Source organism: Equus przewalskii, chromosome 14 (genome assembly GCF_037783145.1).
Source record: "Equus przewalskii isolate Varuska chromosome 14, EquPr2, whole genome shotgun sequence".
Taxonomy (NCBI): Eukaryota; Metazoa; Chordata; class Mammalia; order Perissodactyla; family Equidae; genus Equus; species Equus przewalskii.
In genome coordinates this window covers 33748682-33820770 of record NC_091844.1, presented here as the reverse complement: position 1 = coordinate 33820770, position 72089 = coordinate 33748682, and the positions used below count along the sequence as shown (strand labels likewise).

The following is a 72089-nucleotide window of genomic DNA, read 5'->3' as shown; positions in this document are numbered from 1 at the left end:
TTACAAAACACAACTCAGTAAGAAGAAGAAAACTTGACTTTTTAATGACTAAAAGACTTAAATAAATATTTCAACAAACAAAATATATGGGTGAAAAACAAGCACATAAACAAATTCTCAATGCCATTAATCATTAGAGAAATGCAAATTAAAACCACAATGAGATACCACGCTACTTCCCCTGGAATAGCTAGAAGTAAAAACACTGACAATATCTAGTGTTGGTGAGAATGTGGAGCAACTGGAACTCTCATATACTGCTAGTGGGAATGCAAAATAGTACCTCCATTTTGGAAAACATTTTGGCGTATACTTACCATACTATCCAGCAATTCTATTCATAGGTATTTACCCAAGAGAAATGAAAATATTTCCATACAATATTTTGTATGCATATGTTCATGGCCACTGTATTTATAATAGCCAACAGCTAGAAATAATACAAATGTCCATCAACTGGTGAATGGATAAGCATACTATGTTATATTCACACGATGGAATAGTACTCAGCAATAAAAAGGAAAAAATTAGTGCTATATGCAACAACATGCATGAATCTTAAAAGCAGTTTGATAAACAAACTGCTACACAATTGCAGTCAGCCAGAGAAGGAATGAATTCTCCCTTCTTCCAACTTTTTTTCTATTCAGGCCCACAACGGACTGAATGATGCCTACCCACACTGAGGAAGGCAACCTTCTTTACTTTACAATTCAAATGCTAATCTCACTTAGAAACACTCTCACAGATACACCCAGAAAAAATGGTTAGTTAAATATATAGGCACCTCATGATGCAGTCAAGTTGACACATGAAATTATCACACCCTCCCTGAACCCTCCAACCCTAATCTTGCTTAGAAACTCTTATTTTGATCTCCCATTGCACCCTGAGAATCCTACCATCATTACAAGTAAAGCCAAGTAAAGCTTGGCAAAACTATGCAAATTTTCTGACATCCCTCCTCCCAGTTTCTCTGCTCCCAAAGTCCCTGATGCTTCCACTCTTAGGGTTAATTCTGTTCCTCCAACATCAGTACATCCCAGGCCTCTCCCTGCCTTGTAAGGGTCAGAGTCTGCCATGTGTTATGGTCTCTGCTATTCCTTCCCTCCTCTGCTACTGGAAGAAGAATGAGAGGAGCTTTGGGTCCCAGGAGTCGAGGGAGTGGGGCAGGTGGTCCACCCCTCTGGCTCAGCTTGCTCTTGATTTCTTTTGTTCTTCTCAAGTACCTTCTCAGCATTTCATCTTTTTCAAACATTACTCTACAAGCAATTTCAGATGCATCTCCCACTTGCATGGGGGGCCAAACTCCTGCCAATACCTCCTCATTAGGTTTGGACAAGACATTCATGCCCAGCCCCATCCTTGACTAGTGTCTGACATAATTTTACTTTATAATCCTAAAGTAGTATTTGCCCCTCTTCAACCTTAAGATACATTGTGAAACCCTCTCTCCCGACTGGACACCGCTCAAGCCCAGTGATTCACTTCTAAATCTGGAGTCTCCTGTCTAAACAAAGGGGTGGAGGAAAGAAAGTTCTGCCATACACCTGAGGCTTAATACCAGGACTTTTTGTTTATTTTAAGGTCATTCCTTCAAAGCCTCTTGAAGGCAAGCACCAAGCCTTGTCCACTGATGAACTCCCGGTGCTCAGAGCAGTACTTGCCACATGGTAGGGGCTAAATAAATTAAAAAATGAATGTCTCACAGTTCACTTGAATTGGAAGAATAATACAAGATTATGATTTACTCCATGCACACATCTTTAGGCAAGTCCATGAAAAGCTAGCTGTAGAAAGGCTTTGGAATTCAGCAGCTCACCCTCTTCAAACTTTACTTGAGGTACCAATGCCCTTAAGATTTTGTGCGATGCAGAATCCATACTGAAGGCAAGGACTTCGAATGCCATGGCAGGACTTAATTTGTGGTTTTAGCTAACAAAAAAGGAAGTTGAAAAAGGGGCAGGAATGAGAAATGTTAGCTAAAAGATGGAGGAAGAGTTGAGTAGGTGGTAGAGCACCACGGGGTTGAGAAAAAGGAACTGATAACTTCCACCCTGCACATCCCACTTTCTCATCTTTATCGAGACTAAGAATTCATTTGAGAAGCAACTTGGTTTCTGCCCTTTCTGAGCTCACAGACTCAGTCCCCTTGAGCACCTCTTTTCCAAGTGCTTCAGTCTTCTGGCAGACACACCAACAAAGTTCTACCATAGTTCTGCTTCTACCGTCCCCCGCAATGAATATCCTCCAGCCTTCTTCCATACCATATGAACTAAAAGCACGTCGGTGAGAAATTCCCGGAAGGAATAAAGTTTCATGGCCATTGGGCAGCCTTGTGGTTCAGCAACACCTGCAGCCACCCCACCTGTGACTGTGAGCATCATACACAGTGACACTCCTACAAGCCACCAGCTCTCACCCATAGTGCCCTTCACAGCAGCGGCCCTCATAGAATAATCAGACCACTGCAGCCGAAGGGAGGGTAACCCAAGTTACCGGAATGCCCTCCTTTTCCTCTTCACTCTTTTAGCCTACTTCCTTCTCAAAATCTCCAGCTATCAGCACAATCTCATCCCACAGATTTTCTCTCAGGGAAGGTGAGAGGAAGGTACCCCCCGTCTCCGTTTTTGAAATGACTCCAGGAGTACCAGATGTACAGACTTTTCCAGAAGGGTGTCAGAGGAGAGTGCTGTGCATTGAGAGCACCAGGACTCCCTGATTATGCAAAGAATACGAGAGCCCCTCTATTGATCACCTCGAGGTAGACTATTAACTCTCTGGAAGCCTTCCACACGGTTTAGTAATGGAGATCCATTATGCCCTCCCTCAGGTTCCATTGAGCACCAGCAAACAAACATATGGTGCATAAGTTCTAATGGAATTCCACACCACATGCAGGCTCTGTGCAGAGCTCTGTGCTGGAGGGAAGCTGGCCCTGAGCAGCCTTTGATGGCAGCTTCTCCGAGTGGTTTCCGCAACAGGATTTTCCTGCTTTCGCCATGTAGGGATGGGGACAGGGGGAATTTGTTGTTTTTAAGTAAAGCATTTGGCGAGGAGTATAGACACCTTCTTTCTCTGGCTCTTAGGGGCTGATTAGCTGACCTCGGGCAAGTCACTGGGACCCCCAAAAACTCAATCTTCTTTTATTTCACAGGTGTTGCAATAATGAAACACTTCAATGGACACAACCATGTTTTGGAAAGCATTTCAGATTTGTATAATTATCATCACAATCCTCCTCCTGGATTTCCTGTCTCCAGCACATGTCTATAGCTGCATTTGATACAGGAGCCAACCACATTCTCCTAAGAAGAGTTAAAAATAAAACAAGAAACGAGAGTATTGATGATATTGACATCTAGGAAAAAAGATGCCCTACAACCACTCACAGGTTAGCTCTAGAGGCGCTTCTTTTTCAGAAGGTATATCTTGAAAAATAAAAACTGCCTTCTCCCTTTGTCTTCCCTCTCTCCCACTCCAAAAAAGTGTGGAGTGAGAGCCATACTGATGATTTTGACTGATCAACTGGAGAAATTTAGATAAATTTGGCTTTTCATTAACTGCAGCTGTTGTTTCTTTCAGTGCTTTAATGTAATTTATCATTTGAACGTGCTGGCTGAGGAGCGTTGCTTGAGTTTTCTTTTGCCTTCAGTCGTTAATCTTAACAGTATGCATCCAATTTCTATAGTTAGCCTTGAAAAAACAGTCCCTTTCCTCTTCTTTAGTGTTGTTCTTATTGAAAAGTTATGCTTTCAGGTCAGTTCTTTCTCTCTCTTTTCTGTCTCTCTCTCTCTCTCTGTCTTGTCTGTCTGTCTTTCTCCTCTATCTTTCTCTCTGTCGTGCGCGCGCTCTCTCTCTCTCACACACACACACACGCACGCACGCACACCACTATCAACAGACTACTATTCAAGCCCAAGTCTAGCTCCTATGCCCCAAAACTCGAAGCCTCTCAAGACAGCTCTCAGATTCCCCACCTCACCACCAGCCCATCACTGTCCTCACCTACCCCATGACTTAGAACAATGTTGAATTTGGTTTCCAAATTCAGATATGGAGAAGTAAGGCCTCCCAAACTCAATGAGATTTCCAGCTCCAGTGCACAAAAAGAAAGTTCTGCAGTTCCACATGACTTGTCTGTGAATGAGAGCCATGAAGTGATAAATGACCTTCAAACAATATTGGCTTATTTAAATTAAACTATTATTCATTTACACAGGATGATGACTCATGATTATCTGGATAGAAAAAAAATGAAGTCGGGGGAGTTAGCCTAAGAACTTGTCTCCTGTTAATGTTCTAAGAGTAATATGATACTCGTCTTACGTGGTTTCTCATTATACTTAGAACTTTAGTTACCATCTTAATTATAATATTGCATCTCTTGGAAAAGGAGGAGGACTACACAGACTGTATTTTCTCTTTGCATATCATGATGGATTAAATGTCAAGATTAATTAAATGCCACACGGTGGTAGCTGCCAATTGCCGCTGACATTTTTTCCAAAAACCCACCCAGGAAAGAAGAAAATAGAAAACTCTTAGCATCTCTGTCTTTTCTGACTTCATTTATATAGGCAGGGATCCCAACATCTCAAACTAAAATGGAAAAAAGAGCAGAGGCTCTGCAAGCTAATAATTATTCTGTGCTTGAAATGAGAGTGTTCAGAAGAACAGACACTGATGTTGTAACATTTTCCAAAGTAGAAGGGGACGGGGGTGGGGGGGGGGCAGGGGGTTACTCTTGTGCATTCTGGCAAATGGAAACAACAAAGAATGTGGATTATTCCAGAAAACTTAGAAACAAGACGGGGCCATTTTCAAAAGGTCCCCATTCTGAGTTTTTGAGGGAGTAAAAGTGGGCAAGGAAGCAGGAGATGTTATTGACTAATTTATCAATAATTGATTTAAAAAAAAAAAAAGGTTCTACTTCCAGTTCTGTTTGAGAACTAACCACAAACAAAATCACAAACACATGGCTGAGCAGGAACTATCTGAGGTAGATGGACTGAGCAGTGCTCATGGAAACACTAAAATCTTATGAAAATCAGGAAACCAAGGTCAGTACTGTTGTGGTGGACTCTGAAGGTCAAGTTCACTTTGAAATACTAAAGCTGTTTAGTATTTAGAGTAACATTTTACTCTAAAGTAAAATATTAGAGCATTTTACTCACCCTGGAAAGATAAAACATCTTCACAGCACACATCAGTGATTTTATTCCAGCAAAAAAGTTGGCCACTCTTGGAGTAGCACAATCTGCTAGACAAATGATACCCTAGAAAATGTATTACCCTCTGTAAGCTCCCAACTTTCAGTGAAGAACAGCTTGTTAATTTCCATTGTTTATTGCAAGAGGAATCTCAGTTCTCCATACAAGTTAGTGATAACTAACATCTCTACAGCGTTGCAACCACACAAGTCTCATCTCGGATTTTCTTTCATGTTTTGGATCTCCTCTCTCTCTGCATCCCAGTCCGCCTTAATATGAAGGGACTGTTCTTTTGATTTTGCTTTCCCTTGTTCATCTTCCTTCAATAGCACATGCTTGGGTAGCCAGTCACTCACGCACAGGTCACAGATGAAGTAAACAAACCAAAATCTCTGCCAAGCAAAACAGCCAGGGCCTTTCCAGATGCCGTCCGCTTGCAGTGCCCTGAGTTGTGAGGGAGCCTGACAGGAACAGAGAGTGCAGCCCAGCCACCCCAGCTGCAAGATAAATGTCAAATTCTTAAACACCAACACCAAATCTGCCTTCTCTTTTCCTCTGAAGGACCACCAGTTACACACTTCACCACAAGATGTGCCCCAAAAGCCTGGAGCTCTCCAGCAACCCTGAAACATAACACTTCCCAGGCAGTGGCTCATGTTCAAGACTTGAAGACTGTTCTGAATGACTTGGGATGAAGGGCCAGCACTCCTGCTCTCCCTGAGGTGTCAGAATTCTTCCCCCTCACTCCCAAGTGAGTACATATCACCCCAGAAACTCCAGCCCACAAACCAAATGTGGCAGCACAGCAGCTGGGTTCCCAGAGGGGCCCATTCCATATCCTTCCATCCCAATCACCCCCTTTCACCTCGGCTCTGTGCCCTCCTCATCTCTGAGTGAGGATGAAGAGTTAGAACAGAGAAGACAGGACCTAAAAATCACTCTCATTATCTTACAACATAAACCTGTTGAGAGAACACTGCCACCACTCCACAACTGGATAAAAATAAAACAAAACAAACACCAATACTTCATGGATCTCTTGACACCTGAGGTCATACTATTATCATGGCTATCACCCTAGTGCCTGGCTGGGAAACACCTGCTTAACATAACAGTCCATGAATCTTTAGTAAATCAATCAGTATAGTTATTTGAATATCTACTATCATAGGTATAAAATGCCTCGTAGCGTAAGTTCAGATTCCGTGCCATAACTTCAAATTCCTGACCTCCAAAAAAAATTGCAAAAGGACCACCACTCAGACCACTTTCCTCAGGCACTCCGGCCACCTTGGAGAAGCAGGTCTTCCAGCCACTTTACTAACTCATTACTGAGTGATCAAGAACTTTCCACACTACTATCTACCTTCTCAATGAGAATTAGGGAAACATGACACCTTCTTAGAGTCATTGAGTCTCCATTAAAATTCCAATGGCATTGTTCATAGAAATAGAAAAAACAATTCTAAAATTTTAAGAAACCGTGAAAGATTTCAAATAGCCAAAGCAAGAACAAAGCTGGAGACATCACACTTCCTGATTTCAAATTATATTACAAAGCTATAGTAATCAAAACAGAATGTTACTGGCATAAAAACAAATACACAGGCCAACAGAACAGAACTGACAGCCCAGAAATAAACCATGATATAGGATCAACTGATATTTGACAAGGGAGTCAAGAATACTAAATGGGGAAATGATAATCTCTTCAATACATTGTGTTGGGAAAACTGGATATTCACATGCAAAAGAATGAAATTGGACCTTTATCTTATACCCCTCACAAAAATTAACTTGAAATGGATTAAGGATTTAGATATAAGACCAGAAACCTTAAAAATCCTAAAAGAAAACTTAGCGGAAAATCTCCTTGATATTGGTCTTGTCAATAACTTTTGGATAGGACACTAAAAGCATAAACAACAAAAGCAAAAATCAACAAATGGGACTACATCAAACTGAAAAGCTTCTGTACAACAAAAGAAATAATCAACAAAATGAAAAGGCAAGCTATAGAATGGGAGAAAATATTTGCAAACCATCTATCTGATAAGGGGCTAATATACAAAATATATCAGAAACTCATACAACACAATGGCAAAAAACCCAAACTATCTGATTAAAAATTGGGCAGAAGGCTTGAATAGACATTTCTACAAAGAAGACATACAAATGGCCAACAAGTACATAAAAAGGTACTCAACATCACTAAATCTGGACAATGCAAATAAAAACTTCAATAAATGAGTTTCACCTCATACCGGTTAGAATGGATATTATCAAAAAGACAAGGGAGAGTAAATGCTGGTGAGGATGTAGAGAAAAGTGAGTCCTCGTGCACTGTTGGAGGGAATGTAAATTGGTGCAGCCACTACGGAAAACAGTATTGAGGTTCCTCAACATATTAAAAGTAGAACTACCATATGATCCAGCAATCCCACTTCTAGGTATATATATCCAAAGAAAATGAAATCACTATCTTGAAGAGATATCTGCATTCCCGTGTTTGTTGCAGCATTATTCACAATAACCGAGACATGGAAACAAGCTAAGTGTGAATGGATTAATGAATAAAGAAAATGTGGTATGTATACATATATATACACGCAAACACACACACACACACACACACAACTGAATATTATTCAGTCATAAAGAAAAAGGAAGTCCTGCCATTTGCAACAACATGGATGGACCTTTAGGGTATTATACTAAGTGAAATAAGTCAGAGAAAAACAAATACTGTATGATCTCATTTATACATAGAATCTTAAACCATCGAACTCATAGAAACAGAGAATAGAATGATGGTTGCCAGGGGCTGAAGGGGTAGGGGAAGTGAGGAGATGTTGATCAAAGGGTACAAATTTTCAGTTATAGGATAAATAAGTTCAGGGAATCTAAGGTACAACGTGGTGACTGCAGTTAACAATATTGTATCACATACTTGAAAGTAGCTCTGAGAGTAGAGCTTTAAAGTTTGCAGTAGAACAACAAAACGGTAATTATGTGAGGTAAAGGATGCATTAACTAACCTTGCTGTGGTAAACATCCCACAATATATACATGTATCAAATCATCACATTGTTCACCTTAAATTTACACAGTGTTATGTGTCGATTATATCTAAATGAAGCTGGGAAGAAAAAAAAGGAAGAAAGCCGGTGTTTTGTCTCTATAAACCTAGAAAGCACTGTTGAAACATGACATATCCTTTTCCATATTTATCATGGAATCCTCAAGTGGAGAAGTAGGCAAAGTTGCCCACCCAGTCCCTGGGCCAACACTGACTGCAGGAGACAATCAGCCTCCAGGGGTCACCTTCCAGCAGAGCTGGGGTGTGTTCCTCCTTCAAGTGTTCATCATTGAGAATCCTAAGGCTACTGGGTTTTGGCCCCTAAACATGACATCCTCAGTCTTAGTGACAGCTCTTCCATTACCCTCAATAGTTTTCTCCTTGATACCTCTCTCAAAAGGTATCATCAGGGCAATAGTACTTCTTTGAGACCAGAACATTCTAAGATTATGGTTGACCTAGCCCTTTAGTAGGTATATTTTTTGGTCTACCTTTTATTACAACAATTATTCAACTTGTGGACTCAAGGTAAGCTAGCCACTTCAGTAAGAGTGTGCCCCAGGCCCTCCTGGTACTCTGTCTACCCAGGAAAGACTTTAAAAATATAAATCTCTGGGGAAAGTAACCACAATTACAGGCTCTTGGCATCTGCTCATTTTAGATGGCCAGCTCTCAGTTATCTCTTAGACCAAGACTTCTCACCCTTGACCATGCCTCAGAACACCTGGAGGAGTTTTCAGAGGCACCCTGCCTGAGCTCCACCTTCCAAAGGTTCTGATTCTCTTTCTCTGGGGTGAGGCCGAGCATCAATGCTTCTTAAAATCTCCCCAAGAGATTCAAGGGTGGAAACAACTGCTCTTCCTAGATCATCTATCACCACACATTTCCCTTTTACTCTTCCAAAGGCTTGAAGGTTTGCATTTCAAGTAAACTGTCAATGGCTCTCAGGGCTGAAAGACGTTCTGAAACCTGTCAGTGCTATAGGTATCTCAGAATTCTGAGATAACTTACCACCAGTGAACAGGAGGGGAGACTCTCCTTCTCTTATGCCTTACTCCCACTAGTCCAGGTCTCCTGCCAAGGACCTCTGAGAAGGTTTATTTGTGAGAGAAGCTGTGGATTAGGGACTAGGCTTAAATTCAGTGATGAAAATTTCCCTTCTCAGGAGTCCTTAGCAGAAGGAAAATAGAGGTGAATGATTCAGGGGACCCAGGACACTTGGAAAAGATCTATAGTCCTACTGGGGGTTTGAAAACCATGTTTTGAAACTAGGGGTTTGAAACTAGCAACTGAAAACCATGCTGACCTACGGCACCTTCTCAACCATCATCTAGGCCTTCAAAGACAAAAACAAAATAAAGAACCTTGGGGCAAAAAGCGAACAGATTCCAAACATAACACCAGGAATGGGTGTCTGCAATTTGTCTCTGGATCAGGGACTCTGAGCCATCCTTCTCTATCTTGAATAAAAACACCTAAATTGAGCACCTAATGCATTTGGGATATTGGATATAAGTCATGCCTCCAGAAGGAGTTATAAACATTATTGACACATTTGCACAAAATAGAAAGAAATGTTGGGGAAAGCTTATCAAACTGTGAAGAAATGGGTCTGTTCTGTGTTCCTCTGGTTTTAGGACCTTGTATGAATAATATCGTATGTTAAATATGGGCACACCACCACTATGAGCAACCAAAGTTCACAGATTAGCCACTAGCCTAGAGTCTGGTCCATGGAGGGGCTCAGGAAATATTTGTTAGATTGATAAAGCCTAGATGGATATATGAATAGATGGACAGTCGGATGGATGGATGGATAGATGGATAATTAGATGAACGGATGGATGGATGGATGGATAGATGGATAATTAGATGAATGGATGGACCCTCTGGTGAACAAACTTCAAGCCGGCAGTCATGAGACTGTTGATAAACAAGAGAGAAGCAGCTTTTTCTATGGCTCCTTATTGATCCCCACCACCACCTTCCACCCATCATTGCTGTTGAACCAGGAGCATATGCCTCGGTCCCAGGAGACCTTCTCTAGAAAAGTGTTTTAGTTAGGACTTTCTCGGTTGCAAGTGACAGATCCCCACTTGCAGTGGCTTAAACCACAAACAGCAATTTGTTGAAAGGATATTGGAACATCTCAGGGAATACAAGGATCGATGCAATTTAGTCTCAGAAAGCATTTAGAACAAAAATGAGAATCATGTAGGGAACCAGTTTTCTTTCTCTCTACGCATCTGTTTCCTTTTTTCCCACGTATCTGCTTCGTTTTCCTCTGTCATGTTGTAAAGCCATTCTTCCCATTTGCCAAACCACGTAACAGAAAACTGTCAATGGCCCCTGAGTTTCACATAATACTGATCCTGGTGCCAAGAAAGAATCAAACTGACTTTTAGGCCCAGTTCTAAATTCCTGGGAAAGAAGCACATTCATCTACCTTCTGCTGTAATCACGTCCTTACCTTGAAACATCATTGTTAACGCCCTATAGAAAAGGGATTCTAAGGTCTCTGCCCACCCTCCTTATTTTATAGATGTGGAAACTAAGACCCAAAGACAGAGGCATTGTGACAAGGTCACAGAACTGAGTGAAGCTTCGGCTGAGACCAGAACCCAGGGTTCTTGACTTCTCCGTGAGGGTTCCCTTCACCAAACAGAGCTGCCACAGGATGAAAGCTATCACATGTGGGGCTGTTGGAGTGGAGGTGGGAGGGCACAGTGAGGGTACTTCTGAGAGAACATGTTACAGGAAAGAAGTGGAGATAAATATTTGGCAAATTTGGGATCATGGCCTGGTATCTAAGGGTCTGCTTCACACTCCGTCTCTCAGAATACAGATGCCTCAGGACCTTCCAGAACCTTCTGAAAGGGCTTCTAAGAAAACAGCGAGTACAAAACATGAAAACAACTGCCCTCAGCTGCTCCTGGGGTCTCTGTATTCCGACTGCAGCTGTGGAGAATTGTTGTTGAATTCCATTCTCCATGTTGCTCTAAAAGCATTTCAAAGAGGTTCAGAGAAAGCCGGGTGCACTTTGGTAAATTGAAAACTATTTGTGACTAACCATCCATCACCATCTCTCAACATTCACCACCAGAAAGAGGTGGGGGCCAAGGAGGCAGGAGGCCAGACCCAAGTCAGGGGGGCTGCTCACATTCCCAGTTGCCCCTGTCTTTCCGGGCGACCCTAGAATAATATATGTCCCTTTGTGTCCTCACCAAGGAGATTTTAGAAGAAGAAAAAAGAAAGATGAAGAAGGAGCAGACACTTCTGTTTGCCATATACCTGCTTCTCAAGAACTGTAAGCATCTGTGAAGTTAAAATAGAAAGTCCTTCCTATGAGCATTCTTCCATAAATACTAATTATGGTGTTATGTGCATTTACTTTAATACCCACCCACTGTAATTGCCTCCAAGCTGGGGACATTTGTTAAGAATCATTGTTATTCAACTATTTTTTCTCATTATTTGGTCTTATAATGTAGAAATGTTATTGCAATCCTTCCTAAGATTTACAGAATGTGTTTCTTGGGAGCAGCGGGGAGGGAGAAAGATGGTAACACAGCAAAAGAAGCCATATTTTCTTATTCCATTAATATAAAGTTCAAAACCTGGCAAGACTAAACTGGGATGGCTGCTAAGGTGAAAAGCCAGGAAGTGAGTACCATGAAGCTCAGGCTAGTGGTGAGTTTGGGGCAATGTCAGGCAGAAGCATGGGGGTGGGGTACGGGAGGGGACTTGGAAGTCAGGTAATGTCCCATTTCTTGATCTGGACGGCAGTTATAGGACTGTTCAATTTGTGACTGATTTTTGAAAAACTCAATTTTGTTTTGCGCAACTTTTCATTTGTGTGTCTATTTCACAATTTTAAAAGTTAAAAGAAAACAAAGGAAGGCCAAGATGAAGGGATGTGTCTCAATCACAAGGCCCCTCAGTTGTATGTAACCTTACTTGATTTTTTTCCCTTGGATTTCCCTTAGTGACAGGAACACACAACTCCAACAAGGGCAAGTTGTGGGCAAGATGGAAGTAGCCAAGCCTTCCCCTGACCTTTTCCTGTCAGGAGAATTATCAGTGGGTGACCGACGGGACTCATTCTGCTGCTTATTTGGACAAGTTAACTTAATCTCATTAAGTGCTCCCCAAATATTTTTTTCAAGCAAGACCCTTCAAAGGACACTCATAAGGACGTAGCACTGTATAAAACATACGAGTGGCACTACCCAGCTATAATTGGATTGCAGGCCTGGGGCCAGCCCTCCTGGTTCCTTATTGGGCTCTACAGTGCCCCCAAAGGTACTTTTGTGGGACTTCCTGAGCTCTTTAGAACACAGGGTAAAACCCCAGATCTAATGAATAGACATTTATCAGCTACAAATAACGTAGAGGCCAGGAAAGTGGTCATGGGAACTGGGGCATGCGGCAGATAAGTCTTAATAGGAGAATTAAGGTCAAGAAGGGTTATGTGTCAGCTGGTGAGGGCTTTGTCGAGGGACTCAGAGCAGCTGGAGAGCACTGGGTGCTAGCCACTGGGCACTGGGCGGCATGCTGAACGGAGACCAAATCACTGGACTAAGTTGTGCAAATGAGCGTGAGAATGTGTTCAGTGAGTTAAAATGAACACAGCTCTCACAGGTCTCCAAGGAATCTTGCTAATGGTGGGAGTGGCAGGGAGCAAAGAAGGCCTAGAGGGAAAAACTTTGGGTCACGCAGACCTTTTCGTAGCTTTCAAATGACAAGTAAGCAATGCCTGTCCCATGTTCCAAAGAAATTGCAGAAACAAAATAGCTGTGATTTTTCAGTGGGGCACGTCATACGGAAAATGATCTGCTGCTACCAGACAAGGCTCTCCTTCCCTCCTCTCCCTCTGATTGAAATGAAACCAAGAGAGACAGGGAAATTCTACCAGTAAAAGAAAGAGAGGAACGTTTCGCATTAGTCTTTAAGATACAAGGCTTTTCAAGTCAGATATTTTCATGCTGAAAATCCTTGCTTCAGGCTGGGCTCAGTTTTGCTTTGTTTTCTAATCAAAAAAGACCAAGCAGGAATAGGTGAGCTCACCTGCACAGCTCTCCGGGTCGCTGCCAAGCACTGTCCCGTTCCACCCCTCCTCCAGCCCACCCCCCTCTCCAGACCAGAGCTCTAATCAGCCGTCAGGGCAGAGTGCTCTTCCCCAGCCCCCTAGTGACCTCTGGTGTCTCATGTCAACTGGGCCCACGTAGAGTGTTTGGAAAAACGCTATGTGCTCAATAAATGTTAAGCAACTATAGTAATAGAAGTAGTATTTGTAAACAGCCATTGAACTGCTGAACTTCCCAGTCGGCCCCTATTGACACTGTCACCCTCAGAATCTGCCGCCAGCACCATGATCAAAAGTCACCTGCCAAGCACCTGACTGCGCGTAGCACCCTACGGGCATCCAGAGAGAACAGACTCAGCAAAATGAGTATTGAATGTGGGAACTCCTAGGTTGCCCCCTTCTGGACCAGCTGAGTACTAGGTGTCACTGGAAAAGTCCCTTAGCTTCCCTAGAGCCCAGCTTCTCATTCCCAACAACTTAGTTGAGATTGTCAGAGAGCCCTATCACCCCTTTATAGTGCTGCTTACTTTCCCCCATGCATCCAGGGAAGGCATTTACGCCATTCCCCCACCTCCTCCCATGACCATCCAATGGCACCTGTGCAGACAGCAATGATGCTGTAACCCAGAGGGTCCCCACCCCTTAGTCCCAGGACATTTTGACACTCTTAAAAACCACTGATGTCCCTAACAAGTTTTATTTATACAAGTTCTATCTATCACCTTTACCTAATATGGTAAGATTATAGATAATAATAGAAATATTTTAAATACTTATTAACTTGTTTGAAAAAAGACAATAAACCCATTACATATAAGCATAAGTAGGATTTTTATTAAAATAACTATATTTACAAAAACAAATCAATTAGTGAGAAGAGTGGTGTTGTTCTAGATTTTTTTTAATCTTTTTGACTAGCTTAATACAAGATGTCTGGATTCCTCTATCTGCTTCTGCATTCAGTCGATTACGATCTGCTATTTTGTTTGACATACATGAAGAAAACCTGGCTCACACAGAAATGTACGAAGAGAGAGACAGGGGTATGTATTTTAATAGTCTTTTCAGATAACTATAGATATTCTCCTTTGACATGACATCAAAACTCAATAGTGCTGATTTAATATTACACTAAAACTCAACAAGTGCTAATGAAGAATCTGAAACCATTATCAATTAACTTTTCAGATTCTGTTACCATTAAAATCCATTAATGTGTCTTGTATTCTGAATGAAACTTTTACCCATGCATAATTTTACAACCTCATGCCTTGGTCACTTGGAAAATAGTGATTTATTGAGTTATGCAGATCTTCCAAATGAACACTGGAAAACTCCACTCCACGTTTACAAGAAACTAAGAGTAGAAAGGGAGACAACATCTCAGTATTATTATGAAAGTAATAGTTTTGACCTTGGGGACCTCCAACGGTCCCTGGACCACACTCTGAGAATTGCTGGGTTAACCCATCACATAAAGTAATAGCTGTGGATGTGTAATTTAGACAATTGTCAGCTCTCTCAGGTGAATGACTTACCCATTTAGGTAACACATACTACTACTCCTTCCAAACCTTCAAAGCGAGAATGGGTAGTGAGTGTGGGTCTGGATAGAGGACTAGGGCCAATAAAACTCTCTATGAACAACTCATCCCTGCCCCTACCAACATCCTGGAAATTTTTCAATACAAGCAATGCTGTGCTGGTAAATGTTTAACAGCCAGCTCTCCAGGTAAAAAACAAAACAAAACCAAAAAAAGGCCCCAGTTTTTAGCATTTGCCAATTCTTGTTGTGTAAAAGCTTCCACTGTGGCTGATTTCAAACTACCAACAGGACATCACTGAACAAGTTGCTGGGACAAGATGTGCACAATTGATTCTCACGAGCTGATGTGAGCCAGCTCCAGCACACCACTGAGAAAGAGACATAGACCCACCTCTCAGTGGGAGCAGTATCAAAGAATTTGCAATCATTTTGTTTTAGCTTCTGCATTCTACCCTTTGGCCATAGATAATTTACATTCCTGTGACACACGAGAGGCAGTCTCGTCCCATTGCAGTATTAGACGTAGGCTCAGGTCCAGTATCTAGTCATCTAGACCAGGCCCAGGTGTGGATGAGGCTCCTCAAGTGTTATTGTCAGATAGAGTTTCTGTTGCTTTTGAAGAACTGTGAGCTAAAAAGACAAATTATTTGCCTCTATCATAACCAACAAACTATATACCCTACATGCAGCGGTGAAACCAAGCTAGGATCACTAACTAGACACTCATTCAAAAAGCATGGGAATGCAAGGCACAGTGCAACCACTGATCCATAGCAGTTCTGAAATCCAGCCTGGCACAAGTCATCAGTGCCTTGATTAGGGACCAGGACTGCTCCTGGGGAGTGATTCTTCACAGCCCTCAGCTCCACTCATTGGGTTCTTGATTCTGCCTTCTGGGTCATCTTTTGTCCATAATAAATAGCCTGTTTGCAGCTGAGTAGTATTCTTAGCCTGCTTCCTGCCTAAAGTTGCTTGGGATCCAAAGGTTTCTCTCCGATATGTACTGTCTCTGTCATTTTAGTGCAAAACAGAACACAGACAGTAAAATCAGGTTACAGTGGGTGGTGTGGAACAACATGATAAGAAAACAGAATCTGAGAGGTCAGAAGATGGCCTGAGAAACATGTGAGGATACGAGGAAAAGCTGTGCCTTAGGAATAATCCTAATGGACTGATGATTAGATCTGAGATTCCTACGTAGAAGAAGCCTGTTTCTCCACTCCCAGAAAGACCTGGGAGCATGGCCTCCATTACATGAAACTCAAGACTAGCCCTATTTTTACTATTTGTCTTTCAGCCTGAAGATCATAAAGATATATATCTTCTTACTTGGTCATTTTTCTAATTTAATTATTTTTTAACCAAAGAAATAATAAATACTCATAAATCTCAAACAGTCAAAAAATAAGTCTTTTTCCCATTACAATTTCTCAGCCATCCCCAAGGCAATACTATCAGCAATCTCTTAGTGCATCCTGCTTAAAATAGTCTATCAGTAAACACATAGATAGATAGATAATGGATGGATAGATAGATAGATAGATAGATATAGATAGATATAGATAGATAGATGATAGATTTAAATATTTTTTACATAAATGAGGGCAGGCTGTGCATACTGGTCTGCCTTAGCTTTTAAATCCTTAATTATGATCTTGGAGATTATTCCATAAGAACACATGTAAATCTACCTAACATTCTTTTTTCCCCTAGTTTACTTTGTGACTTGTGCCCCACCTTCATGGAAATTCACTTACTTCTTTCTATAATACCCTTCCACAGCATCCTGTGATTTTCCCTTTCAAACCTCATCACATTCAATAATAATCGGCAGTTATGCATTTCTGACACTTACTACATGCCAAGCATCATTCTAATACTTTGTAAAAATTAACTCATGGAATCCTTGCAAGGCCCTATGAGGTAGGTACTAGTGGGGTATGAGACTTTCCAAGAGCCATACAGCTAGAAGTAACAGAGCTGGACTAAAACCCAGGCACTCTAGCACCAGAGTCCATGCTCTTTGTCACTTTGCTGCACTTCCCCTCAAGCCCTGCCTTGACGTAATAAGGGCTCAATGTCTGTCTCTCTCACTAGACCTGAGGGTAAGGATCGTGTTGACATTGCTTCCCATCACTTTCCTTAGTAGGTGCTCAAGAAATACAGTCATGCGCCATATAACAACATTTTGGTCAACGACAGACCACATATATGACAGTGGTCCCATAAAATTAGTACCACATAGCCTAGGTATGTAGTAGGCTATACCATCTAGGTGTGTGTAAGTACACTCTGATGTTCACACAACGACGAAATCGCATAACAGTGTGTTTCTCAGAACGTATTCCCATCATTAAGTGACACATGACTACATTTATGAATTCAATGCCAGTAATGATATCATGTTCTGGAGACTCTCTACTATAGGTCACTGTGGTAAGCATTTCACATATATTATCTCACTTAACACAGCGATTGTAGGAAACTGTCGTCATGACTACCCCAACTTTACAGTGACGGAAATTAGAGACCCAAGTTTGAATGCAAGCTTGTCTGACTCTAAAGCATACACTTCACCTCTACGCCAGACCAGCCACTCTCTCTGACACCCACCAACCTCCTCTCCTCCTGGAAACCCACCTTAAGAGAACCCTGAGCACCCAGAACCAGCTCTTGAACGAAAGGCTCCTGCCCTAAACTTGTTACAGTTCTTACTGTTCCAGAAAAGATTGAGAAGGTGCCTGGGTTACTATCACGATTAAAGAAGTGTCTCTCCACACGCAGAGCTGCGTTAGCACCCAGTGCAGTTCAATCTCAGTGCATCGTAAGGCACTAAATATCATCCCAATTGTCATCACAGGGATTTACGCGACACATTCACACCCCCGAAGAGAAGAGAGTACAAGTTTGCCACTCAGCCAGTCTCAAAATTTGATGTCTTGAAATTGGGGAAGAGGGAAAAAATCTTACAAGGACTTTCTTTGGGGTGTAGCTAACTAGTACAATTTACTGTAAATTTAATAGACTAGTTTCCCCATCTAACATAATTTATTTTGAAACATCACAGGTGGCCTATATTAGGAACAGCGCTGGCCAGGCCACACAGCTCGGTCTCATACTGCCCTCTGCAGTCTGACTGCAGTCTTCACAACCTACCCCGAGTGTCACAACGTGGGACATCCTGCACACACGTCCAGTCCCTCGGGTAGAATCACTGCCCACCTTTGGCCTGGAGACAAAAAGTAAAATAAAATATTTAACTTGCTGCCTGAACAGATGCATTTACAGCCATGATTCGTCTCCCTGGAGCTGGTGGGCTTGGAAAGCACCCCTTTGGGCCTTCCATTCATTGCTTTCTTTTCTGCTAACAGGACCAAATTAGGAAGACAATAGTTTACCCAGATTGGTATGATTTGCTCACCCAACGTCTCCCACCCCCTCTCCATTCTACAATACAGCATGCGACCCCTGAAGAGGAGAAGGCAGATGCTATCTAGGTCAAAAACATATTGTATGAAGAGAGAAATAATCCAAGGGAAAGAAAGATGGAGTTCTGCGGACTCAATCTATTATTCAAGAAGAAAAATCCTTAACAGATATATATGCTGAAAGGAGACGGAGAACCTGTCCTAAAACGCAAAATAAATACATTCATGAAGATTAGAAAAAAAATTATATCTTTTTTTTCCTGGATATATATATTGTGTGTGTGTATTTACATGTGTATATGTGTCTGTTCTCCTAGAAAACTCTTCCTAAGTTGGAAAAGAGCTATCATTGTGTTTCAACATCCTGGGCTCCAAGAAAGACAGCATAAATCCTCTTGGCGACCTCACCATTAGCCTGCCAGATATTCTCAGAAATCTGCTTCCGCCACACACACACAAACACCCTGCGCACACACACGCGTTCCACAAGGCCCTCTCTGTGAGAGAGCTTTTCTGGGAAAGCAGCTTGAGACCATAAACAAACAACCGATTCCACACCACTCCATGCCAAGCTCCAGGGCCCTTCCTTCACTGGGCTTTTAACCCAAAGCTCAAGCTCATTGTTTTCAGACTACAAAGTTGGGAGTCTGCTGTGGATTGAGGGAGATCTTCCTCTGAAGAAAGACAAGAGAGAAGATATGCCCCAGTTTGAAACCTCTCGCGATGGGGTCAAAAAGGGCCTAAGGAAGTCTGTGAACTAGTCAAAAGTTGGCATCCCATTGCCTTTAGCATCAAGTCCAGGCTCCTCCGTGTATTCAAAGCTCTTCAGTCTCTGTCTTCAACCTCCCACTGTCCAGCCCAGGCCTCCCTAGTAGAGTTACACTGCTTCTCCCCATTGCCCTCCCCTCTCTAGCGCCCACTTGCCCACTCCTCCAACCCCGCCTATCCTTCAAGACATAGTCAAACCCCTTTTTAACGATGACTTGGGTCATCCCTCCAACCAGACATGTTCTGCCTGCGGGCAGTCCATGTTCACCTTCTGCCACTTCCATAGGGGTCACACTGCTTAGGGAACAAAGGCACTTTCCTTATCTCACTGAGCAGACTGCACATTGCTTGAGGCTGGGCGTTGTGTACTTCATTTGCCAACCAACGGGTTCTCTGGCTCCCACTGGCTGGGTGAGCTCTCTTGTGATCACATAGAGCAGAGGGTCCATGGAGCAGCAGCAGATCTGCTCTAAGCAGCGATCATCACGTCCAGCACAGTTCCAAGCGTTTTCTGGGCAGTCGGCACACTTTAATTAAATGAATGAACAAAACCCTGGCAGGAAAAAAATGGAGAGTGACTGCCCGAGGTCACATATGCTAGGAAATATGTCAATCCACTGATAAACTCCATCTAGTCAGCAAACAGGAAAATACTGAGAGGCCAATTTAAAGTGATTTGATAGCTTTGCCCATTGCTCCTTATTGTACAATCACAGTCATAAAAGGCTTGTCAATTGTTTGTAATTTAAACACACACACACACAATCACTTCATTGTCAGGGACAGATCTGTCTGGAGTTTCTGAAATGTCACTGCCTCACCAGGTTACCGGAATCTCCAAAGATCTAAAGGGAGAGGCATTTCAGACCAGGAGAAAGGATGTTTTTTCAGGGTCATTTAGATCCCTTAGTACAACACCACCACCCAATGGGTGGAGCGAGGACATGATTTACAATTTATCCCAATGAGTGAGGCTTGTGTCCTTTGTTTCTCAGTATGAAAAGCTCCCTCTGATTGTAAGGAGGATATCTCATTCTTATCAGCCAATGTTCCCCCTTCGCTCCATAACTTATTGATAGACAGATGATGGATAAATAGATAATAGATAGATAGATAATAGAGAGATAGACAGATAGATAGACAGACAGACAGATGAAAGAAAAAAAGGAAAAACATAAGATCAGTAATAGCCCAAGGTGTCCAGCCGGGTTTTCCAAAGATCCTTTGGAGAACGTCAATGTCAGGCAGAAGAGTCGAATTTGTATCACCTCTTCAGCATTCACCCTCTGTCTTTGGAAGAAAAAGCACAAGACATAGGTAAGATGGTATGAAACCTTTAAGGTTTTCTTGAGTTTTTGTTTTAATTATATCAAAGAAGATGAAATACCACCCCCCGACACTCACCCACTGGCCACTGAAAGTTTTACTCTCTGCCCCCAGAATTAACCACATTTATTCAGCTAGGGTTGCAGGAGAAACCGTTCTGTTCATTCTGCCCTTTGGATCAATCTGTGTATATGGCCACCCAAAGCCCTGAATCAGTCATTGTGTAAGATCATCCAAACTGTCCAGCACTTCGAGCAGCTGTGATAAGCTAGTTTTTACAGTGTCAATAATTTAAAGAGGAAAAAAATGTTTTTCTCAACGATTCCATTGCTTCAGAATCATGAATGGAATTATGCCACATTTCAGCCTGACAGCCCCACATGTCAGCAGGAGAGAATAACCAAAACTTTTGTCAATGTCCGAATTCATTATTTCAATACTAAGCCACACGGATTTGCACATCACCAAGGGATTTCTATTTCTAGTCCTATTTGTTATAGAGTATATTAGTAACCAAGTTAGCAGACACAAAAAATAAAAATAAAAAAAGAGGAGGAGGGACAGGAGGAAGGAGAAAAGGAAACAAGGGAGGGAGATTTATTACAGGAATGCTCATTTGGGGTGTCTCTCCAAATTCAAAGCCAAGACTATGTAGCCAGACCTGCATTCTCTCCCTTTCTCCCTACTCTCTCTCTCTCATCCACCTCCCACCCCCACTAGCTTTTCAGTCCTATGGTAGCACATGGCTCAGTATGTTTCAAGCATCCATACATGGTCCCATCAGACTTGGGGTTGGGGGTAATGGGGGAGGCAGTCACATGGTCCAGGTTGGTGATAACTCATAGATTAAGGAGATCTGGCTATCGGACTTGGCAAACTTCTCAAAAGATATCTACCTTGTAGGGGAGGAAGACATTTCCTTTACCCACTGTGGGTTCTTCTGGCCAGAGAACAAATTAAATTCACATGAGACAGAATAACAGGAGAAAATTAAACAAAGCTTTATAACATGTATACATGGGAGAGGCTCAGGCAAGCTGAGCAACTCACCAAAATGGCTGAAGCCCCCACCTGAAATATCATCTTCAGCTAAAGACAAAGGAAGATGTTGGGGGTGGGGGGAGTCAGTTACAGGAGGTTACCAGATTATGCAGATTTAAGTCCTTGCCTTTGGCATTGATTAAGAGTTTCTAGAGATAAGGTCATCCCCCCTTCTTCCTGGTACAGAGAGGGAGACACCTTTACAGATGGAGATTTCCTTTACAATGTAAATGTCTGTTAACAAAGGGTAAGTAAATTCTACTTTTCAGAGTTGCTTTCCTGTCTGCAGTTTATTAAAGGTAACTAGCCCCAAATAATCCTCATGCCAAAGAGACATATCTTGGAGTGGCCAATTCCAGTCCCCCACACCTAGAAAGTGTCTTTTGCTCAGAAATGTAATTTCCAGGAACAGGCTGAAATTCCTGCTTCTCAGGAAAACCCACTGACACCCAGAACCCCAGTCAGCACGTCTCCTCTACTCTAACTGCCTGCCTCTGTGTCCGTTGTGCCTGAAGATGACTTGGACCAGTCAGAAACCAAAGTGGATTCCTGGAAGCTCCCAACCAACCCAGGAAAAAGCCAGACACCCCTAAGAGCAGATGGTTTAGTCTTACGGCTTTTATTTATTTTCTCTGCACACCAGGAAAGGTTAGCTGATCTGCTAGGGGGGTGACCAATACTCCTCTGCTTTAGAAAATGTCTGTTGGCAGTGTGGCATTCACACGGGGCAAAATGTCACATCTTTTGTCCCAGTGTTCCCGGGGAAGCTCTGTCAGGAGAGTTTTATCAGTGCAATTAACACAAAGGCCCCCTTCTGTCTTAAAAACACAGGCCACGGATACACGGTAAGATGAACTAGCCATTGTTTCTGCACAGCACAAAAACTCCTTTCCCCCACCCCTGGCCCCTCACCCATTTATGGGGTTTCATTAAGGCCCACGGGTGCCTCTGACTTATTTATTTAGGAAACACTGTCATTGTCTTAATGTAAACAGAACTCAAGATCAGTTGACAGTTGGAATGGTCCAGCAGAAAGGTTTTCAAAGGCGCCTCCTTGGAAAGGGGTCCCTCCATTCAGCCCCTGGTTCCTGTGTCATACTGCCAGCACTGTTCACAAAATAAACAAATGTTTGTTTTACAACATGGCAAAGGGGGCTCCCATTCAATGCCGGCCAGATATGAAAACAAACTTTCACATATAAGGGCTTTTGATACACATGACTTACTTGGATGACAAGGGGCTCGGCTGGGGAGTGCTTAAAGCTTATTAATATTGCACAAAAGACTTTTGTTTATCATTTCGCCGGACTGCCTGGGAATCACAAGACTCAAGCCGCCACCCGGCTGGTGTCCTAGCATTTCAGCAGCCGTAACGTGTGGAGATTGCGAAAGCACTGCTGGTTTGGAGCCAAAAACAAACTCTCCACAGACCCAGGTGAAAGAACTCCAAGCTGCCCGCCTCTGAGAACCAGATTTGGAATTTGTACAGAGTGAAGTGACAAGAGCTCCCCCTACAGGTAAAAAAAAAAAAAATAGATGCCTTGAACCTTCCTGTTTGTAAGGGGGTAAACTTCCATAAAACGTGGAACCCATGGTCTGCCTAATCTAGGGACATTTTCCCTTCTATTCAAAAAGTCTGGTTCTCCTGCAGTTTTGGGGGACTTCCTCTTGTAAGTTGACCAGCTCTACTCCCAGGAGGTCTTGTGAGACATTAGCACTCAAAGCAGAACTATGAACGTCTGAGGATGAAAAGCTCATTATCAAAAATCAGTTCTTTTAGCACTGGTTTGTTAGCTGGGAAGGGAACTCTGTAAATCGGATACAACCCTTATCCTCTAGACTTGTTTCGACCAATACTTTGACCACCAGCCACTTGCACTACTGATGACTTAAAATATGGCTAGCCCAAACTGAGATATGCTGGGAAAGAATGTAAAATATCTTGTTAATTTTTCACACTGATCACATGCTGAAATGATAATACTTGGGACATATGGGGTTAAATAAGATATATTTAAAGTTACTTTCACCTATTTCTTTTAACATTTTTAATGTGGCTACTAGGAAATTTAAAATTACATACACATCGCATCATATTTCTATTGGACAGTGTTATATTATAGAATAACATAAGGCTTGTAAAAAATAATAGTAATAAATTTTTGACTCTATAGTATTAGCGATTTGTACCAGGTGAGTTGAATTTTTTCTTAAGTGTATTTATTCAATTTTTAGACCTAAATCTCCTGAAAAGAAGATTAAGTTGAAAAAATACTATTAGAGACTGCTATGATTTTTGGTTTGTTATAGTTAAAGTCACAGCAAAACAGAAGTAAAGTCTTTAGTTTGGGTTAAGTTCATATATGCTGAGAAAAAGTTTCAAAAGTAAGGACATATTTTCGCCACAAACTTCCTCCTCCCCTGGCCATACCCTGTGTGTCTTTAACTACAAGTTATTCCAAGGGAAAGAAATTCCTTCCACCATAACAGTCTTGCAAAATTGTTTTCAAATCATTAGCAGATATTTGCTTAATCCCCCCCATAACTGGCAACCTCACCCATCTAATCAATCCTTGTAAGCAATATTGGGGGTATGTGAGGTATATGGGATTATGCGAGAAATATGTGACCCCGAATATGGTTGGACCAGCAAACTTACCATAATGTTTATACAAACTCCTCAAAAGTCACGTACAGTGGGCAATCTTGTCACCTTAATTTATGAATTAGATTTAAATGATGCCAGCAGCTGCCTTTGATAAACACACTCAGATCTGGCCCATGATCACCAAACCCGTCAGTAAGAGGAAGACCAGCAGAGAACATTCAGCTTTCCCGGGTCTGCTGCCTTAGATTTGCCCTGGTGTTGTTGTTTTTCTTTTTTTTTTTTCAGTCCCAGGAATGTGCCAAGATATCACTGAAAGATTGACTATCTCTGTGATGAGAAAGAAACTGAAGTTTTATGGAAATCTTTCTGAACTCTTTCCCTGAAATTTAGCCTTAAAATCGTGTCAAAGATGGATGCAGCACTACAGGGCCCACAGTGAATGGTCAAGAGGATGCTCCCAAAAAACAGAGACAGAATGAGCTGAGGAAGCATCCACATGTCCTCTAAGCCTCTTCCAGTGCAGCACATGTCATGCCAAAGGTGGATGAGATTAGCAAAGCAAATTGCAGCTACCATCTTTGAGATTACAGATGAAATTGCTGGGGAAAAGAAACTCAAACAAACAAGGATTTCAGTTACAAGTCAGAAGAAATATGGGCTCCTGCTGAATAGCTATACAGAGAAAAATTTGGAGTGGTACCCAAGACCCTCATCATTTTCCCCACAGACAGACATGATGGCTCTGAGGAAGAGAGGCTACAATCCTACCACATGAGCTGTGGATCTGGGCTATGGTATTTGGAGGGCACTGGACTGGGACAGGATATTCACTGAAGATATTTGCTGGTATGATTTTCCATCTGACCTTATTATTCTGGCATGGCTGCCAAAACCTTATAATCCCAGCATTGTATTCACAAGCAAATCCTCCGCTCATTAGCAGAAGCTGAATCCAACTTTGCTCTTGTAGGGGCTTGTGAATCAGCATGGACCAACAGACAGTGTTTCCAGGAGGTAGCTGCAAAGAAACAAGGGCACTACTCATTGGGGAGAAGCCATCTGTATCAGCCAGGAACTACATTTGACTGCTAGTAGCAGTGTCTGGAAATAAGAGTGATTAAATAAGTTTGTTTCCTCCTCACGTGAAAGCAGTCTGGAGCAAGGCAGTCCAGGATTTCATGGCAGGGCCATGGTGTCAGGCTCCTGCAAACATTATGTTCCATCACCTTCAGCACGTGGTTTCCATCCTCTAGGTTGCCTCGTGGTCTGAGATAGCAGTTAGATAGTTTCCAGTAGTCACATCCATATCTAGGCATGGACAAAAGGAGGTACACGTCAGCTATTGTTCCGTTCTCAAGCAACTTTCCTGGAAATCCCACCTAACAACTTCTTAATCTAATTGCTAACTTCTAGCTACAAGGGAGGCTGAGCACATGGTCACTCAAATAAAATCCAATTTCTGTTGTAAAAGAACAAGGGAGAATAAAATGAATATCAAGTAGGAAACTACCTAATCCTCAGGTTGCTTCAGAAGCAAGCAAAAACATCTCTAAAGAAGAGGTAGGTCCAGCCTGGAATGTTTATTTCAGCCTTGGTAACAATAAGCATCATAACCACTGGGCCATAGTATATTCTAATGACATCTGCCTTCTGCTGGACCCAGGAATTGTTTCTTAAGATTATCTGCAACTTGTGCCGGCTCTCCATAAAATTCCTTAATGTGAAGGACATTGTTCCTAGACCACGTCACTGTCTACATCACAACAGTCAACACTACATCTGTGGATTTGATAGAGAAAAAACATTAAGCCCTATCATTAGTTATAATTCGACTGTCTCACTATGTTGAACATAGTGTGGATAAGAGAAAAAGCAAACTACCACACGAGTTGCTGTGTACAAATACAAAAGGTGACATGGACCACTGCAACATCCAACCAGATGATGCAAACCCTGATTTGTCACAATTACCTGGACATGTTGAGTGAAAGTGGCTCTTTGGTTTGCAGGTGCTGGAGAGCAAGAAAATGCTAAATACCAAGAGGTATCTAATGAAAACTCCTTGATGATAATAACAAAGATTATGATGATGGTGATGACAATAAGTAGAATGATAAATTCCTTCAACTCTTCACTCTGTGGGTGCAGTCCCACTGAGGGGGATCCTTTCCATTTCTACTATACTTCACAGTTTATAGGCAAACCTGTGATCTCATTTGTGTCTCAAAATTCAGAAGCAGGAGGGCCAGATATTATCAGTGTTTGAAATTTGATGGGAGAGAGCCTCAAAAATACCAAGTGACTTACTCAAGTTGTCACAGTTGGTGAAGAGGCAGAAAGCCGGCACTAAAACCCCACCCTGGCCCCCAGGCTGGGACTCTCAATTAAACTTCTCTGGCAGAACGTTTATAAACTTGAAACGGCTTTACTTAATTGAATGCTGATGCTATTTCTTGAAGATCTTAAGGCTTGTAAAGGGAAAGGCTATGTCTTATTCATCATGAACTTTGTACACACTAGGCTAGACATTCAATTAAAGTTTCTTAAAGATAACGATGTACTAACCAGCATGCAATGAGTTCAGAAACATCTACTGTTAGCATAAGAGAGGGCTGAAAAAACGGGATGATCCTGATGTTTTTATACCAAGAATACAAGGACACTCTCTACCTTTGGTCTCTGGATCTTGAGGGTGGTAGGGTGGTAATCAAAATTTAACCTCCTTTTGTTGGAGTTGCCTTATCTGCAACATAAGGAGATGGGAACCTTTTCTCACTACAACTCCGTGATTCCAACTGCCACTTGGAAGTTTCTGAGAAAAGAACCAGGTAAATGCTAGAAAGGGAAGATATTATGGGTTAAATCTCCCTTGGTCCTTTGTTTTTTGCCTGAGGAATATTGTCCCTGAGCTAACATCTGTGCCAGTCTTCCTCTATTTTGTATGTGGGACGCCACCACAGCATGGCTTGATGAGCAGTGTGTAGGTCCATGCCTGGGATCCAGGCCTGCAAATCCCAGGCCGCTGAAGCCAAGTGTGTGAACTTAACCCCTACGCCACCAGGCCAGCCCCACACTTGGTCCCTTTTGAAGAGCTGTTAAGTCTCACTTAGAACATCTTCCTCTTCTCAATAAGCTGCACCCCATCCTCTCAGTGTAAGCACAGTCACTAAAAACAGAAAAAACTACACCCCAGTGAGACGCTCTACAAAGATACGCTCCAGAGGCTTCCCTCTTGGGTTCTTACTTCTACCTAAGCCCTTTCTTCCTAAGTCTCTGCCATCCCTGAAACTGCAACAAAAATTTAAAAAGTTAGGGTCTTCTAAATCCAGCCCCCGTCAATTCTTACCCTAGATCTGAGCAAACTAATTTTATAAGTTAAACCCAATCTTTCTATTCCTCCACAAATGAGGGAGAATCAAACATCTAGAATTCCCACAGCCCAAGTGTTAAAAATAGAGTCCTATCTTTAAAAAATTCTGACCTTAGATTCCTAATGCCAATTCTCAGTCCATCCCATTGACTCATCCACCATTTACAATGTGAGAAAATCTTGACTTAAATCTTCCCTGCCTCAATAGGCAACACAACCCACCAAAAGCCTCACAGAGCATTCCATCCTCCAAGTCATGTTCTGGCTGGTGGCCTATGGAAATCTCCTTCTGGGGGAAAAAAAGAGTGGGAGCAGTTAGCCTGATGAGTTCTACCACCCTTCATCCCCCCGCCAAAGTAAATCACCAATATCCAGAACTCTCTTTTACCCCCCAGTTAAATAGCTGAGTATCGTAGTTGGAGGTGATGGTGATGGTGATAATGATGATGGCGATATTGATGACAACAATGATGATATAAATGATAACAATGAACACTTTCTGAGCATTGCCTACACAGTCCTGAGTGCTTCAGGTGGCTTTTCTCATTTAATCTTAACAACCTCCTCCAGGACTTTCATTAACCCCATTCGTTTTCTCATTTTACAGATGAGAAAACTGAGATTTAGGCTAACTGTCCATTGCTCCACGGCTGGACAAAAGTTCAAACCCAGATACGTACGATTCCAGATCCTATACACATCCGATTATCATGTTTTCTGGAGATTGGAAGCCACAGTGCCCAGAGCCAGGGTAGAAAGCAGAAGACCCTCCGCCGTGAGAGCTGCAGAAAGAACCACATCAGAAGCCACCCCCCAAAAAAGAAGACGAGCAGGGCAATGCCGTCTAGACGATTATTCTTAAACCAGATTAAACCCTGAAAAATCTGTTAAATTGGAGGCATCACTCTCTCAATTTTTTATAACGAAATTTAAGAATGCCGTAACTTAGGGAATTTCCATAATTTGAGGATACTAAAATAGTAACAACAACAACTAAAAGCATCAATTTCCTTTCTTTTACCACCTGTGGACCTCATGGGGTAAGGGGCAGATGGTAAATTTGGGGGAAAGCTGGTCTATTTTGAATGCTTATTTACAAGGCTACATTCATGCCATCCACCAAACACCATCTGCTGGGCTATTTCTTCCATGAAACTAGAGCATTTTGTTCCATAGCAAATAAAAGTGCGACCAGAATTCTATCAGCATGCTGTGTTTGGGAGAGCACCAACACTTTTCAAAACCAGCTTTAATCCTTCTCCAAGTCCGATGCAAAGAAGGCTCCCCTAAGAACAGTAACCCAGTCAACACATTCATTCATTCATTCGCAAACTCGCTTTGAAAGAAAGCTGGCCCGCGTGGGCCAGCCAAATGTGGAAAGTTAATTTTACAACGTGAACTGTTTTCACCCTGGGCCAAGAGACAAGTATAGGCACCATATGACCTGGGCGTGATTTAGGAGTATCTCGGGACTGCGAAACATGAGGGTATTTCAGCAAGGAGCCCCCACCTCTTCTCCCTCCCCCACCTCCCCAGCCACTAAAGCTCCCAAAGAATGTCTTTCATGTCTGCTGCATTCGCTTCACAACGTGTGCCTGGTGCCTGTCCTTGAATTCTCGGCTCATTGCCCCTGAATCAAGGGAAGTCAAGTTGAATCTTTCAAAATGGGAGCCAGCAGTGAGTAAGATCATCAGCAACGGGGCAGGAAAATCCACCCCCATCTACTTTTTTTAAACTCCAAGTCCCGTTTATTATTCTTAAGAGATGGAAGGCCCTGTCATTTCAAGGGAAGTGCCTTGGATGAGAAATCAGATCTCGATTTTATTTCCAGCACTGTCACTGACAGGCTGTGTAGATTTGAGTAAATTATTGAATCTCTCCGGCCCCCAATTTGCTTGTCTATTAAATGAGGAGGTGTACCACAATAAATACCTCACAATAGGACCGGAGCCTGTATTGCTGTAAGTTAAGAAGCAAAACCTCCGTGGAGTAAGTGAGGTGATTGCAGGGTAAGTGAGGAGGGGTGGCAGGAAGCAGGACACCTCCAAAGAAGTTCTACAGCGAATAGCATACAGACCTACAGGAGCAGCCCCAGGAAACCAGAGTGAGTGGGAGATGAGCTGGGACCTCATTGCCGACTTCCTAGTTTTGCGCTACTCCGAGAGTGTAGGAGGCAAGTTTCAGAAAATAGTGTGGTGCAGTGGCCAAGCACATAGTCTTTGGAGACATTCTGGGCCTGGATTCTGCCCCTGACTTCCTCCACGACCTTGGCCTGTTATTTCCTTCTTTAGCCTCATCCTCTGCATCTGTGAAATGGGAGGATACCTACCTCTGGTGGTGTGCTCACACCAGCTCACAAGAGCCAATTGCTACACTTTCTGGAATTTTACCAGCAGCCTGACATCACACTGGTAGTTTGAAACAGGCTGTGGTGGGAGTATTTAGCACAGAAATAAGTAAATGCTGCAAACCTGGGCATCTTCCCCCCAAAGCTGGCTGTGAAACACTGCCTACCACTCAGCATTGCTGGAAGGACCAACAGGAAGTGATATATATGAAGCGTTTGGCACAATGATTGGTGCACGACAAGATGTGGGAGTTATAGTTATCAGTGACTCAGGACGCCTCCGTCTTCCTCATTTCTCACTCTTCTCTTGCCTCAGATCTCACGCTTTCTTCCAGAGACCTCAAGAGGGAGTCCCTTCAGTACAAGCTCTTCTCCATCACTCTTCCTAACTGCTTGTGGCCTCTCATTCAACAGACGTGAACTGAATACCTACTGTGGGCCCGATCTGGCAGCAGGCGCTGTGGATACAGACATGATTGAATAAAACCTAGCCCTGGTCTTGAGATGTTCTCAGGCCCTTTGGTGGACAGGATGCAACCGAGTCTCTGATGGGCACCTTGTACCAACACTACAGAACTCAGAGGAAGGCAAAGCCACTCCCAGCATTGCAGACTCTCCTGCCACCTGGAATCCCATGACCTTTGAAGCCTTCAGCGTAGCTTCAGCGACAAAGTGCAACCACCTTCTCTAAGATGACATAATTATTAGGACTACAGGGCACCCAATTAGCTTTCCTGCTCTCCATGCCCTAATGGCATTACCCCACGATGGGCAACATACTTCCCCACTGGCTACGATGGTTGCTTGTATGCCGCCTGGAAACCAGAAACGTGTAACATCAAGTCTGGCCCCTCGCCAGATTTCTACAGGGCATTAGTAACAAACTGGTGAAGCTCATTAAAAAAAGAGAGAGAAACCTATAACCATTAAAAGTCCATTAAGCAGCCTGTCATTTTGTAGAGCTAAATAGCCCACAGTAATCAAAAGCATATGAACCCCAGCTGGGAGACCCAGTGAATTGTTTCGATTTAGGGGAGAATTCATCAAGAAAGATTGTTCTTGGGATTGGGTTGATTTTTCTCCTTCAGTTCCTGGCCCCACGTTCCATTATAATTAAAGTGATTGATGCACCTCCCAGACAGAGGTGAGCAGTGACCACCAGAGCCAAAACATCTGCTCCTTCCAAGCAAACAGCTAATATGGAACTTGAGTCGAAAGGCACGTAACCTGAGGTTACCCCTCCACTGTCAATTAAGTATGGTACAGTCAACTCTTTGCTTTCCGGCTGTGTTACCTCTGAGTTATTCTGCGAAATTTTCTTTCCAACTGTAGAAGGACTTTCATCCACACCCAGATTATGGTCAAGAAAGAACTAAGTCTGAGGCCAAGCAGGGACGATCCCTAAAGTGGGAGATTAAAGATCCATCCATCAATTAATGAATGTCTTCCTGTCAATGGATGGACACGTTCATTTTGGAAATGCAAGTTCAAGCCTTCAAATTTACCACGATCCCTCACCTCGCTCCTCCATTTCCCCACCCCGCGTGGTGTACCCCTGCCATTCCATTGCTCATTAGCGCCTCCATAGGTGAGCGACCACATGCTAAGGAAAGAGGTAAAACTCAAAACAACAGTTTATGGTGACACCTTAGCAGTTCTGGCTGTGACATAAAAACAGCGAGACAGGAGAGAAAATTAATGCTTCAACACGGGTTTAGGAGGTAATTGTAGGAGTTACTTCTCCATGTTTATCTGCCCCACCATGACACTAGATGAAAGCAAAATGTTGATATAAAATGAAAGAACAAAGGTGTTCAGATTCAGTATCAAGTCTCCTGAGAGCAATCATGTGTTCCCTTCATACATCTTTATTATCATTGCTTCTTTTAACATTTCTCCCAAAATGCCAAGGGTTTGAGTTCTTTTAAAAAGTCATGCTAAGTATAATCAACACTTCTCCCCTTTCACCCCACTACTATCTACTCAAATTCTTCTAGTAATTTTGGAGAACCACTTATTTATGTTGATCATTTAAAAGCCTTAAACTGTTAAATTTCTGCTCGTGTGCTTGTGTCCATCTCCCGTCACTGACTGCATGGTTCTCAAGAGCACCGACAGCATCTTCTTTTACCCTGTGTCTCCCATAACATCTCCTTAGTAGAATCTTTGCAACTCAGAGTCCCTCACTCAATATTGACCGCGTGATCTTTCAGGGCTGCCATGCTCAGCATTCCAATCTCTCAGAAACTGCCTTCCAATTCACCAAGCAGTTAATGAGCCCCTGTGCTGTCCACACAAGTTCATTTGCCTTAGGAATAAAAACAGATCGATGTCCCCTTTCTGCACTGCATCTGCTTAAACATACATCACAGATTTACATACCTAAGTGTGCATGAAGGCAAATGCCCCCCTAGACTCTTCTCGCTCTCGGCATCCAAATTCTGCCCAACCTTGAAGGCTTGTCAGTCCTCCTGCTTCCAATAAGAAACCATCACAGAACAGCCAGACCAGTTCAGGGATCTCTCCCTCTGAATCCTTAAACTTGTAGTTTAAGTGACTAACAATCCACTGATCACTCTTAAAACTGCCTTGAATTGATTTAGTTAAAGCAATTTTTTTTAACTCCTTAGGGATATAAAAAGGCTCCCCAGGTAAACTCTTTGAGGGCGACTACTGTAGTTGATTCTACTTTATATTTCTCATAAACCAAGCAGAGGGCCTGGCACACAGTGAATGACATGAAAATGTGAGCAAGAGAGTCAGTGAATGACAATGAACCTGAGTGGACGGGGTGGGGCCAACTTGAATGGGGTGAGAATGAGGGTAGGAGGGCTGACTCTTAGATGAGATGGGAGGCCAACTGTTGGTCCAGGTCAGTGAAAGTATGCCCTTCTCCCATCACTATATTCTAGCGAACACCTTGAGCTTGGGAACCTGGGGAGATGTGGCCTATTGCTGGACAGAGGGAGTCTCTGACCCTTGTGTTCTTTCTTCCTTGGATGTCTAATAGTGAAGGAAAAATAAACATATAAAAGGCCATAAATCCTGTTGCAAAAATAAAGCCCCTTTTTAATGCCCAATAGCTAATGACTTAAGTTAAATTCCAGACCCTTACAAAAAACTCCTAAGACCCCTTCCACCTCTTTGCTGTCTTGACCTCCACCCCTTCCAGAGCCAGGAAACTTGCTAGGCTTCTCTTTGCTGATGAACTTCTTTACATGGTGCTTACGCCCCTATTAAGGGCATTAAAACCATCACACCCTTTCAAAGCAACTTGAAAACTGTCCTGGGAACCAGGACCCAGTTCTTTCTCCTCAGAGTATTTCCTCCCAAATCCATGGTTTTTCTGGGCTGAAAGATGCTTTTCCACGCAACAACTCATTTTGTTGAGGCTGTCACGTTGAGCGTGTTCTGTGGCACTCAGGAGGACCTGTTCCAGGAGAGACTAAGACTCTGCCTTGTTCTGTTGCTGACCCAGGAGTCGTTGGGAAGGAGGGTATTCATCAGCATCCCCTCCACCGTCCAAAGTCCTCCATCTTAGGTGGCTTTCTCTCTGCAGGTAATCTGGCCACTAAGGATAGCAACGACAGTATAGGAGTCATGAAGGGACCTGCTTCTGGTCTCAGCTCTGCTCCTTGCATGCTGAGTGACTTCAGCTCTCTGAACCTTTTTATAATCTGCAAAATGAAGGCGTTACACTCCAGCATCTCTAAGTCCTTCCCAGCCTCGCTCCTACCATCCTCATGGCTCATGTTGTTACTCTCTACCTCATGTTGTCTTGTTTCTGCTCCCATGTCTATGTCAAAGGACACACCACGCCGCCTCCTTTGTAATGCCCATCCCCTACCTACGCTCTGGAGACGTACTTTACCGCCTCCTCCATGGTTATTTCTACCTCAACCTCCCATCTCATTTGCTCTAGTATTTTCCGTCTCTGCCTCTCATTTATTTCATCCCCTCTGACTATCCATATGCTCAGATTTCTTCTAGTCTAAAAACCAAACAAGCAGCCTTATTTGACTATAGTACTCTGTCACTCTCTTGAACTTTTCACCATCAAACTCCTCCATCAAATATTCTCTTCTGATGTCTCCAGCCAGCTCCTTATCCAGTCACTCCTCAACACTTTACAACCTGGGATCAGCACTCTAACCTCTCAAGATTTATTAGTGTTGCTTCATCATCAGGACTGTTCTCCCAAGACCACACTATCACAGATCCAGTTCCCTAGAAGAGGACCCTGTGAAGAGGATTCATAGACAAGTGGTCTAGTAAGGCAGTGCTCCTGGAGAAACAGGTAAGGGAGTGGGGGAGGCAGGGGAAGAAACCAAGCAAAGTCCCACATGGAAGCTCTGGAGTATAAATTACACCTCAGAGTTGTCCCGACCTAAGACATGGGAGCTGGGCTTTCATACTCCTCAACTGGCAGCCATGGGCTAAGAACTCAGGATGGGAGGTAGGGGAAGGGAAATCCCAGGCACTTCCTCTCTCTGAGTGTGCCAGCAAAGTCACCCCAGTAGCCCAAAGGCAGTCTTCACAAAAAGAGTCAGAGCTGGGGGCCGGCCCCATGGCACCATGGTTGAGTTCAGTGCATTTCATTTCGGCAGACTGGGTTCACAGGTTCAGATCCTGGGCACAGACCTACACCACTCATCAGCCACACTATGGCGGCAACCCGCATACAAAGTAGAGAAAGATTGGCACAGATGTTAGCCCAAGGCTAATCTTCCTCAAGCAAAAAACAAAAAGAAAGGAGAGTCACAGCTGTAGGCAGTTGGAGCCAAAAGTACATCAACGCTGGACAAGGAACACCCAGAAACGCTAAAGGAGACCCAAGGGAAACTAGCAGTACATCAGCAGTGTCTGTTACAACATGCCTTTTCATCCTTCTGCAGCTTTTGACAGTGTTGAACATGCTCCCTTCTGAAACTTTCTTGCCTTGGTTTTGTGAAAGGAGAGCATCCCTGTCTTGCCATTCTTCTCTTAGCCCCTTTTCTCCCTGCCTCGTCCTCATTCCCCTCCCAGCTGCCCCCATCTCCCTCTTTTTTTTGGTGAGGAAGACTGTCCCTGAGCTAACATCTGTGCCAATCTTCCTCTATTTTGTATGGGGGACGCCTCCACAGCATGGCTGATGAGTGGAGTGGGTCCACGCCTGGGATCTGAACCCGTGAACCCAGGCCACCAAAGCAGAACGCACAGAACTTTAACCACTCAGCCACAGGGCTGGCACCCCCATCTCTTCTTTATTTTTGTCACTTAATGATCTCGTCTACCTTACAGCATCAATTATCACATCTAGAGTCTCTCAATCCCAATTTCCAACTCTGTCAGAAGGTTCTACTGCAATGTCCACCCAGCACTCCAAAATCAATATGCCCCCAAAACTGAATTGCTTGTCTTCTTCTAGGACTCAACCCTTCTTTCTGACTTCTCTGACAATGTTCCTGAGATATAATCCAAGGAAATACCTTTTACACCAGTCTTTTCTTTGTCCTCATGCCCAACTAACCCTGAATTCCCTCGCATTTTTCATTTCCTTCCCATTGCCGTTGCCACCACCTTACCTCAGTCCTTTATTGACTCTTGAGTATAGTAACTCCCTGACTGGCCTCCTGCCTCTCCCGACTCTAGGCCATCCTCTAGATTATTCTTCCAAAGGGAACACTATGATCATGTTACTTCTCTGCCACCCTCCTCCTATACCATAGTGGCTTCATTATGCCTGCAGACAATGTGGTAGTGACTTCTAGTGCTTACCTGTTCTGGTTTGCTTCTCAGGCCTTTTGTTGCTGCATAGAACCATGCAATGAGTTCTGGCCATTGCACTATGAATGAAAGAGAAGGTGTCACTTCTGGACCAAGGCATTGAGAAGCAAGTGTGCGTTTTCTAAGCTCTATTTCCCCTGTTGTGTGGCTCAGGAAGCCAAGTGTCAAAATGGCAGAGTCACAAGATGGAAGTGTCTTGGTCACTGAATCACCATATGGAGGATGACCGGCTATCATTGGGGAGAATGGCCTCAACCACATTCAAATTTCATGTGTGCTAGAAGTAAGCCATTATATGAAAAGACTCAGAATAGTTTTTGTTTGTTTTGTACTGTTTTTACTGCCACATAGCCTGGCTTCCCTCATCAAGACAGTGATTTTTTTCCATTACCCTCAAGTCAAAGTTCAGACTACTCAGGTCAGCATCCAAATTTCCTTAGAATGGATCCACATTTGTTTCCAGGTTCTTCTTTACTTTATCTCCTTAAAAATACCTTCTGCCCTATCATACCTGGGCCATTCGTCCTTCATAATTACTCTTAACAATGTCTGCCTCCATCACCTATGCACACATACCCCTTACACACACACACACGCACGCACACACACAAAGAGTTCCAATTCTACATTCAACCTGTTCAATTCCCACCCTCCCTTCAAGGCCTACAACTATAGCCCACAGGCTAAATCTGGCTCACCACTTGTTTAGGTAAATAAAAATGTTATTGGAACACAGGCATGTCACAACCACAGCATTGAATAGTTGCAACCAGGGCCACTAGTGCACGTAGCCTAAAGTCCTTACTCTCTGGCCCTTTGTAGAAAAAGTAGGTGACCTTTGCCTAGAATATCATCCCCCCTCTCCCCAGGTATCCGCCTTCACTGTAAGCCACTGCCCAAAAGTGATTATGTTCTCATCTGCATGCCCATGGTACAAAGCTGTGCCTCTCCTGGATGTCAGACTACCTGTGTGCCCGTCTCATCTTTCTACTCCATGGCAAGCACAGGAAGGAGAGGACACATTTCTCCTTTCCTTTTGGTTTCTCTGTGGCCAGCACCTTGCCTCACAATAGTGAGTGCTCCATAAATGTTAGTTGAAGAGAGAAACTCTTGAGGCCTCCAGTATATTAATGAGAAGAAAACAAGCAAGGAGACAAAGGAACTCTAAGAGTTTCCGTGTAGAATTAGGACACAGAGAATTTCAGTTCAAATTCAACAAACCCCTGATATAAATTAAAGTTGATATTCACATGATTGTTGCTGGCCATTAAGCAATATCAAGTCTTCATAAAATATACGTTCACTTTTTTTTTTTGAGGAAGATTAAGCCCTGAGCTAACATCTGCTGCCAATCCTCCTCTTTTTGCTGAGGAAGACTGGCCCTGAGCTAACATCTGTGCCCATCTTCCTCTACTTTCTACCTGCAGAAAGCTTGCCAAGCTTGCCAAGCGGTGCCATGTCCGCACCCGGGATCCGAACCGGCAAACCCTGGCCCACCAAAGAGGAATGTGCGCACTTAACCACTGCACCACTGGGCCGGCTCCTACATTCACTTTTAATTTTAATAGTTTTTCTTTTCAATATGACGTAACTAATATGTAAATGACTCTTCAAAGATATAAATTAAAGTGTTGAACCCCACTCCCAATTTTGAACAGTGCATTTTCATTTCAGATCCTGCGGCAGACTTTAAATAACCATAAACAAGGAGGTAAAAAGTACCTTGTAGCTTACTAATGCAATTAAACTTCATAGCATCTGAGAGAAAAACTTCAGTGTGCCTTTAAATGCCATTTTATAGATTGTTCCCATCATTGCTACAAGCTACATTATTGTTTTAAAATTCTAACATTTATAAAGTACACAGAACCTTATAAAGGCCCCATTTTATGAATCACTTCCACGTGCAAGAAGACCCAGTGCATTCTTACCTTTCCTCCCCAGACACAAACTCTACTGCCAAGCAAGATGTCTTCATCTCTGCTCCTGGGCTTTGATTAATTAAGACGATTGCTCTGGCCACGCTGGTCTGAAGAACACCCAAGAGGGAAAACACTTTGATAGCTAAGCTGCTTCCTTCACATTGGTCAAATATCACAGAAGATTGTGCTAAAAATATAAAGAGCTGAGACAAATGTCCCCTGTTGAGAAACCCATCTAGTCATTCATTGCCTACCCTCCCCCGAACTAAAGGCGTCCCGAGGAAATGAACATTGCAAGGAGTGGCTGAGCCACAGCTTGCTCCAGCAACCGTCATAGCTGTAAAAAGGAAATACTGAAGCTCACGAGAGCAGGGCTACCCAAAGTGTGGTCCACGGACCGATACTGGTTGCACACTATCTGTTATGATGAAAGGATAAGCAGATAAAGTAAGAGAAGGCGTTTAGAAAGTTGTACAGAAATTTGACATCGTCAGGATGCCCAAGCACATGATTTTGTATTTTACAAATTGTCGGTCTGCAATGGATTAGAATTTTTTTAATGGCCCTTTGCCACAAATCACTTGAGAAGCACTGCATTAGAGAGAACAGTCTATAATTCAGCACAGCCTCCATGCACACAAGATGATGAAGACGGTTCCCACTGGACAGAACTTGAACTTCTTGTTTTCTGACTTCCCTTCTGTCTACAGGAAGCTAATGCAGTAAATTGGTGCTAATAGGACCAAAGGCCCAAAGCCTCTCTCCCAACCCCATTCTTCTAAGGGTATGTGGAAAGAGGAAAGTGCATCCTTTTTACTGGCTAACAATCCAGCAAAAGCAAGGAAACCAAAACAACGGAGACTATGAGAAGGAATTTCTCAGGAGGGCCCGGCCCCGTCATAGGCACACGCTGGACTAAGAGCGGGTCCATCACACACTCTTCAAATAAAAACGTCTGCCTCTAGCCCTGTGATATTTTCAACCTATTTGCATTCCTTCTCCAGAGTAGGAGATTGCATGTTTCAAGGGTAGATTTTTCTTCAGGACTTTTCACCTAATTTATTCCTGGACCAACCTACGCCAGGGTATGTTCATCCTTCAGGAGAAAAAATGGATTCAAAAAAATTCATTCATCCATGGACTACAGAAGAAACAATCCTAGGAAAGAGGAGCTATTAGCAGAGAGGTATCTAACTGATTAATAAGAGCCACCTATCTCATGAGATATGAAAAACCAGCCAGGAATTTGCATGAACCCCCAACACAAACAGGAGAGAGATGAGAATGGATTGTTTAAACCCGAAAGCAGAAGTTAGCACCTGTTAATGACCAGTTTGTTGGCTCACAAGCTGTTAACACTCAGACAAACTGGTCGTTAAATGTGGTCATTACTTATTTCAATGCAAAATTTATTAGAGCTCCCATTTGAAGATTTAATGGAAGGGCAACACTCACCCTGCACACCTGGTATACCCCAAGGAGGCTGGGGGCAGGCTCCTAGCCGCTATGTCTGGATTTAAAAAAAAATAATAAGTAATAATAATAGTAATAATGGCCATTCTGTCACATCAATTACCAATTTCCTTTAGCAATCAGGATGTTAGATGAGTTCTGATTCACAGCTTGATACCTAATAAGGACCACTTGAGTCTTCATTACTTTGTAGAACCATTATGGCTAAGTGGGTCTGATCTGCATTCTTTACAAGCCCGCTGCAGGACTTATTATTATTAGATAGGCTTTTGATTAAGCTCAGAACATTTTTTCATCTTCTCAGCCTTTTGCAGATCATAAAAAGAAATAAGAGGAGAGAGGGCTGAGGATTCACAGTGACACAAACTTAGGGAAACAGGGCTGCTGGTGAGTCGTGGAGAGGAGTCGTGAGTAGTCGAGATGAGTTGTGAGCAGCATTATTTTGCCTCAGGTTGTTCCCTGTATGATGACAAAAGGGTGGCCAACTGGCACTTAAAGGGCCAGAAATTCTCAAAGAAAAATCTTTTCTACCACAACACTGAAATCTACCTTCATTTGTGGATTACACAAAATAATGTCTGTGGTGGGAGAAATTAAATCTCAGGAGCCTCAGCCAACCCCAGTTAACAACATGTTTTTGAGGAGAATATTCCAAAAGAGCGCTATGTGCATCTCAGAGGGCAATAGAAAGTACATGAAATGTTGGCCTCTTTTCCTCACATGCCTGCGTTGTTGTGGGACTGGGGTTGCCAGATCTAGCAAATAAAAATACAGGACACCCACTTAAATTTGTATTTCAGATAAACAATGAATAATTTTTTAGCACAAGTATGTTCTGTATGATATTTGAGACAAACTTATCCTAAAATAGTATCTGTTGCTTATTTAAGATTCAAACTTAACTAGGCATCCTGTATTTTATCTGGTAACCCTATACAGGGCGCTTGGCTATTGCGGAAAATGGAACACTCTGGGGTTAGTAGCTCCCCAAAAGGGCAGAGCACATCCTGAATCCCCTGGGAAAGAGGAAAGATTATCAAGTTCCACCCCCTGAAGACTGTGACCGGGGAATCGGTTTTGTTGAAGGCTTGAAGATGATGATGATGATGGTAGTAATGATGATGATGAGGATGAGGATGACGATGATGATAAGGCAGTTTGGGGTGCCGATGTTCTATAATCTGTCTATATGACTCCTGAAATTAAGGAGAAAGTGGAGAGTTAATTGGTGATCTAAGAGCTGACAAAGGTTGGTCCCACAAGGTTCTGCAAAGCCCTATTCATTCATCAGATAGTTCCTGAGTTCCCACAATGAGCAGACATATGCCCTTGGGGAACCAAAATCCAGTAGAGGGCAGAGACCAGAATTTAGAGGACAGACATTTATGGAGGGTCTCCTGTGTGCCAGGTACCACACTGGTGCCCTGTGGCCAATATCTCATTTAATCCTCACAGCAACCTGTCTATCCTACTTCTGCAAATGAGGATACTGAGGCTATGGAAGCTTAATGTGCCCCAGATGATATTAGCAAGTGCCAGAGGGCACGTTCATGCCCAGACTGGTTTGGTGCCAAGCATTTGCTCTTTGTACTGCAAGCTCATATCCAGTGAGCACCAAGTAAGCGGAACAAATTAAGTGCAAGAGACAGGTATCTTGATACTGGGTTCCGGTACCACTCTGGCTCTTCCTAGCCCTACAAACCTGGACAAATTACTTAACTTCTCTGTGTTTCCAAAGTTGCTACTACTTTATAACTTTCATCACTGCCTCTCAGAGATAATAAATCAAGGAAATCTTCAAACTGGGGTGTAAAAATATGCTCACATTATTAAAATATAACAGAGTTCAGAACAATGAGAGATTGACAGAGGAGAGCCTTCTTCCCCACTCTGGCTCGAGGAGTCAGGTTTCCCTCCATTCTTGAGCTCATCCACTGTGTGACTACGAGCAGCAGGGTCCCCACTTAATCCTTCTTTGCAGAAGATGTCCCCACAGGAGGGCAGTCTGTGTCTGGACATCCAGTGTGGCCCCCAAGACCTCTCCTATATTTTAGCAGTTCTCTTCTTCAAGAATGAAAGTTTGTAGGAATTAGATACATAAACACTTGGAGTTTCATGAGGCTGAGCATTTAAGGTTGACGGACTTTAGAGAAGCACTTCCTAAAGCCAAATAGGCCCTCAAGTCCAATATTTCCAGCCCAGCAATCATTTTCCTCCTCTGTAAAATGGTACTTCAGGAGTTTCTCTGAGGATAAAATGAGAAAATGTTTTTTAAATGCTTATTGTAATGCCTGACATGTAGTTAAAGCTCAATAAAAATTAGCTGCTATTATTATTATAGGTTCTCTCCCCTCCAAATTGTGTACCCTTTAAGGGCAGAGATTATGCTGTTCTTTGTATGACCAACCTTTTCACAGTACCTTATAAAGAATAAGCACTAGGTGGGTGGGTAGGTGAATGGATGGGTGAGACGGTGGGTGAGTGAATGGAAGGAAGGGAGGGAGGAAGGAAGGAAGAAAGCAAGGGAGGAAGGAAAGGAGGAAGGAAGAAAGCAAGGAAGGAAGGGAGGAAGGAAGGAAGGGAGGGAGGGAGGGAGGGAGAGAGGGAGAAAAGAAAGAAAGAAGGAAGAAAGGAAGCATAAATATATGGACGGATGGGTGAATGGATGATGGATGGATACATGGATAAAGGGATAGACGATTTCAAGGATGGATCCTCCGGCAATGATGACTGCAAAAATCTTTATGAAGAAGACAAAAATCAAGCTAAGCCATTAAAAATAAACCATATGACAATTTCATGGCTTAATACTTGCATAATACTTTCATTCTTCTTTTTCTTATTTTATAGTTGAATTATAGAACACCAGCCTTTTGGAAAAGATACCAGTCAAAAGGTGTAGCTGATCAGCATAATGCTGTGCGCCCAGAAGATGCTAAACAAGATGAACTAATTCATTCAAAAATATTAGCAATTACCTTTTTCTCATTGGGAAAAAATTTTAATGTGAATTATGACATGTTTAAATCCATAATATTCTTTGAGATGAAATCATATCAAAGTAAGTGGCCAGGAAGGCAAGAGAGGAGCTAATATTTTTCTTTTGTCCTCAGATTTCCTGAGCTTCAGAGATCAGTGTGATGGCTGCAGTGGCTTCATTTAAAATAGAATAATTGGGCCAATAAAATTTGAAAAGTATATTTTCATTTGCTCCAGTCTGTGCAAGTTCAAAGAAGAGAGAGAGTAAGAAAGAGAATATGATAGGAATAGACAAGAAGGACATGAGGAGGAGAAAGGCCGGACTGTAAATCAGGGGCCAGCAGGCAAAGGACGTGAAAAAGAGCCTGCAGAATTAAAATAATCTGGAACTAAGAGGAAAAACCAAGAGTTCAGAAAAAGTGAAGAGGATTCCATTAATAATCATTTCAGAAGGCAGTAGAGGGTGGACAACCCTTGCAAGGAAAAGAACAGGAGCAAGAGAAATAAAGTGAACACCTGCACATTCCTCTATCACACCCCAGTAGTCACCACAGCCAAGAGCTCTTGACCTTGCCCATGGAAAGGGCTCCTGAAGACACAGCACAGGCTGACCAGCCCTCAGAGGAGGGAGCTCTGCCCAGGGAGCTTTGAAAGTGAGCTGGCCCACCTGGGTCCAAGACATCACCAAGACTCTGGGGCCTCTTTGTGTGTAGAAATAGGTGGCAGCCTACACCAAATGATTTCGAGGGTCCGGGCCCTGCACCCCAAAGAAATAATTCCCTAACCTGCTGCCTGACACCTACGATTTCACAATTATAGATTTATTTCACCCAGTTTCTTATTCTCAGTTAAAATGAAGATCTCCCTAGGAAACAGACATGAAATATTATCAGCCATCCATTCTCATTGTGAATAAGTCCAGCAAAACATTTTCTGAAGGTACTTCGTTAATAAAACAGGAAATGAGATTCTGAGCTCCAGGATGCCTGAAGAAGGATCCAGCAGGTCCAGGAGGGGACTTGAGGCACCAAAACCTACCAGGATCCTGTACCATCCTGCCTGGCCACCATCTGATGCTGAGGTCTTGTCCATAATAGGGGCCAACAGATGCCAACCTCAGCAGGTCGTTCTGCCTGCTCCCGTAATTGTGCCAACTAGTACTTACCAAAAAAGAAAAATAGTCCTGCAATGTCTCTATGTTGGATATTTGGTGGCTATTTTGATTTAAAAGAGCAAATGAGATTAAGAGGTAAACACAAGCTCTTCTTTAATACAAAAAAATAATTAAAATTCCCCTGAACTCATCTTCCAAAAATGAGTATGTATCAAGAATGACAAACTATTGATAATTATTAGCACTGGGTAATGAGTAATAGGCACCTTGAGGATCATAATATTCTCTTCACTTTTGTACATGTTTTTAAATCTCCACAATAAAAAGTGAAATAATAATCGTTTATTAAAGACTATGTTTCCACTGAATTAATTCCACTGAATTACAATGAAAGATTGAAGAATAAACAATTCAATCTCTCATGCTTTACCCACTCCCACCCCAACACAAAATGTGTGGATGATTGAAAATACTCAGCTGCTTTTACTTGTGGAGGGAAATTTGGCTTTTATTTCAAAGTCTTGATGGCAGGTGGACGCTGCCTCAACTTTCGTGCCTACCCGATGGGGGCTCTGGCCCTTTCTCCAACTCTTTCATAGACTGCCATCGCCATGCTTAGATCTTCACTTCAGCCTCTGATTACTAACTCCATCCTGCACAGTCCATCCATCCCAGCCTCCAGACTTCGCCACCAGCTCCTCTTTGAAGATGTTCAAAATCTTTCTTCTGCCTCACAGATTCCCTGACTCTCGACTGCCTCCGTCCCCAGCTGAAGGATGCGCCTTCTCTTTTCTCCCTTCTCAAACCGCTGGTTTGTTCCTCCTGTGTACTTAATTAATGCTCTCAGCGGGCTCAGTCTTTGTCACATGATAGACGGCATTAATTAACCCTGTGGAGTCTTTGCCTTGTGAGAATCAAAAGGAAAAGGACTGCAGCACTGACGTCTGACGTTGAAAAAGAGAGAGAAAGCGAGGGTGTGAGGAGAAGAGAGAAAGATGTTTACGCTAATTTCTAAAAGACATGACTCACACACAAACCGCATCAAAAAGGATTCCTAAATTAGTACTCATTACTCCTTGGGGCCTATAAGGCAAACATATTCATGAAATTCACACTCAGCAACAACAAAAAACCCTCTAATGGGGAAACTGTTATTTCGGTATTTCATTTGGAGTCTTCCACAAAGAATGATTTGGGCTAAACGTGAAAGTCGAAGTAAGAAATAAAGAGACGGAGCACAAAATCTCAATAGGTGACCAAGAAGGCTGCCTAGGCATCGGTGAGCACGTGCTAGTCATGAAGGCCTAGTCCAGAGAGCCAGGGTCACGCTGGACCTGTCTACATTTCTGCAACATCAACACTTGTGCTCACTCCACTGTGTTGAAGAGCAAGAGGAACTGCAAATTAAATGAAAGAGGCCAATTCTACACCCTATTAGGGCTTAAAAAAAAAAAAAAAAACCCTTCTCCAAAGCAGCAGCTGGGAGGATGGACTTGGTATAGATACTCTATACAGGAGGATCAGAATCCCAGATTTCTCTTCCACAGAGGAAATTCAATCAATCCTCTTCAATTTTTACTATCTCTATGAACACTTCTTTTTTAAAAATCTTTTACTCGACATTATGTCTGTGAGATTAATCCATGTTGTTGAGTGCATGGCAGTTCATTTTTTAATTTCTATGTACTACTATAATTGTAAGAATATGCTACAATTTATTATCTATTCTACAACTGATGTACATGTGGCTATTCAGAATAACACTACCATGAATATTCTCCTATGTAGAAGGGTATGTACCCGTGCATACCCATTCCTGGGGACCATACACCTAGGAGGGAGACAGAGTTCGCACGAGCATGTGCGCGTGTTCACCTGTGGGAGGCACTGCTCTAACCATCTAAGGATGCAGTAGGCCCTTTTAACAATTATCCTGCGTAACTCCTCCTCTCCCAGCTGTGAGCACCTTCACTTTCCCTTGGTCATTCCTTTTCCTCCCAAGATTCTTATCTTGATCTCCTCCTTCCCTCTCCACACTGGGGCCTTTAGTGAGCTCACTTATTCTGACACATTTAACTAGCCTTATATTTATTTAGCCACATCCCAACTTCACTTCAAAGCATCAGTCATGTTCTTCCATCCTCCAGCTCAACATCTACACCTGGATGTTCTTCAAGTGACTGACATATGTTGAATTGAACTCGTCTTTGTCTCCTCCCATTCTCATCATTCCTCCTTCAGACTTCCTTGTTTTATTGCCCTTCTCCTGGCCATCCAGACTGGTAACCTTGGCAGCCCAGCCTCTGGAAGGAATTTAAATCCTACCAGTGGCATTGCTACAACAGACCTCAGAGAGGAACGGAATTCTACAAAACACTTCCAACTGTTAGTTTATTTGAAATTGCTACCAAACTGAGAAATAGCAAAAAAGTTATTTTTATATTTCCTAGCTCCCAAATCACAAGGACTCACCACTTAATTGATCAGGAACTAACCCATCGTCTTCAAATTCCTCTTTGAAAAGGAGCATTTCTCTTTAAGAAGAGATGTTGGAGAGGCCGGCCCGGTGGCGCAGCGGTTAAGTTCACACGTTCCGCTTCTCGCTTCTCGGCGGCCCGGGGTTCGCTGGTTCGGATCCCGGGTGCGGACATGGCATTGCTTGGCAGCCATGCTGTGGTAGGCACCCACACAGCCATGCTGTGGTAGGCGTCCCACGTATAAGCTAGAGGAAGATGGGCACGGATGTTGGCTCGGAGCCAGGCTTCCTCAGCAAAAAGAGGAGGACTGGCAGTAGTTAGCTGAGGGCTAATCTTCCTCCAAAAAAAAAAAGAGATGTTGGAAAAGGGAAAAGGCAATTTACATAACGTTTAAGAGCACTGGCTTTGGATCTAATAGACCTAGGGTTCCAGTCCTTCTTTTGCCACCTCCTAAGCTGTGTGACTTTCGGTAACTTACTTCCCTCTCTGAGCCTTCGTTTCCTCATATGTAAAATAAGGATAACCATTGCTGCCTTGCCCATTTGTTGTGAAAATTAAATGAGATCAAGAGACTTAGAACAGCATCTAACACGTCTATACTCATTAAGTGTGGTTGGTGCAACTGCTGTTGCCAATTCTCTGAGTGGGAAAACTAGATAAATTGCAACTTGTTCAGTGTCCCAGAGAGGTTGCCACTGGACAAGCAGCAATTTCAAAGTTCTAATTTCTTTTACTTTGCTCTCTGAATAGCTCAGAAGGGATGGATAGGCTGTGAAAAATGTTCTCGGGCTGGTCAATTTGAGGTATTTCATTTCACCAATCTGTCTGGAAACTGCCAGCTCATTTCATTGATCAATGGCCATCCCAGTGTTGGAGTTTAAGTTATTACCATCCTAAACTAAAGCCGAATGAGATCCTTAGGAGAAAGAAGCTCCGAGAGGCACTCAGGCACTGTCAGAGATAGGGCTGTGCTCCACGATCAGGCTTCAATCCATTGTAGGTGCAGTTTGCATTTGTACCCAGACTCCTTTCTCTTATGCTGGAATTTTCTCCACTGGCTTGTGGACTGTTTTTTGCAGCTGTCTCAGATGGTGCTTTCTGCAAAGTTTCAGTGCATGCATTTGCAGCTATCTATCCTGTCTCATTCTCAAAATACGCTGCCTTTTAAAGTATAAGCAGATCTAAGCAGATGCTGTGACAGTCAGTCGATCAATCAAACATACATCAAGTACCTGCCATGTACAATGCCAGGAATCTCACCCCAGGAAAATATAAAGAAAACGCCATCTCTGATCTCAAAGCTTAGGTGACTAACAAAATCTGTTAGCGCGTGCTAATGGGGTGGCTCAGATAGTTAAGTATCAAGATATTAATAGGAAGGAGAAGTCACTTCTGGGTTCATGGGTCCCAGAAACAATGGTAACCAGTCCTCACCCGTTCCTCATGCCTCTGACACAATCGGGAGCAGAACCTACACAATATAGGTGCCTAATAAATGCTGACAAGTAAATGCTGAGACATGCATTCTTAACACGTTCTTGAGTTGCTGCTATTTCTTTCAGAAAATCTTTTCCCCTTGCAAGCGGAAGTTTAGATGCTGATTCCTCGCAAACTAAGGCGATTTATCATATAACACAGTAGAAATATCATAAGTTTGGGGGAAGGGTCACAGGATGGGGTTAGAGTCCCAGTTATTACCTACCAGCCATAAATCCTGAGCAAGTTATGTAACCTCTCTGAGCCTCAGTGCCTCCATCTGAAAAACAAGAGTAAGACACCTCTTTTGCAAGATTGTTGTCACGATTAGAAATAGTGTAAGTAAAGCAGACAAGGGTACATAAAAGTGATAAATAAATTATATCCATCACCACTACTCTGTTAAACAAAAAGAGTCCAGCTCACTCCTTCCAAGCTTCCTTCCATAATAGATGAAGCTCCCAGCTAAGCCATCCAGGACTCTGAGCCCAGAAGACACCCACGATAATTAACAAAGCTCAAAGTTCTCTTGGATCTGTCTCATCTGGCCTTCTTAAGAGGAAAAAGATAAAACACAATAACAGGAATTAAGAAACTAGAGTACAACCAAACAAACTAAAACTCCCCCTTGGATGCCCCATAAACCCCTGCCCTCTTAGAAACATCCCTGACAAAGTTTGCACCTACACTTGGCCTTGAGTTAATTCACCCACCTCTGACCTAGGGCTATTTATATGGCCTCTTTGTAAGTGATTCTATGTAGAACAGAAATTATCTTTAAGAAATTATATTTTCTCATTGATAATCGTTCACCAAGACCAATTGTAACAAAAATCAATAGAACTCATCAGGAGGATGGGAAGAGTCAAAGTTCTTCCATTCACTTACATCAAGTCATCCTCATACCAAGATTTTTCATCTCTACAGTTTTCTTGGTTCCAAAAGACTTTGCGAGGGTTGAAGTGATAGGAAAAGTAAGTGTATTACAGTGCAAGTCATACGGACACCATTGGTAGGCACACACATAAAATAAGTGTTTTTTCCTCATTCGTGCATTTAACCAGCTCTCTGGGTTTCTGTTCCAGGACCAGTCATATTCGAGGTCCAGTGAGAGACAGAGTCCTACTTTCTGGAAATGGAACTTGGACCAAGTTCTGGGAGGCCCAGGGAAAGCAAAGCCAATGCAGTGTGACCAAGGTTCTGATGAACCATAAAGGAGAGGAAATGGCACTTTCCTCTGATTCATGCAAAAACGATTTACTCTCGGTCCTTCTAACCATTAATGGTCTGAAAACGTGGTGCAACTGGCCTCTGGAGCCACCCCGCTCCCACGCGTACCCAGCAGTCCCGTGCGGAGCTGACACAGGAATCGGATCAAAAGTGAACCTAAGGTAGTGGCGCTCTCTCCTAACTGTTGACAGATGGAGAATGGAAGCAACATAAATGCTCTCTCTTGTGTCAGCACCATAAAAACGTCGGACTGACCCATGAAAGATGGAGATGGAAGCTCGGGCGGCCATTAGGAGCCATGCCTTCCTCAGAGCAATAACTCATTCCCATGGTATTATGAAAATAGTTTTATTGCAGTGGATTCCTTTTCCCCCCTCTGCAAAAATTACTGCTTATCAGCGTCACAGAAATCAAACTTAAAACTCTCCACCTTTTCTCTCTTCTAATACAATCCCTCCCTCTGGCCAGGAACTTAATAAAATGGAACATTTCATTATTCCGGTTTGCATACCTCTTTTGAAGCTGAAACTGTCATCTCAAGTGAGCACTCTGAAGTGGCCGGTGTTCAGGTAATTTGATTGCCTCTTGTGTTTGCTCAGACACATCTGAATGCTTGAGGAGCCACTCAACGTCAGGCCTCTTGCTGGACCGGATTTGGGAGTTGCAATGGGAAGGAAATCATTCAAAAGCAGGACTTTCTGATGCCTTCAAAGTACAGTTTGGATACGGCTTTTTCATGGGCTATTAACTGCCTGTCAGATTCCTTAAGAGGGGAAAACAAAACCAGGTGTATTGAGAATTCATATATTCACAAAGAGCTCAGCCCCAGGAGGCTTCTTGTCTCTTAAGGCCCAGGCGTGATTCCTATCAGGCCGCCTGGGCAATAGGAATAACCAGATTGAGATTATTGCCTCCCAAAGTGAGGCTTCCAAGTAAAACCTTTATTCAGACAACTGAGCCTCAGTGGATTAACACACCCAGTTGGAATCCTCAGTTAATACCCTCATGTGGAGTGTGAAATCTTGGTAGATATGCAGAGCCCCACCCCAGAATTACCGAATCAGAATCTGCATTTTTACCAGATCTCCAGGCCATTTGTAAGCACCACAAAGTTGGAGAAGCACTAGTTTATACCACAGAAGCAATATTTATTGACCTACACTGGCTGGCCGGTTTATTCAGCTAGTAACCTGTTAGTATTGTCTGGGTAAGTCATCATGTTACACACTGCTGCAGTCACAACTAGTTAAGATCTAGTCCCTACCTTCAGATAGTTCAGCATCTGGGAGGACTACGCAGGAATGGTTGGTGTCTACAGGGCATTAGGCAGCCTCAGAAAGGGCCCTCCCAAAACTAAAGACTTGAAGTGGCGGACACCAGACCCCTCCAGGTCATGTCCCTCCCTGTATAGCATGGTCCCCTATTAGGACAACCAGACCCTCTGCCTGAGACCTCTCTGGAGATCTCCCACAATCCTATATACTTAATCCCAGCAGTCTGAGCAAGATTGGAGCTGACTCCAGCTCTTCTGCTTTGAGAGGTCCCTGACCATTGCCCCTCGGAACAGTCTAGCCCTCTGTGAGCTTCTCTGAAACACTCCTACCATATAAATATTGGTACTTAGCAAAATGAGACCCTTATAACATAACATTGGTCCCATTTATGCTTTGTGGCAGAAACATTTAGCATTCACGAGCTATGTTTTCCCTCTCTCCATTTCTCAGATCAGTTTCATTTAGGAGGGGCACTGTGACTAATTATGGCCAAGAAATTGCAAGGAGAAATAACGTATGTCACTTCTAGGATGAAGCATTTAAAGCCAGTATGCAAAGTTCTTCCCATGCTTTAGTAACAAAGACATGTTCCAAATGGCAAAGCAACAGATGCAAGCAATCTAGATCCCTTGAAAAAGGAGCTTCCTGGAGAGCTAAAAGACCCACTGGTCATATTTGCATAAGGAAGAAACAAGCTTTTGTATGTTAAACTACTGAGACTTAGGGATTGTTTGTTACTACAGCATAACCTAACCTATCCTGACTTGTACATCTTTGAGCCATCCCCTTTTTCCCATATGAATTTCACATTAGGTATCCAACTTTATTGTTGGCTAAAATGTGTCAAGAAGTGATTCAACACAGCGGGACTTTTCCTCATGCTTTCGCAGGTAAATGCATTCATGTACTTTCTCTTAAAAAAATGATTAGAAAGTAGAATGAGTTTTATCTTTATTATATGATGTTTTGTATTATCATTGATTTTCCATTTAATTACCTCCCTGTCTCACCCTTAAAGTGAGAAGGTTGTTGGCTATGGGACATGGTAAACAAGTGTGGTCCTTACTAGAGTCAATAATTATATCTGAAGCAACAAATGAAAGAGACCATTTGAACAGGTCAATAGCCACATTTTCAGGGAGAGTGGTTTTCTAGCCTGGGTTGCCCCTTCAGGCTGCCTGCCCCAGTGGAGAAAAGGCTCTGATTATTCCCTTTCCCATCAGCTGCACAGTCACCACACAAATAGTGGCAGCCTTCTCTTTTCCCAGGGATAACAACTCACCCTAGGTTTTCTCTTTTTCCAATTAAATTGCTCTAATCTTGATACAAATAGCAAGTTGAATAGCTATTTAATGTTGCAGAAAGATGCACAAGCCCATGTTGCGACTTCAAATAACACGTAAATAATATTTAAACCATCTGTTCCAGAATCATACTATCTGCCCGCCAAAATTCTTTTTCAGAGGAATGAGCTTTTCATTTTCCCCTTTTAATAGCATTTCAAATGGAAAAATAGTCCACACCCAAAAGAGATCCTCTAATAAAATCACTGGGTATTAGCAATCTGGTTTAAAATGCTAAGAATCCAGGGTAATTCTGATTTAGGATTGACATTCTGCCTTTCATTTAGCCTCTTGTGAATGGTTATGGGAAAAGCTCATATTGCTTAGTCGGTCAGAACACCCACTGTTAGGAAGATCTCTCAGATAATGGACCTTTGAGTTATAATTCCTGGGCACACGATATAGGATGAGGACAGGGACATTCTGCTGAACTCACTGGTGACTGTTCAGGAGTCAGGCTTTGAAGAGGCGTTTTGTTGTTTGCCTGTTTGTTTTCCTGCTTTGATAATCTATAAGCAGATGATAAAAAAAAAAAAAAAGAACAATGATAAAGGCACAGAAGTGAAGGGGAAAAGGCAGAAATACTTAGTTGTAGAAAATGTTAGTGAAGGGGCCGGCCCGGTGGCGCAGCGGTTAAGTTCGCACGTTCCGCTTCTCGGCGGCCCGGGGTTCGCTGGTTCGGATCCCGGGTGCGGACATGGCACTGCTTGGCAGCCATGCTGTGGTAGGCGTCCCACGTATAAACTAGAGGAAGATGGGCACGGATGTTAGCTCAGAGCCAGGCTTCCTCAGCAAAAAGAGGAGGACTGGCAGTAGTTAGCTGAGGGCTAATCTTCCTCCAAAAAAAAAAAAAAAAAAAAAAGAAAATGTTAGTGAAGACAGATCTTATGGAAACAGAAACAGGAGAAAAAGACAAGAGACAGGAGAAAAGACGGAAAATTCAAGGAAAGAAAAACACAGAGAGAGACAGAAGGATAAGAGATGAGACACACCCCAAAAATGTGCTTCCCTGTGGGCAGGGATTGTGTTTTCTGTCTTGTGCATTCCCCACCCCTCTAAAACCTAGCATAGTGCTGAAGACCCCGCTGGCCCTTGACTGATGGACAACATAAATTGAACTAAGGATCTTCCTTCTATACTTGGTTCACAGTATCATAAACCAGCCAAGTTGACACTAGGAAATGTGGTATTGAATCACGAGTTTCACAACCAACACTGAACAAAGAATCATGGTGCTACGTGAAACCCATCAGCAAGTTACACAGAGTTTAGCACTTCCCTGGAGTCCTTTGCAGCTATAAAGACCTGCATAATGCCAAAGGGAAGAAGAAAAAGAAGAAAGGAGAGCACCTTCCGTGGTCTTCCTGACAGCTGGATGTGAGACTACCAGTGGAAATATACAAAACTAAATGTAAGTGGAAAATTCCATTTCACAGCTCTAACCAGAGACAGTCTAGAGTCACGGTCTGCCTTCTCAGCTGTTACTTCAGTGCAACCCAGAATGATGACTGATGTATGCTGCCCTAAAAAATCTGCTTACAGTAGGCTTGGACCAGCATTACCCATCCTCTGAAAGTCCACATGGGTGCCCAGAGGCTGACCATCTGAAGGTCAGCCTTGTTAAGTGCTCCTTTTCAGTCTGCATCAACTCCGATGTGGGACTCAGCTCCTTTCCCTGGATGGATACATGCATACATGACACACAGAGCCACACTCACAAAAGTCCTTGGGAAGCATACTTTACTGAAGAGTTCATGAAGATGGATGGCGTTAGAAAAAGTGAGTGCAAACAACTTCATAATAAACCCAGTGTACATTATCAATCCTGTGTTTAAACCTCCGTCAGACTCTCTATTCTGTTGTTCCTCTACTCCTCTGCCTTCTTCACTTTCCCTTTGCCCCCGAGACGATAAATTCTACCATTTTCTTAAGCACTCCTTTTGTTTTTGCCCTCTCTTTCCAGAAACTTCCCTGAGACCTATCTTTTCACCACTATTTCTGGTGAAATATAAATGACTCACCACATTATTCCATGAAACAAAGTCAGTTCTTTCCTGAAGAGATGAATTTTGATGCCAATTGTGAATAATTTCCTTTATATAACCTACATCATATAAAGAATACTGTACAGGTCACTTTGAAAATATCTCTCTCATTCACGGCCTTCGGTTCATTCACTATGCTTTCTAACAAGCTGTGTTTACTAGTCAAATGGTCATTAAGTCTCCTAGGTGTGAGGATGTTTCTGTCTATGTCTGTGTCAATATCTATATCTGTATCTGTATCTATAACCATGTCTATAATTATGTCTGCATCATAAATTTGCATGCCTCCAAATTCCAAACCAGCAGGAACACTGTGCCTGGAGGTTCAGGCAAGGCAAAAAGAAGTGGGAAGAGGAGAATGGGAGGAGAAGGAGGAGAGGGAGGGAAAGAGGTGGAGAAGGGGAGAGAAAGAGGGGAAGGAGGGAGGGGAGGAAGAGAAAGAGGGAGAGCCGCCATCACCAAAGAGAAGATGAAGGACAACAAAGATCAGTTTGCCTCCTTCACAATCTCGCAAGGACCAGTCCTGAATCCGGTCCCCACTGAATCCAGCAGAAAGCCCCTTCGCCCAGTCAACCCATTCTTGGCAGCTATTCCTGACCCCTCCCTCTCTGCAAACCAAGTGGATCCACAGCCCCAGGACAGGAAGCACTACCCAGGCCTCCTCCCCAGCCCGCCTGCCCTGCAGCCTTCCCTTTGCCTGTCTGGGGACTCAGTCAGACAACCAACTGCTCCGGGAGAGGGAAACAATTAGGGAGAGGAGCCCCTCCCTCTCTGCCTCAGGCTGCCCAGCCAGCATGATTAGCATAATTACAATATGTTCATCCAGCACCAAGATGAAAACTTGAGGGAGAGAGGGAAGTGTTAACACACACAAGCTAGCCAAACAACAGTCAAGCTTCGCAATTAGCTAAACAGTTCCTCTTTCAGAGCTTTCCTGGGATACTCCCAGGAAGCCCCAGTCTCCAGGCAGTGACCTCAGGACTGAGGGCAGCCACAGGAACACTGAGTCCCCGCCTGAAAGCAGGAGGCCGAGTCCTCTCTCACCCCGCCTCCACCCCAGAGATAGCTTTTGCCATTGTGAAGTGGGAGGCGACATCTCTAGACCTTTCCAATGGGCATCAGAGCAACACTCTTTGCTCCTTGACGTCCCTTCTTACCTGACCTTAAGGGAGTCCCAAGCTTGCTGGGCCTCAATTTCCTCATCGCCAAAGAGGGGAAAATAATCCATGCCTATTGTAAGAAATAATCAGATAACAGCTAGGAAACCTCTGAATAGCAAGAAGGCTAAATAAATACCAGGTGGCAATGACGGTCTAGAAAGTATTTGTCTGGATTTGGATTACCGAAGTCATCAAATATCTGAAAGTGTGTTCCTGCCCTCTCAGTCCCAGAGTTAGTGATTTTCAGCATCTCCCTCTCACAACCCCTGCCACACCCAAGCACCACAGTCAGCACAGTAACACAGTAATGATAGACTTAGTTGGGTCTACAGCATGTTTCCCAACCTTTTCCCTGTCACAGCATACACAGAAAATGATATTTTTAATAGCCACCAGGGTAAATGGTTGCTCATGGCAACCCAGTTCCCGTCCTGCTACCCCCAAGGCCTGATGGGATGAAAGATTCCACATCTACCCAGCACATCCACGATGCAACACTGTATCTCTTCACATTGTTGGGAAGCTCTGCTCTACATCACTGATTTTGTTCTGGTGGTTGCATAGTTGGCTGGGTTTTTTTGTTTGTTTTGTTTTTTAACAGACCCAGCTCCCTGTGATTCTGGAGCCTGTGGTGGTCCAAAGCAATTGCTCTCAACCTTGACTAGATATTAGAATCACTAGGGAAACTTTTAATAAACACCAACGCCTGGGCATCACCCCAAGAAATTCTGATTTAATTGGTCTGGGGTGGGGCCTGGGCATTAAGCGAGCCCGATGTGCAGCCAAGGTTGAGAACCATCGCTCTAAAGTAGCGCTTCCCAAGCTTTAAAGTGCAATCAAATCACTTGGGGACCTTGCTAAAATGCAGATTCTGATTAGCAGCTCTGAGAGGCAGGCCTGAGAGCCTGCATTTCTAGTGATCTCCCAGGAGATGCTGATGCTGTGGTCCACAGACGACACTTTGAGTAACACAGGTCTAAAGAAGTAAATCTCAAATTTGAGCATGCCTCTTCATTACCTGAAAGTCCTTGCCAAAACAGACTGGCAGTCCCCATCCCCTGTTTCCAGTTCCACAGATCTACCATGGGGCCTGATCATTTGCATTTCTAGCGCATTTCCAGATGATGTTGATGCTGCTGGTCTAGAGATCACATCTTTTAAACTCCTGGTCTAAAGTATTAGTGAGGAAGATCCTAGCCTTTAGGAAGAAATGGGCCCTACCTAGCAGACCAGAGAAATTCCAGTGATGCAAACCTGGAATTCCCCAGAAAGAAAGCCAAGAATGAAGCCTACCCTAAAATGATGAGCACAAGCTAATTTGAGGTGGACTAGCCAGAGAGCCTCTAGTAACTGCCTAGGAAGGCCTAGCTGCAGCTCTCCTGTGGAAAGCAGCTTCCTTTCTCCCTGTGTTGGGAAGGCCCAGAGGAACTCTGCAGGCACTCAGTTTCTGGTCACACTCTGACCTCTCTGGCGATTCAGTTCACTGGCCCTCAACAAAGTCGACATTCTTTCCAAGAGGTGAAGGCAGCTCAGCCCACCTTCTGAGCACAGACCATCCCATCACATCCCACCAACCATGAGTCACTACACTTGGAATCAGAAACCCATGGGTTCCACCTCCTTTCATATTCCCATGAGTTTCAACATGAGAGAAAAGAATGGAGCCAAGGCAGGCTGAGAGAAGAGAGGCTGGGAAAACAATGCACCCAAAGTGCCTTGGAAATGGCACTCAGTGGCTCCCAGGTTTGCCAGCCCTCATTTAATGGGCTGCCGGTAATTGACCGAAACGACTACACCCTAGCCAGTTTTCATCATCGGATCTGGACAGCTCCCAGGTAACAAGCTCCAACTGGGAGAGCTCGATCACTATCAAGCCAGAGTGAGGGAGGCCTTCAGCTGAGTAAAGCTGCGGGGCTGGCAGCACTGCACGTGTGATCCGTGTGAGTGATTTCCAGCTCCCGGATGCCCCAGAAGAAAAGTCTGTTAACACTGCAGCCGGAAAGCCAGGACAGGCCGCGGAGCAGTGAGGCTTCATCACATGATAATCATTCGATAGGACGTCCTGCCCAGCCCCAGGGCAAGCTCACCAGGATTAGCGCTGCTCCGTGTTCGTTGGCAGCCCTGACGTGCATCACAGGACCCACTGACAGCAGGAATTCAGTTGTGTGAATAACTACAGAGTAATTAACCAGGGTCAAGGCAGGGTCTGGTTTCAGAAAAGCCTGCCCAGGGACCCACATCACATTCCAGACCCCTAGGAGCTGGGCCCAGTTGCCTTATTCCTCTTGGTCATGGCAGTCAGATGATCCTCCGAATGGAGGAGGTGCCAGGCTACCATTCAGCCCTCACATTTCCCTTCAACAGACCCTTGAGTCTATCATCACAAAGCAAAAAGTTCCCAACAAGTGACGAGAAGAGGGATGTGATGTGATATATTGAGTAAACCTAGGACTTCAGTCAGATGGACATTTATTCAAATTCTGGCTCCAGTTCTTAACTAGTTTTTAATCCATGGGCAAACAGTTTAACCATTCTGGACCTCAGTTTTCTCATCTGTGAAATGGTAACAAAACACCAACTGGTGATGTTGTATGAATTAAAGAAAAACGTGTATACATCACCAGAACCACAGGGGGCACTTTACGTCGTTATCATTATTGTTGTGACTATAGCTTTCCGCTATTTTTATTAACAGCGTTACTATTCTTGATTCCAACCTTTCTCCCTCACTTCCACCAAGGCTTTATAATATTCTTGAACAGAGAAGCCAGGAAGATTATTCTGTTGAACAAGATCTGTAGACAGAGAAATATATCGCAGATTTCAACCTAGAAATCTAGAATTCCGTGACTTGAAGAGTTCACTTCTCGATTCACCTCCATCACCAACATTTATTGAGTCCCTCTCTGCCTAAACTGGTTTTAGAGTTTAAAGGAACATCTGCCAACCAAACTGCCTTAATTGGGAGCTCAAACACAGAGATCTCTACCTTTTTAGCCCCCAAACTAGGAACAACAGTAAGAGAGGGGCTCACATAAGTGAAAGCAGGATTTGGCGTCTTCTGGCCTCTCTGAACTTCTCCTGCTCAAGAACCTTGGGCTTAAAACAATTTCCCCACTTGATAAATTTGGCTAACTCTGATAGGAGTCACCAGAACCTATCAACCAGCAAGTCTCTCTTGAGTGAGGAGCTGTGAAAGGGTATGAAAGATCAGCTCCCGAGAACTCAGGGAACAAGACTCACAGATGTGACTGAGCTAGAGAAAATTACATGGCTGAAAATCCCAGGCCACATACAGATGCGGTTCAAGGTCTACAGGTGGGCGGGTTTGAGCGGCAGCACACGACCATAGCACATGATGAAACAGAGTTGGGAATCATTTTTCAGATGATCGTGCTCAGGGTGTGGTAGGAAGAGAGTGTTGAGAGGAAGAAGCCAAGCAGAGAGATCAATAGGAAGTTACTGCAAAGGGAAGACATTCCCTAGAGTAGATCACTGAGCGCACGAACATTTTGGGTTAAAGCTGCTAATAGTTGGAACCCCCTTGGTGGTGATGGAATGGAATGGACAAGATGGATGGGAGAGGCTCAGTACACAGAGAATGAGTAGAAATCGGAATCCAGGAGATGTGTAGGATAGCTAGCCCTAATACTTCTTTCCAAAGAGCCTCCAGTCCACAGGATAACCCAATGAAGTCCAGCTGAGCTTGCTCATGTGTTTCTCATAGTATATGGACATCTCTATCTTACCAAGGCTAACTTTTCAGTGTTGCCAGAGTTAGCAAATAAAAGTATGAATAATTTTTATTCATTGTCTACCCGAAATTCAGATTTAACTGGGTGTTCTGTATTTCATCTGGCAACCTGAGAAATGCTTCGCTAGAATTTAAGAGTCAATTTCATTCTGTCAAAGAGCCTTTCCTCCAAATCATGAATACATTCCATCCTTATTCTACAGTCAAGGATAAGCACCAAGGATTGACCGTCAGCATCCATATTCATACCCCTCCTTTATTCAAAGCTGGACACCTCAGGCCCTGCAACTGGATAAGTCAGCTTTCTTGGCAATTCATTGGCTTGCCCTCAGGTTCCAGTTACTGGGAGGATATTTTCATCAGCGGAATGATATTTATAGATCTTTACCCTATTCTAACATTGCAGCCAACGAAACTCCCTGGATGACTAATGCAGAGGCAGGACAAACAGAAAGCAACAGGGAGAAAGCTTGCCATAAGCCAATCGTGCAGCTCTTCTTCCTGCCCCCTGCTGTGCCAAAAGAACCTTTATGGCTGTAGGCAAGGCTGCTAAACCTGGGCAGGAAAGGGGAGGCAAGACTCCAGCCAAGTCAGGAATTTATGGCCATTTGGGGAACTATGGTACCATTTGGACAAATTTTCACTTGAAACAAGTTTAAAAAAAAAAAAAACAATGTCTTGCTATTCGTCTACTGCTCTCACTTCCCAGGAAAAGCAAATCAGTGTTCTAGTTTACTCCATTCTATAGCATCGGAGAAAACAAACTTTCTCTCGTTTGCTTTGCATGCCTGTTTAGGGTTTGCAGCACGTTCACTGTAAATGAAACCATCGATAATTGGCTCCCATGTGAGCCCACAGATTCTGAGACTGGCACCCGTGCTTCTTGTCCAGCTATACGCGCGCACACACACACACACACACCCCCCATCTATGCATCCAAGCTTCTGGATTTTTCTTTCACATGCAGAGGGCTCTCTGCAGCAATAAATAGTACACAAAAGCCAAGAAGGAGTGGGGTCCTTCTTTCCTGCATGATCCCTAACTACTCTCATCTTTGCTGCATCACTCTCTCAGCCAGCTCCTAGGAGAGGCCCCATTCCCTCCTACTTGACCTTGACATCATTTGATAAAGTCAAAGTCCTCCTTGAAATGCAAGCTCCCCTGCCTTCCAAGGCAGTCTCCTGATTGTTTCCCCCACATCTCTCCTTCTGTTCCTCTGCATGCCCCTCCTCATAGTTCTCCCAGAATATACAAAAATCAATCACTTCCCAATATGCAAACAAGAGGCAAAATAGGGTGGAAGAAAAAAATCCTTTGTCCAACCGCAGAAATGAATATGGAATATCTAACAATGAACTTAAGAAATATGCAAGACCTATATGAAGAAAACTTGAAAACTCTATTAAATAAAAAAACTATTTGAATAAGTAAGACAAACCTTGCTCTTAAATAAAAAGACGCATTATGAGGATGTCAGCTCTGATTTATCTAGTAACTCAATTCAACTCCAATTTTTAAAAATTCCAATACAATTTTTTTGTTTGAAAAAGTAATATTAAAATTCATCTGTAAAAATAAACATATGAGAAAAATTCTAAATAGGAAGGGTAGTTGAGGATGACTTTGTCTTACCAAATATTAAAATGTATTACAAAGCTAGTCATTAAAACAGTATAATATTAATGCTTGAAAAGGCAGTTGATTGGAACTGAATAACAAATCCAGAAACAAATCCAAACGTATGTGGAAATTTTGTATATGATAAAGACAGCATTCCAAATAATTATAAGAATAAAACAAAAAGCAAAAACAACCGATAAATATATGAATATATAAATATATGAAAAGACAATCAACTTCTCTCCTATTAAATAAATGCAGATTAAAACAATGAGATATCATTTTTTATCTCCAAAAATAAATAACTTAAAACTTTGAAAATATACAGTCTTTAAAAGGCAATGAGGAAAAAGCACACTCAGGCTTTTTGTAGTTGGGCATAAAAATTAGTACAAGAATTTTGGAGGACAATTTGGTAATGCCTATCAAAATTTTCAGTGTACTTAAGCACGGACCTAGCAATTCTGTGTCTAAGAATTTGTCCCATGAATAAACAGTACTTACACCATTACACAAATGTATATAGTAGAAAGTTAAATATACTATAACACAATGAGCTACTACCACAACCTAAATGTCTATCATAGGTTAGGGAAATTACAGTGTCATATCATGGAGGACCATGCAACCGGCAGTAAGAACGAGGTAGTTCTAAATACACAGACGTGGAGAGATGCCAAAATATACTGTAATGTGAAAAACACGAATTACAGAACAATCTGCACACTATGGTCCCATTGGTGTACAATGTTAAATATGCATACATATATGCTTATATATGTAGAGAAAAAGTGTTGAGATATATACCCAAGAAGCCATCCTAGGAGGCTCTGGGAAATGAGACACAGGATGCTAGAAGAGAAATTTTTGCTTTATACTCTTCTCTACAGTTTTAATTTTTGCTTTTTTACTATGAATGTGTAGTAATTTTTTAATTAAAAGAAAAAACAGCATCATTCTACTTAAGTTGATATTCCCTAAGTTTCTGACCGTGGATGTCTCAAGTACAACTCAATCCAACATCAGTGTATCAAATTGATGCAGAAATGTAGAATTTTGCAGTTCTTGAACTGAAGGGAACATAGATGCCATCTAGTTCAACCTTCACTTTACATATAAGGAAACTGAGGTCCCATGGCAATTTCAAGGTAGAGCTGGGACCAGAATATTTTCCCAAATTCTCTGTCCTTATTTCAGGTCCTAATGGTACTGCATCCCCTGGTCTCCCAGAGTAGAACATGTGTAGCATGATGTGTGTTCCTGTATTCACAGGAAAAGGCTCTCCATGGCAGCCACTGGCTCCAGCCAGCCCAGCCTCTCTTCCCAACTTCCCCCACATTCACTATAGTAGTTTTGAAGTAGTACTACACTTCTTTCCCCAGCACGTTCCAGGCTGCTTAATTCCTCCTTGTCTGTGCTCCTGTCGATTCTTCCATCTCAAGGGTTCTCTATTTTGACTGCACATTAGAATCACCTGGGGAGATTTCAAAGTTCCCTGAGACCATGTCACACCCAGGCCTATCAGATCAGAATCTCTGGGGGTGGGAGGTGGGCTCCGGAGTTGTGTAAGGCAGCCAGGTGATTCCAATGTGCAGTCAAGGCTTGAGTATCTTCTTCCAGCCTCCTTTTTTTTTGCCAGGTAATGCCTATTAGTCCTTAAAGACCCTCTCTGGGAATGTTCCCTGATCTGACCTTGACCCCATTCATCCTGTACCATTTGCCTTTCCACACAGAATCTTTCGTGTCTGTATGCTCCTGGGGGACAATAGTAATATCTTGCTCTTTTTTGAACTGCTGGTGTTTATCACAGGTGACACAGAGTAGATGCCCAACAAACATTTGTGGAACTGAACTCCCTCCCTCACTGGCCCCAGGAATCAATTCATCTTCACATGGTCTTTCATATCAGCCCCCTCCTTTCTAAACCCACTGCCACTTCATCATCTCACCTGAACCATTACCATGGCCTTCTCACTAGGCTTTCTTTCTCCAATATCTCTCCTCTCCATTGGGTCCTTCCCATAGTCTTCCCATATCCTGGTACAGATTATATCACTTCTGCTAAAATTTGTGCAGAATCAAGTCCAAGTCCTCCACCAGATTCTCCAAATCTGGCCAGAACCTTTTTCTTTTAGCCAAATTATCATCTGAACCTTGAAATTAGCAAAGAAGATTACTGCATCCCTTTTCAAAGTCATCCCAGAGCATTATGGGAAAAAGCCTGCTTTGAGGTCATCTGATGCTCTAGAGAAACGCAACTTTTGTTTGTCTCACTATTTACCATTGCTTCCAGCCCAGCTTCTATAATGTTGGGTGTTACATGTATAAAATTGGCAAGCAACAAATGATTTCTTTTGTTCTATAGAATTGCAAATGAATTCTGTTTGGTAGAAAAAAATAGCTCCATAGGTTATAGCTTTATTTCTCTGTAGAACATTAACCAGATTCATATCTGACTATGCTGTCTTCTTTCGGCATTCCTTCTTTCATTGATTATATGTGCTTTGGTCTCTCAAATTCTTCTTTGAACCAGTTTACCACTCTGTTGGTTCTCTAATTAATGAGTTAAATAAATCTTTGACATGGGCTCACCATATATTTGTATGAGAATTTATTTTTAAACTTTTAAAAAAAATTTTTATTTTGATATTTCGTACCAGAAGCTCAGCCATACCACATATTCATGCCTAGAAGCCTTTGCTCTTGTCATTCATGCTAACTAAAAATCCCCTTCTTGACCCAACATCTTTCAAAATCTTATTCATCCTTCAAGGCTCTTCCCACAGTGCCCCTCTCTATGACGTCTTTTCTGATCTCTTAATCTAATTTATTCTGTTCTTCTGTGTTCTCACTGCAGTTGTCTTGTCTGTATTCCTGTTGTGGCAGCTCCTGTTCTGCATTCTGCCTACTCAGTCACCCATCTCTCTCCGACCACAGCATCCAGCTCAATGCCTCACCAATAAATGTTCACTGACTATTTGTTTAATTGGGAATAATCAGTCTTAAGCAACCCACTATTTCAACACTTGGCCTCAGCCAAAATCTAAGCAATCCAACAGATGATGGTTGGGGTGTTTCCAAACTTTTTTAAAAAACCACAAAAGTTGATTGAAATTGAACAGGCATTTATTGAGCACCTTCTAGGTGCCAAAAGCAAAGATGAATAAGACATGGAACTAGGTTATCCTCTCAGGAGTCACTGAACTTGCTTTCCAAGCCTTCTGTGCTCTGTTTAAAAAGAAACATTAAATCCTAAATGAGTTACTGAGAGCTGCACAGGCTAAGTTTACCAAGTGTTTTCCTTGGCCTGTGGTGTCTTCCTGAGGTGGAAGCACTGGCAGCCACAAGGGTTCTCGGCCAACTGTAGCCCCCAACCTCCCTGGGGGGGGTTGGCTCATAATGGAAGGTGGCAGATGCCCAGTGGGAGCCCTGACGGGACCCTGGGGACAGGATATGGGCTAAGCCCAGCCTCAGCCTGGGGGTTCCTTCTGTGGGATTCTGTAGTAGCCATGAATTCCCAGAGTTCTTTTTACACCACAAGCCCGCAAGCCCAACTCCAAGTTTGCCACAACTATGCCGAAAGGTACAACTCTAGATTAGGCATGCTATCCAACGGCATCAAAGGGATGAGTTGGAGACTACCCAATGTCCCACCAACGTTGCAAAACAGCTCTCCACTTGCCGCTCTGGGCTTCAAAGGGATATTATGTTTTAATGAGCTGCTGTAGAATTAATCAGCTTTCACCCCTCCCAGCTGAAATTACTGACGGAAATAAGCAAACACCCCAAATTTGCTATTTCCCTTTCCCAATGCCAACACTGAGGAAACATTCCCATGTAAATCAAGGCTGGGTGTGGATGGGTTCTGGGCTCCAACAAGTCTGCTCTCCAGCCTCATAACTCAGACTCACTGCAGAGAGCTTGGCTCCACCAGGGGATGTCAGAGGTCACGAACCCTGCCCTCATCCATCCACATCCACTGTGCAGAGGGTATGACTCTTGGTGCGGTCCACCTGGACAGGCAGAGGTCATTTAGTCCATCCAAATTCCAAGGACCCAACCACACAACAGACTGGGGCCACAAGAAGCCAGTGGCTTTCAATCTCAGCTCTGCCCGTGGCTGCACTGACTTGGACAAATTATCCACTTCTCTGGGACTCAGTTTCTTCATCTTTAACAATAATAACAATAATAATAAACTCTCTATTGAGTGGCAAGTGTAGTGTAATAATTAAGAGTGCACTAGAGTCAAACAGCCTGGGTTATAACCTGACTCCATCATTTACCACCTCAACGTATCCACAGGCGCTCAGGAGAAGACTGATGCTTTCCTGGCCACCTCTGGCTCTAAATTCCCCTGGGCTGCTCTCTGACCCCCACTCACCACTGCAGCCCCGTAGCTGCCCCGCTGCTCTCCACTCTCCCCCAGGTGTCAATATAGACCCTGCCTCAGTCCCCAAGCCCCAACAACAGGCAGATGCTGTGTGTAACAGACTTAATTGAAGGTTTGGGAATTAGCACAACCCAACAGAGGAAACAAGTGAAAATTCATTGGACCTTGTCCCCAGCACATGGAATTTCTTAACTACTATTCTTCTCTTTACACTTTGGCCAGCTGTCATTTTTCCTGGGCACCTTCTGTCTCCTTGTATCATAACAGGGCTTTCATCATTGTACCTTCTTTGCTGAGTTTTGCACCCATTTACCAGCTCATCCACCAAAAACTCAGAATACCTGTTATTGTACAATGGAAACCAGGTTAGTTCTCTTTTTGTTTGAAATGTCTTCCACCTACAACAGCATTCTTTAAAGTGGGATCTGCTCAGTGGTGTTGGTCCATGAATTTTGGTTCCCAGTCCATAACAAGGTAAGGACAGGTTTTAAGGTTTTTAAGCAACTTGACAGAGTAATTTTGTGTCTGCTGTATCTAATAATAAAAGAAAAACAGGACTTTTCCATTGTATGTCTTTTTTATTTCATGTTTTTAATTACACATTTTGTTGTATTTTACAAAAGTGCCAGTCCACAATGGATTGAAATTTTAAAAGCTGATCCTTCACCACGGGACATTTGAGAAGCTCTGCTCTAGACTGGCCCAGGAGGTGTGCCTTACGGAAACAAAATATCCCATTACTGTATATTCCCAAAGAAAAGGGCAGTTTTCCCACTCAGGGATTCTGCTACTCTCCTAGGGCAACTGGATTAACTCATAAAGTATTCTTTTGCCTCCTCATCAGTCACGAAAAAAATCAAAACATAACTTGCCAGTCATTGCAACTTATAGGGCAAGAGAAGAATGTAATGATAATAAAAATTCCCATTTGTACCACCCATTAGTGTTCATAAATCATGTTCCCATGCATCATTTCATTTGATCTTCATGACATCTCAATCAAGCAGCATTCATATGCTTTCTACTTTATGGATGAGGAGACCGAGGGGTTGAGAAGTAAAGCGTCTTGCCCAAGACACTTCACCTAAAATATGAGACCAGGATTCAAAGCCAGGTGCTTTGATTCCAGCCTCCGTGCCCTACCAGGACGTCACAATGTGATAACAATCCCTGGACTACTCTGGAGGAGTGTCTATGAGACTCGAATAGATACCCAAATTCATTTAATCCTCATCAGCCATCTCCAACTAAAACTAGCCCGCACATTTCCAGCTAGTTAACAAAAGTAGCTGGATTTTATTCTCTTGTCATGTTGTAACACCCAGAGATACACGTTACCCTCACTTTGCTCCTTCCCAGTTCCCTTTACAGCCTTACCTACCCAGCTGCTATCACCTTGATTCAGAAGAAAATGGGTCAGGAGTTGCCAGGGACCAATTTCAAGAACAAAAAGCAAAGCTCAGACGGGAACCTTGAGCTTTCCCAATGATGTCCCTGCCTTGAACCCAGCCATGTAATATGTGCTGTTTTCTAACAAGGCAAACACTCTGGGTTGACCTTAAATAGCTTCATGGGGGCACAGCCACATGCTGACAAAAGAGATGGCCAAAACAACTGTGAGGCAAGAGTTTAAAAACAATTATGGTTTTAATCTGATTAAACTGTTGCCCAAAAGAAAAACAGAGGGGTTTTAGAACCCTATTTCTGTAATTCTGATTTCTTCCATTTTTATAGCATATAAATAATTAAAATTATGCCCACAATACATTTGGCTTCATTCAGCAGGCATATTGAAGAATATTACATTTAGTAATTTACATATACCAGAAACATAATACATTAGATTATCCAGAAAGCTAAGAGCAGCAGGCCAACATGGACTAATCTCTTATGTAATGTCTGCAATAGCCGATTGCAGGCACATAAAGAGAGCTTGGATTTTCCTAGGAACCATTTTCTTGCAAATGAAACATTTAATTAAGGAGCCAAGTCCATAAATAGACCGTTAACACTGGGAGGGGGGGATGGATGCAGCTATATTGCTGGATTAGCAGGGGAATAGCTTACAAGAAATTCATCAATGCCATAGATAATTAATTACAGCTCACCTTCTCCCTACACAGCCATGCCTTTATCAGCCAGCATTGGGGAAACAGCAGATGGCAGACCAAATACAGTATGCAATTTTCTGTCAACTCATTACTTACAGAATCACGGGTTAGGTATGAGACCCCTGGAAGGTCACCTAGGCCGTTCCCCTGTGCCCATAACAATCTGCACCAAAATCGTCTTGGTCACATGAGTACATATCTCCCTTATTCAGAAAGCATCCCCAGAGGAAGGGATGTCACTGTCTGCAGAAGCCTTGAATTCCAGAGACTTTGAGCCCTCCCACTGGGAAATGTTCCCCAAAAACTAAATTTCTCAGGGCCTTTTGCTCATCAATATTTGGACTAGTGTCCCCAAGTGGTGCTGAAGTTCCCATATCTGCTTGACTGCTGTGCTGTAGGCGCTCAGGGTCCCTTACTGCCTCTTTGCTGGATACCAGATGGACAGTACAAGAAGGAGGCTTGTCCTCAGGGTATTTCTGTAAAAGATTCAAAAGACAACTGAAAAGTTTCAAAAGGCTTCATGACCATTTTAAAGCTGTTCACTTAAGATGAAAGTATTTGAAAGTTGATGACTTTATTTTTATCCGTATGTATCAGGGTTGTTCTGTTACGCCACAATCAGTCGTGCAGGGAAAATGAAGCTTATTCCTCAAAAACGCTCTGCTCTTCGTGGGCCCCTGCCCAGCTAGGTAACTGGGAAAACTGAGGCTTGAGTAATAATACTCTTTCAGTCCCATCCCTTGGAAAACATCCACTTAGACACTCAGTCTTTTCAGTATCAAATTCCCTTTCGAGGCTCCTTCAGTTGTTCCCTTTCAGATGAGTCAGTGTACTCAGATGAATTTTGGTCTCTCTGATATCATCTCCCCTTTGTTTCCTAAGATGTTTCTTGATATATGAAGGGGTCACTTTATCCTCTTGCCAGCAGTGAAGAAGTTTCTCTGGATACTCCCTGGTCCCAGCTGTTTATCACCCAGAACAGATCCTCTCCCTAGAGTTATGACAGTAGAGGAGAGAATGACTAACGGTGTGCTTCTTTTTGGGTGTGGTGGGGGGGAGAAGGGGCACTGTCATTTGAGGCCAACATGCTGACACCACTGGAGTGTGTGATCCCTGCCCACTGCAGACTCTCCACTCTGACCACATGCCTCTAGTATGTCAATAGACCCTCTCAGCCCTCCCCCACGCCCTCACCAGGTAGGTGGATGTTTCTGGGCTCCTTGAAAGCAATAGTCAGACCACGGTTACCAGGACCTCAATGACCTCTGGTTTTTCAATCTATTCTTCTGCTGTTTCCTAGCTTCCTCCTCACCATAACTCCCAAGCCATGATGGAGTCTCCTAGAGACTTGGCTTGCTCTCGCTCTCCCTCTCTCTCTCTCTCACACATACACACAGACCACTCACGAAAGCACACGACCAGCCCACTAGCCCAGTGTTCTCATTCTCACTCATGCTTATCCAGGCACAGAGGATGGGGACCGAAGCGGGTGAGAGAAACAAAGACCCTTAAGTCTGCTTTCCTCCTCTACTGGATCCCATTCTCCTTCCCACATTTGCTCAGGGAAGAGGGGCAACTAACCCTTTTACTCCAGCATGTCTTCCCCTAGTCTAAGGTCCCAACCTCATGGCCTAGCCATCATGGCAGAAGGGGCATCCTCTTTACATATGGAGGCACCTCAATGATCTAAACTCTACAATTGTAGTGACGCTTCAACTGCAAGTTCACTTGCAACTAGAAATCACTGAGGACAAAAATAGCTGATTTGCTATCTCAGGATGTGCTCTCCTTACACCTAGTTTTCCTCTGTAAATCCTGTGGCTCCTAGCCAACTACCTCCATATGCATGCAAATACACCCAGTCATGCACCACATAATAGACATACACACATACACACAGTCCTTGTTACCTTCGATAAGAGAAAATGGCACCACCAAGATTTAGACCAGCACGTTGTCCTGGTTTATTACTAGACCAAGGAGCAGGAGTGAATCCTTAAATTCTTCTCCAGAAAATTTCTCACCATGGTAGAGTCATCAAGCTCATGGAGACGGTTGGTTCATTTCATTATTATTTATTTTGAACCTTGCAGGCTTATGATATCCCACTGTATGTGAAAAGTGTGTCAAATGCCTTCATGCAATGTTACCATTAGACTCCAAAACACACACACACAGAATTTTTTTATAACTGGATCTCAAATGGATCTGTTTTCAAATTCCATTACCTTATCAATTGTGTCTGTGAACTCTTAATCAAACCTATGCATATCTCTAGCACATAGCCCACAGTAGGCTCTCAAAAAACGTGTGATGGATGAAATTGAACCCTCAGTGTAATGCCGCAGCAAGGGGAGGAAGCAACATCTGTGACAGATCTTACCGTGTCCTACAGTTCCCAGAAATATGAGATCAAACCTCTTCATCATAGGGGATTTCGTGGGGAATTTTTTTCCTCAGCTATTTATTTACTGGCTGGCTTTTCATCATTATGTGTGGAATATACAGCATTGTGGAGAGATTTAAGGGACAGATTTTAATCTCAGCTGCAGGGCATGCATCAGTGCTTATCTCTAAGTGGAGGTGTGTTTTATGTGGTCATTGTTTCATGTGATCACAGGGCCAGCCAAATGACTGCATACCTGAAGCCCAGGAGAAAGAGAAACCTTGGGGGAGTAGAAGGAACTAGAACAGAGGGCAAAGTGCCTGAGACAAATGTGTGTGTTACAGACTCTTAAAACATGGCACATAAATTCAATTAATCTCAAACACGGTTGGTGGAAATGAGGAATTTGAGCCCAAGATGGGAAATCTCATTGGCATGGCAGATCCCACAAACCATGGTGCTCCCCTAGGTGTGAACACGTAAACTCAGAAGCGAGATTCTTCCCTGGAAACCCGATCCCTCCACACCCTTCCTCTGCATTCCAGGCTGAGAGAGGAGCTTCAAGGATGAAACTGAAGGGACCCACAAGATACGGTTTAAAGTTGCCACCAGCGGCACCTCAGTGACCTCTCCCTGCCCCCTGAGGCCCAGCCAAGCTGGCTTTCTCATCAGGGCTGTGAGGAGGAGCCCAGCTCAGCTCCAATGGAAGCAGCTCCTATTACAGGGCCAAGGAAGGCCCTACTTAATGTCCCGGCGGCCTTTGACACTTGATCCTCAGTCACTGTCTTCCACTGACCTAATGGGCCAGAATATGTCTTTCAGATTGAAAAGATATTTTTGAACTTGAGACCTCATCTGTTTTCTTCCAGAGAAGACCCATTATAAGTGGCCCTCAACTGTGCTCCTTCATTCACTTATTTGGTGTCTATTAATGGCCTGTTCTATCAGGTAGGGTGTATGACGATAATTAAAAAACAAAACTCTCGTAAGGTTTGTATCTATTTTTGCCAAAATTATCTTCAAAGGAGATGGGAGATGATATACGGAGACAACTGCTGAAACACAGCCTTAAAAGAACACTGGACCAGGATCATTCCATTCCTCACCCACCTGGGTTTGGAGTTGAAGAGCATGACTAAGTGGAAAAGCAACCCAGCCATCACAGACCACTTCCCCTGCTGACCTGTGATCATAAATCAGGAAACAGATCACAGCCTGAGGATGTTCTGGGAAGTCAGGAGGAAATGTTAGGGCCAGGTGGTGCACTCTGGTCCTGCCTGCCCGTCTCTCTAATCCTTCTTGTACTATTTGCACATATGTGTAGTGAGTTGATAGTGTCCCCTAGAAACTCTTGTCTACCCAGAATCTCAGAATGTGAACTTATCTGGAAATAGGGTCTTTGTAGATGTAATTAGTCGTAGATCTCAAGATGAAATCACCTTGGATTTAGAGTGGGCCCTAAATCCAATGATTGGTGTCCTTATAAGAAGAAGAGAGGACACAAGACATATAAAGAAGAAGGCAATGTGAAGATGGAGGTGGAGATTGGAATCTGTCTACAAGCCAAAAAATGACAAGCATTGCTGGCAATCACCAGAAGCTAAGAGAAAGGCAGGACAGTTTCTCCCTTAGAGACTCCAGAAGGAATCAACCCTGTCCACCTTGATTGCAGACTTCTGGGACTCCAGAACTGTGAAAGAATGCGTTTCTGTTGTTCTAAGCCACCCAGTTTTTGGTCATTTGTTGCCACAGAGCTAGGAAACTAATACAATATAGGAGCCACCAATATACGTCAGCACTAGATCTGCCTCCCTCTTGTCATTGTCTTCCACTGAACAGTTCCTGCCACCTAAGCTCCAAACATCATATTTTGAGACTAGAGGTGGACAAGAGTCAGGCAACCATCCCCGTTTCCCTACTCAGTGAGTTCGAGGGCCCAGGTGATTCTGGCTTGTAAGAGCCAATTATATACATCTCTTCCCAAATCCATGTTCAGCCACATCATGTTGGTACCTTGAAATTTAGCCACAGTGGAGGTATATTTACACCATGGAAATTGGTGAACACTCACATCAGGGCTTTTCTCCCAAGAGAGCCAATTGTTAAACACTCACCAACACACTGTTGTCCCCTTGTGTTTTAGCTACTTTCCCAACTCTCTTCATAGCTCTACTCTGCCCTATTCCTGCCAGAGGATGAGGGGGTCAGGAAAATGACACTCATGTTATTATAACAAGCTGCAACCTTCTCCTTACGAAGAAGGCAATCGTTTAGCTCCATTTTCCTCTGAGCTCTGACCGTTACTCTGTGTATTATTGTATATGAGGTCAACCCCCCATGGGCATTTGATTATTTATAACTTCAGAAAGTTTCTTTTGCACAGTTATTTGCCATGCTTTCATCTGCAACAGGCAGCATTTGATAGAAATATGGAAAATGGCCTGAACCTTAAATGACAAACAGATGAGGAGGTCTGATGAAAATCACACATGTTTGAAGACCATGTGTTTTCACGTGAAATATATATGGGATTTTTAATTGATATTGACTTTAGCTCATGGTAACATTTTTAGCTATCTTAATTAGTGGGTTACAAGAAACAGTAAAGGGAGGAATGTAATCAAGGTGACCCTAGAGAAAACCTGGCTTTGAGTGACCTCTCCTTACCCTCACGTCCACCCCCAACCAAATCTACATTATCTTGTTGAAAAGGAAGTGTTCTCTCGTCCAGCATGTCCCTCCAACCACAATGCAATGTTAGCAGCCCTGCCTGACTTTTCATCTTCTCTAGTCATGTAGCATCCTAAAAAGACATTGTGGCATTCATTTTTAGGTGGTCATTAATGCTGTTCTCCGAATATTCCCAGTTGTCTGCCCTTGAGGCACATGCTAGGACTGCACCTTTTACCTCGCTGTTGTTGGATGGGTCCAGAGGAGTAGTTCTGGTTAATGAGTTAGGAAAGACTGTGGCACATGTCATTTTCTGGGCCAGAGCATTTAATTTCCAGTGTAATAAGTCTCAGAGCTTTCTTTCCCTCAGGCAGAGTCACCCACAACATTAGGGATGGAAGTCACCCCACCAGCTTGGGTTCTAGAGGACTACTGAGCCCCAGACACCTGAAATGGACATGTAAGCACACGAGATGTAACGCTGTACTGTTTATGTCACAGACATTTGAAGGCTATTTGTTACCACAGGAAAACTCAGCCTATCCTGACTGTTAGTCCATCCCTCCCTGCAAGAACACCAAGGGTCAAATAGTGCCAGGGCTCAGCTCTGGTCAGGGCCCAGGAAATGAATACTGACGGTCACAGACCCACACCACTTTAAAAAGCATAGAAGGTGAGACCTGAGATGGACTTACAATTATGAGATGAAGGCCAACCCCTCCATTGACCCCCTGAGGAATCTGAGGCCCAGCGGTGGACCTTTCTTGCCTTATATCATCCAGCTAGTTAGTGGTCTTTTGCATACACCACTTCTTCCACTAAGGAACTAAATTTCCTTGATCCGATCACAATTTCTCTAGATTTCAGTATTCTCATCATTTAATCCCACCTAGAGGTTTCATGTGGGAGAGAATAAGATCTGCAGTCAGACTGGCTGACTCAGCTCTGTGACTTACCAGCTGTGAGCCTCACTCAAGCCCCTTAAAGCTCTGTTGGCCTCGAGTCCAGCACCTTCTGAGAGGTGATGGTAATAGGGTTATTGTGATGACAACTAAATGAGATCTATTTAAAATGCTTAGCACGG

At 43.2% G+C, this 72089-nt stretch overlaps 1 long non-coding RNA gene across 1 annotated transcript; it reads right to left on the bottom strand.

The window, feature by feature from the left end:
* Positions 1-19226: 19226 nt before the first annotated feature.
* Positions 19227-49006, bottom strand: LOC139075740 (uncharacterized). The gene is made up of 9 exons (XR_011526489.1): positions 48761-49006; positions 47246-47299; positions 45539-45788; positions 38956-40169; positions 37510-37607; positions 35570-35637; positions 27688-27754; positions 22714-25403; positions 19227-22594 (listed from the first exon to the last, which is right to left on the bottom strand). It is a non-coding gene; the product is annotated as an uncharacterized lncRNA (long non-coding RNA).
* Positions 49007-72089: the final 23083 nt, after the last annotated feature.